The sequence below is a fragment of the Rhea americana genome, unplaced genomic scaffold, assembly GCF_003343005.1.
Source record: "Rhea americana isolate MKP2758 unplaced genomic scaffold, rheAme1 scaffold_143, whole genome shotgun sequence".
NCBI lineage: Eukaryota > Metazoa > Chordata > Aves > Rheiformes > Rheidae > Rhea > Rhea americana.
Window position 1 is genome coordinate 642,320 of NW_028185517.1, and position 52,121 is coordinate 694,440.

General features: G+C 39.1%; 1 protein-coding gene across 5 annotated transcripts; it reads right to left on the bottom strand.

Annotated features, from left to right (window-relative positions):
- Positions 1-31,773: 31,773 nt before the first annotated feature.
- On the bottom strand, positions 31,774-51,349 carry CUNH1orf159 (chromosome unknown C1orf159 homolog). 5 transcript variants are annotated; one of them, XM_085298953.1, is made up of 11 exons: positions 51,332-51,349; positions 47,835-47,898; positions 45,649-45,801; positions 45,411-45,501; positions 43,440-43,515; positions 41,321-41,425; positions 40,357-40,422; positions 38,863-38,997; positions 36,715-36,740; positions 36,345-36,375; positions 31,774-34,680 (listed from the first exon to the last, which is right to left on the bottom strand). In XM_085298953.1, exons 4-11 carry the CDS (start codon positions 45,480-45,482, stop codon positions 34,583-34,585), a joined length of 609 nt encoding a protein of 202 aa, XP_085155079.1. In that variant the 5' UTR covers positions 45,483-45,501; positions 45,649-45,801; positions 47,835-47,898; positions 51,332-51,349; the 3' UTR covers positions 31,774-34,582. The 5 variants fall into 5 exon arrangements, with proteins under 5 accessions (XP_085155079.1, XP_085155078.1, XP_085155081.1 ...); XM_085298952.1 differs by lacking the exon at positions 51,332-51,349 and adding an exon at positions 47,530-47,579 and having other exon boundaries at positions 47,835-48,406; XM_085298955.1 differs by lacking the exon at positions 47,835-47,898 and having other exon boundaries at positions 51,332-51,347.
- Between the last annotated feature and the right edge of the window lie 772 nt (positions 51,350-52,121).

Genomic DNA, 52,121 nt, shown 5'->3' on the forward strand with positions numbered 1-52,121 from the left:
AAAAAAAAAAAAAAACAGAAGCTAAATCAATTGAGAGAGATCTGACCCCAGTTATTTGAACTAATTCACTTGTGATTCAAGCTACATAGTTATGTAAGCTGATGTCCTAGYAAAAAAGGGATAGATGAATCACTGAAGAGTGATTTACCAGTCCTCTATTTCCTGCCTGTGCTGGACTCCTTTCTTTGCTTGACTGGAGGTTTACAATCAAACCTGACACTGTCTTCCCAAATCAGTATACCAAAGATTTGGCCCTTTGCATGTGATATATGGATTTTTTTCCCCCTCTTTACACCGTGGTTTTAGACCCACATTCACTTATTGAGGCCAGACATTTGCTAAGATGGCCGTGTTGGTCAAGGAGAGACCGTGGGCTAGCGTACTGTAAGCACTTGCAAGATGTACAGATCAGATTCAGAGATGTGCTGGAGGAAGTCAGAACTGAAAGCTAGGAATACAGTCCTTTGACGGAGCTTGATTAAGGCACAGGAAGAAGTTAGCAGATATGTTTTATGGAAGAACCAAGCTAAACTGCTGTATCTGCAGGTGGGAGTTAAGGATAGCAGGGGCAGTGCTAACCACAGTGGAGATATACCAGCCAACCTGTACCTAGATGGAAAACTGGATGTTAAATTTTTATATATTACAGATCAGAGCAGTGATGAATGGGCAGAGAAAGAGAGGCAAAAATAGAAAATGATAGAGTCTTTTAAGCCAGGATCATACTCTCTAAGAACAGAAGGTAACCTCATCCTTATTATTTGAAGACTTCATTTAGGACTTCTAGTAAAAGGAGATCACAGGGCTATTTGCACAACAATGACCACAAAGGAAAACATTCTTGTCATTCCCAAATACATATAATTTGTCATGTGACCCTTCACACTAAACTTTCACTGCTAAACTTTCTTAATATATGAAAGCAGACACACRGTGCTGGCATACGCAGAGTAAGAGCGACACAGTTAAATGGCTCCACTTTCACACAGTCTGACACTTCTTTTGTAAGGGTGGCTTTGTCCCCAGCTTCATCAGGGAAGCACAGTGTGACAAAGATTAGGCAGGCTCATCCTTCAGACTTTCCTACTGTGCTTTGGCCTTTTATATTACCTATAGACTTCCTAGCGAACTGATCCAAACATTCAACCTGAAGTTGACTACAGCTCTTTTGTATGAATGACACTACAAGAGCGAGTGAATAAATCTGACATGATTAACTCATCATTAAAGCCTAACATATTGAGTAAGGTCATTAGCACATGTATCCAAAGCAAAACAACTATCAAGAAAAATCAGATATATACTTAATGAGTTAGAATATTAAAAGAAATCTAGGGAATTSTAATGGTAATAAAATAAAAGCCTCCATCTCAAAAACTGCATTATCATAATTTTTGAACTATATTTATATTGCTTTTTTGCATTCAACAGCACTTAAGTGGTGAATAAGTATTAATTAACATTCCTTCCTAATCAAGACAAGAAGGTTAAACACAATGCTATCTTCATCACTAATCTTTCAGGAAAACTAAGAATTGCCTGCAACTCCAAAAAGGGAAAGATTTCAAGCATGTTTTCCAGTAGTGGAGATTTTTAAAAGATAATGAATGATATGAAGCTAATGCTTCACTTTTCTTCTTCCTATGTATTAATACAATTAGGGGGTACACTCTAAAGCCCACTGAACTATCACTTAACGTAAAGGGAGGGAGAAGATACATCATATGTCATTTGTTCTCATTCCAAGAAGTTTTTTTAGCTCATGGTTCATGTTCTCTCTTTAATGTTAATATGAGCATCTCACTGAAGAACAAAGATAGTCTATRGTTGCCTTGACTCCCTCACATAGTCGTTGTTTTAAGTGAGCTTCAGGAAGGAAACTCCTATCTGCAAACATACAKCACAAAAGCAGACTAAAAATCCGTTAGACGCTCCCTCTCCCCTACTCGTCCTCAGGGAGCAATCCAACAAGGCGTTCTGTAAGGGAAGTTTCGGTGAGTTTGTTTAGCCTTGTTGCCTCCCTGGGAGTTTTGCATCATGCACTTTATTCTGCCACTGAGTTTGGTAAATGCTCAGATCATTCGAAGGTCAAAGGGCCTGGGACATGATCTTTTTCTCAAGAGCCAAAATCTCCTTTCATTTGGATTAATAATTGGTTTGGTGTTAAAAACTATTGAAAATCCAAGGTGGTATAAAAGATGTAGAAGGAAGAGAACAAAAAGACTGGGGACATTAGAAGGGTTAAGATTAAGAGCTCAGTGAACAATGCTGAAGCAGGCCAGCAAATCATACCACAAATCTCACTCTGTTGAGCTACAGAGGCAGATTACCTATTACAGCAATGCCAACACTGAGTTCAGAGAATCCCCAGAGCTACAGTTCTGGAAGAACAAGAGTCTCTAAAAGTCTCAACTTCAATAAAACTGAATTCAAAGTTCTTGTTCTCACAACCACAAAAAAAAGTTTGAAAATACAACCTGCAAAAGCTACTCCAGACCAAAAGCTAACAAAACATCCCCTTATTAGTTGATTAGGTCTCTTAATCTAACTGTGATTTAGCTGGAAAATCTAACATGGTTTAAATATATGAATTTGGTGATGCCAGTAGGAGAGATTTAGAACTTACCCTGGGAACTCCCAGCTGATGCATGGCTCGTGAGCTGAGCTTTGAGAGCGCTGTAGCAGGCCCACAGGAGGGGAGACCTCTTATTAGAGGCAAACTGATGAGCTGGAGGTTATGAGAATCCGGGCTTTCCCTGAATTCCCCTCTTCAGTGATACCTAGGACCTAGCAAAATACACAGCTGGTAAAAAGGGGGAGGGAAGGGAGTACTACCAGTGCTAGCTAACAATCATCACCTCAGCTTTTACTCACTGCTGTTATCTCACCAGGATGCCTTCTGCAGTACTTTGAGCTTCACCCTGCCTCAGGCCAGGAATAAAGTGAGGAGAGCAGAAATGCAGCCATACTACCAGCCTGTGAACACAGCCTAGGACTGAAAGAAAATCCAGCAAGACAGTCGTGTCTGCAGGAGCAGCTCAGGTGGGAAAGAGAATTCAGGCAAGAGACTAAAGCCTGTCATCCCCTTTCCCCATCACATTGCACCTGCCCCATCATGCTGCCCTTGCCAGCACTCAGCCCATGGTCACTGCAGCTAGTTCAAACACATCCTTTTGCATTATGTGTCTTTATCCACTTGGTGCAGCTAGGCAAAGAACTTTAGAAGCTGATCGAAGCCAAGAATACCACTCTCAATATCAGATTCTTACCCCAATGCCTGCTGAATCTTTTCTTATCATACAGACTAACTAGGAACAAGAAGAAATGAAAAATGTTTTTTTTTTCTTTTTTCTTTTCCTTTTTCAGCTATATAAGGAAGAATTTACATGCTGTACCTGGAGGCTTGAGCCAAGCCAGATTTCCTTGAAGCTGCTGAGAAAGGACAATTCAGAGAGTATCTCATCTCCAACATGGCCTGCAGGGAATCAATAAAGTGCTTACAATATCTTCTCCTGATTTTATGTTCCTTAATGCTATGCAGAACAAGCATATCTCGTTCAAAGCAGACTGACAGGAGACAAAGCAACTGTTTAGGGGGCTATTCTGCACCATCAGACCTTGTAACAAATCTATGGTATATTTTTGTTGATGAGGTTTTAGTCCTTCCAGTAAAGACTGCATTGAAGCAGTCCCAAAGGTGGAAGGTAGAGAAAGACTAGTTAAATGATGTAATCCTTACCTAACTCAGTCCTGCTACCAGGTCCAAATCTAGGAACATGCATTAATGTGGGGAAAAGACACYTTTACAGCATTTGTTTTCCCAGTTACCTAAACGCAAACACTGTATAGTTCACATGAGTCACTGCAATCTACCAAAAGGGCTAGTCCCACCAGGATGATGCAAGAGTCACCTGAACCTGGTAACCTCAGAATGACAGTGCAGATTTATGCAACAGGGAAGAAGAAACCAATTGACCTAATGCACTARGCTCTGTATCGCACATCTCCGGCATGGATCGTCAGAGATTCAAGCTGGTGTTTATCATAGCCCCCTTCTTCCTCCCTAACTCTGCTTCTCCCATAGCAGAGCCAGTTATAGGACTATTATGAAAACAAAGCATCCATTAATTCAAATAACTTGAAATTAGGAGTGGTCTTATTCCGATGAACTATTCCGTTAATATAGTAACACAATCTTRTGACATGGAGCTGCTTGAAACCTAGAACAATAGATACAAAATAGAGGAAAATATTAGGCCTGTGGTTGCATTAACACTTTCTGGAAAAATGAAGCTAAACCCAACTAGCTGCCAACGCGTGCTATGAATTCTAGCACCCCTACGTGCACACTTAGTTACAGACTACCCTGCTTGTGCAGCAGAGCAAATGTGGAATATAATATATTATTTAATTTGCTGTATTTTAGGTCTTTCAGAAATGGGCACCCCTTTGCCAAGTCTGCCCTTGTGTATTATAGCTTTTACCACTCTTGCCTTCTGCAGTGTTCTTTATCTTTCAAGAAAGGAGCATTATGAAAAAGATGATTTCTTTTTCATTAGCATTCTGGGTTGAAAATCCCTCTAAAAGGCTAGTAAGAAACAGRTAACACAGAGTAGCATACAGATATTGTATGAGTAGTTCTGATACCATGACAAACCCAGCAGCAACACATTGACTTACAGATGGTCATAGATACRAATAAAGTCTACATCCCTTCCTATGTGCAAACTCCATTCTATTATATCCAACCACATTTAAGAAGCAAAAATGCCCTTACGTCTCATCCTTCAYTGTATTACTTTCAGCTAACAAAACTGATTTGTTTTGAATGATTTGGATACAGATTAGGATTATTTTTTATGCTCTTGAAGCACTTTATAAAACAGGTACTTCTCCATTTATAAAGCARTGTTCCATAGTGGAACTTTGCTTTTCTTTCTTCCATTTTGATTTCCAGATGCTTTGTTTTATGATTAGATTAGTCTCATGGTGAGTTTCAGTGTTATCTTTCACAACATATATTCTTTTCTTTTCACAGAGGATCTGTCACTGATTTGTTACCTGATTTGTTACACCCATGTCAGGTTAGAATACCACAAATGCTCCTTCCAACTGCAGTTTGTTCTGAAGTTCTATTGCTTCCTGCTCAAGGATATTTCCCGTAAGAAAGAATTAAAATATGAACCAGGCATGAGAGGGAATGGTAGTAACATTTGCTTGGGAAGCCAGAACCACTATTTATGGTTTTAATGAGTAATTCTAAGAAGTAATTAAAAGCAGAGGTACTACGGAATATGCAGTTTTACATCTATGCACAGAAGGAAGAGAGTGCTCTCAGATTCCAAAATCCTTCGACTTGGGCCCACGAACTGCTCAGCTGAGTGGACTTCACTTAACTGTATTGATTTGCATTATCCAAGAAGCTAASGTACAAATATTCAACTTGGTTTAGGTACAAAGAGGCAAACCTCTGCACTAAACAAGAGCCCTACAGCTGAATTTTAGTAATAAATATCAAAAAGCAAAATACCTCTCTGGATTGCAAGCATTCAAAGAAGAAACGTGAACTTCCTTTGTAAGGAAGAAGTACTTCATAAGAGGCAACTACCAGTGTTTCCTGCACACCTGGCATAGACTTGAAGCCAGTGTCAGGTTTCACACCAACGTTGCTGACTCAGAGCCACAGGCATGCCCCTGCTATTGGCTGGCCACTGAGAAACATGAGCTTCACCAGTGAGTTATCAACCAGGGTGGAGGAATGTCTGGCAGACAGAAGACTAGGTTTTTAAGGTGGTTTCTTCCTGTAGTTTCATTAACCCCTGAAGGACAAGCAGCAGCACCATGTTACTACACCTGGCCAACAAAATAGATTGATTAAGATGTTTTACAGAATACCAAGTTTCTCCTATTGCTCATTTGCTTGTCAACAGCAACGGCTGGTAGCTGTGGCACCAGGAATCTTGACATACGGATTGTACTTCAGCTGGTAGCTGAAGATCAGGAGGTCCTGTCCTTGGCTCCAGGTCTGCTACTTACGGTGTGGTCCCAAATGCTGGCCTTCATGGGCTCAAAGACCATTTCAATTGCCTTAAACTTGGAAGMAGCTCCGTTTGATGTTGTCATTATGCTAGCTACTACATTCTAAAGGGAGAAGCTACCACTGTTGTCCCAAGCAGACAAGAACATTAGACCTTTAAGAGGCACTTGTCAAACCAAACTCATTAACTTTGCTCCACTATCCTGAGACATAATGCCACCAGCCACCTGCCAACAAGAGTCACCGTATTGATTTTGTTGTTTATTTTTAACATGCCGTTCTACTTTCCCAGGAGAGTTAATGATCAGGAAACCTAACATGGCTTCCTGAATTCTAGCACAAAATTCTCCACCCAGGAAGATAACTTCACAAGAGCTCAGCGGTGCTTTGTGTTCTAGTTGAGTTCTTTATTCTCGCTCAGATACTGCTTTTGTTTACTTTTAAGTATCCACTGAGCACCCACGTCAGAGCACAACTGAACTCCATGGATATTAAATGATGCTGAGACTGCATTAGGCTGAGTTTTGATATAATTACAACATGAATAATAAGCATTTCTATTTTTATACTAGAGCGGTTGCAAGATACTGGATTTTAGCTCCATTCACTCAGTATCAGTAAATATTAATTTTGGTGCTATTGTTATATGAGTACCTGAAATCATTGTTATGTAAGATAGTAATAAGGCAGTTACACAAATTTAAGTCTAAGCTTCACAAGCATTTCCAAAATCAACACGGAGTCTCACAGTACCTTGTAGAATATGCAGGGTTATGGTGTGTATTATAATATCACAAAGAGCATCTCTGTGGACAGAGCGATGTGTTCACCTGAACACAGAGACAGGTCCACTTCTGGTCATGACAGGACAAATACATTCCCGCCTATGCTATCCGGTTGTAACTGACCTGAAGAAACACAACTTTCAAGGCACATAACACAAAAAGGAAAGACAGCTTATATTCCTCCTTTGGATCTGGAAAACTATCCCAAATTCTGCTACTTTGTAACACAAAAGGGAAAAGCCATAGCTTGTAGGTTTGCAGTACACAGAATTCCACCTCTGAGAAAGGCACTTAATAGCAACACTGTAACTATGTTAAATGTTTAATTGTCTAAATTTACTGAAATACCAGGAACTAGGAAGTGAAAAGAAAGCCTCCCTTCTCCCTCACCCCCTCCAAAAAAAAGAAAGGAAAAGAGAAGTTACTTAGCAAGGTCAGCAAGATGGCAGAATGTGATTTCTCCCCAAAGGTTTGCCTGGCCAATAATTCCGTAGGTAAAATTATCCTCTTCAGTTGAGCCAAACCCCCCAAATCTCTCTCTCTCTTCTTTTTTTTTTTTTTTTTTTTTTTTTTTTTTTTTNAAAGAGAGAGAGAGTAGATATTAATCTAAACCTCATACAAATTCCAGGGAAGCTGATCAGAGCCTTGCTGTTGCCTTCTATAGGCTTTGGATACATGTGCTTTTTCAAAATTTTTGTAATATATAGCCTAGAATGCTAGGTACTGATTTTATCTAAAGAGTTGATAACCTCACCAGGCAAAGAGACTTTTCATGCCCTGCAGCCCCATATCTTCAAAGATCCCTAGAGATGCTGTGCAGACAACACCTCCGATGTGCTACTTTCATTATTACCACCCCAGTTCAACTGGAGGCCACAGAACTAGAAAGAAAGGCCACAACACTTAATGGCAGGTTGTGGCATAGTCCATCAACAAATGYTGTTAGGAGACCCAGGAGTGCAAGAGCATTAGAAAATAGAAATTAAGAAAGTCCTACAAATATTACACATCATTTTTTATACATCTTAATTTTCAAAATAAATGTGTAGTCATTCACAATAAGCAAGCAGTTGCTCACAAGTCCTGGCCCCTTTGATAACGTGATTTGCCCCCCACAGTATCTTACCCTGGTTCTGTTTTGGAAACAAAAGGAAGCTATTGTGCCCAAGTTCCCCTGCTAGAGTGTAAATAAAAGGCACAATAAATATTAAAAGTGCTTATAAGTCTTTTTAAAAGTTCAACAAAAATTGGTACAGCTTTGACAGGTGTGCACAGATCCTATACATGAAGGGGGCAGGCACTTGGTTTCATACTGGACTAACTGGCAGCTATTCCTACAGTGTCCTCAAGGCCAGTTTGAAGTGACATTAGGGCTTTGTTTTTTCAAGTTGCCCCAAATGTTTGAGGCCATGTCATCAGGGGCACAAATTATAACAGCTACGTTCTTTTCAGTCACCTCATTTCTAACCCAAACTCACATTTATCTCCTACACTCCACCACAGTTTGAATTTGCAACTTACAATATCTGGTTTTTCTGCCATCTCTGTGCATGTTGAAATAGTCATACACAAATGTGAYATAAAGTAAGAAAATAGTAGCTAAGTGATTTAGTTTTTGGACAGCAGGCTGGAAATACCTCAACATCTTCACCTTTGCATGTATTTTACTCTTCACCTGGTTAACAACTGCAACCCTGCATTTCTTAGCTATCCACTCATCAGAAAGAATGCAGATTCTAAATTAGACTTCTCTTTTGCTCAGAGATTTGCTACATATCTCTTTCCACAAAAACTACGCAGCAATGGAAATCTCCCCATTTTGCTGCTAGCACTTGAACAGCAAATGTTGGATCCCTCTGAATAGGATACAGGTTTCACAGGCTGACTGATGATTGTGGTAATAACCCAACAAAAGAAGTTCACACCACAAAGTAAATATCCAAGATATGGTTGCAATCAATATCAATCACTACAGAGCTCTGTGCTTAAAAAATTAGGAAGCAAGTATTTTGCCTTTTTCTTACACTGGTAATTTCCCTCCTACTTCTCTAACAACCAGTGTCTGAGCATTTTCAGAAATGATCAGAAAGCTCGGCACTAACTTGCAGCTAAATCTTTTAATATACAAAGGTTACTGACCAGAATTACATTGCTACTACCAATCACACTCTCAGGTAAGTCATCTTGGACAACAGAATTGTTGCCATTCAACTTTATTTCACTTGACCTAAGCATCTCAAAATTCAGTAATTTTTATCCTCTCCTAAAACATTTTCAAAACTCTCTCAGAACATTGCAAAGCACAATTATAATTGATCCTCAATAAATTCTTCATTAAAAAAAAAATAAGTCCATCACTTACTTGTTCTCTCCAGTTATCCTTGTCATTTAAATTTGAAAAACAAAAAACAAAACAAAACAAACCCCCAACAACATCTAGCTTCATTTGGCCTTGTTTGCATTAAGAAAAGGTCAAGTCGAATATCAATTCTAAGTTCAGGCAATACCTTATTAAGCAAAGGAAGAACAAGGTGGAAGATGAACACTCCGATGGAATCTCAGAACAGTAGATTTATTCCACCAAGTGCTTTACAGTGTCTGTTATCTCAGCCTTGGCTAAGCAAGAGAATGCTGGTGAAAATCTTTGCCTGGTACAGTACAGAGCCTCTGTTTCACAGGCCAGGAATTTTACATTGAATAATTTTTAACTTTGGCTCTGAGAGGAAAAACAGGGTCTCACACACACACACTCTCTGCTTGATTGGGTTCAATTTATTTATTTATTTATTTATAGGAAGAAGACTCCTAAATTTAGACAGCAGGGGAAGACAGATGCAGCACCCCTTCAAAATATCCCAGTGCGGGGGAGACAGGGGGAAGACATTAGAGCAAGAATGATGAACTTTTCTAGGAAAACAACAGACAGATGAGGCACTGTAGTCTTGAAGAACTGTAGAGATTATTATGTGACTTCCCAGCTCGTTACCTTTATCTTATAAACTCAGATAATTATACTGATTTGTGGCTATTACAATTTAATGCTCTCAGAAGTACTGAAACAACAGTAGTTAGTAATTCTAGTCATCTGTATTGCTATTTGTATCATGCTAAGTCTTTAGAAGGCCAGCTGAAATTCATGACCCATTGTGCTCAGCACCTTGCTAACACATGAGAACCTATATTAAGTCACAGAATAAGTATGCAGAAATCTAGGACAAGAAACAAAGGAAAAGTCACTTCAGCTCTGTGAAGAAGCTGGATATCAGACAAGCAGGAGAGCTGAGAATATACCCTGCCTCCTCAATTACAGCCCAGACATTTAAAAGATCAGATTTTCTGAAGAAYTGACATTCAAATAACTTTGTGTCATGTGAATTATTCAAGCCCTCTTCCATCTGGCTACATGCGCCAGAAAATTGAGAAGAGGTACAGCAAGCTGCTATTCAAGATCATTCAGTAAGAGGGGGGCGAGAAGCCCCTAAGGTCTGTGGCTCCTGAATCCCAGGCCCATGCTCATTCCACTAGTTCASAATATTTCCCAGTGATGATCTTTAACTTCTGGGGTGATGAAATCCTTAGCATGCACAGAATCACAGCTCAGTGTCATGCCCACATAGAAGAGAACTTATTCAAGGCTTTAAGGGACTATTTCATCATCCTCATTTTTCTCCCCAAGTACATTTTATCATTCTTTTGGTAAGCGATGTCTTTCTCAAAACAAAGCACAATTCAGAAATTACCTCCTTTCCTGGAGGCAGAAGCGCATGCAGACACATTAAACCACAAACCTGGCTGTGCCAACAGAGCCTCACTGCAAATAYCTCAGTCCTTTCATAAGGTACTGTGTTATTATTTTGTACATCGTTGTTACACTCAGGTTTGATCTCTTTCTTCAGTTTAAGGTAGCAGCTGTCCTTTTCCACACTGAAAGCTATGGAGTTAGTAATACAGTTGCTAAGCACTTGCACAATTAAAGTTCCATTAAAACAGACATTTAAAGTTTCTCTACTACACATTGTTAGATCAGAGAAATTAGTTGAATAAAGCCTTTGGGTTGGTCAGGAAGAAACAAACAAAATTCCCTGCTTTATTCTTGTTTTGCTTTCTGTACTGAACATAAGAGAAAATGTATAATTCAGTAAGCTGAAGTGCCTGTTCTAATTGGTGAAAGGGAAATATAGTGTAGCCAGATATATTTCAGAGAAAAGAGAAAGACTATCTTAAGAGATTGCTAATGCACTTAACTCGAAAGAATGTTTCTGTATAGCTGGTGGTGCACACAACATTTATGACGCAACAGCTAAACAAACACCTATCTATTGTGTACAAACAGGTATACATATACTTATAATACATACTGATGGGTTTTATTGTTTACCTGCACCAAAAGTATAAAAGCAAGACCTTGGAGAAAAAACAAAAACAAACAAACAAAYAAACAAAAAATCAAACAAAACAAGCTAGCTTTCAGGTGGATGTTGAAGTGGTTCTGTAATAAGAACTGTTAGATCAATATTGCAAAAAATGCAGATAACAGTATAACTCACAGCTCTTGCACTCACAGAAGAGGGGGGAAAGGCTTCCTTCTAAACTCGGACTTACTCTTTCTAACACAGAAACAATGAAATGGCTTGTTGTGATAGTAATAGAAGGCATAATGAAAGAGTCTCAAATGCTTYAGAAGACTCCGTCAGACCCCAAAARAGATTAGAACAACTATTTCTGAGCCACTCAACACCACAGAAAAAGATAAATAACATATAGGAACAGGACTTGGCCAAGGCACAAACAAAGTAGAAGAGTTTACAGAGATAAGTAATATCCATCTAAAATATAGCATTAGCAAGAACATCAAAACTTGAACTTATACACAATTTTTATGCCATTAAAATAAAAAGTTTTTTTATGTTAGTAGAAAATACTCTCATAAACAAGTAAAAACAACTGTTCACAGCTAGCCTCAATGCAAACTGCAAAGATTTACTGTTTAAATTCTAAAACAGTAAATTTCCCCAAATTCAGCTTCCTGATAACCATTAAAATTTACATCAACTGAAAATAAAGGCCTGTTCGGGAAGGGCTGAAAGCCTGGCTGGCCTGTTTTTCAGGTAGACAAACACCAGCATGAATAACAATGTACATTAGCTGAAAGSACTGAAACAATAAACTTCCAAAACATCCGTGACTGACTTTGCTAAGTGTAAACCAAATCACACCCATCTCTGGACAACTCAGTAATGTGGTCCTTGCAGGYGTTTCTTAAACAGATGCTGCCTACAGCAGTTAGAAACTATCACTTTGCAACACTGATCATGGCTAGTTCAAAGTTACAGTTAATTTCCTCACCCCTGCAGTCAATGGAGGACAGACACCTTGTATTTCTTTCACAGACACAGAGTTACTTAAAATAGTGCCTAATCGCAGGATCTTAGCTTTCCTGGTATACATGTCTGAGAGCAGGGCTGCTTTATGCAGCATGCGCAGATTGGGAATATTCACTCCTTACAAAAATGTTATCCAGGAGCTTTTTTTTCCCCACCTTTCTACTTGTGCCAGAGTAGAAGGTACAGGCAGACTATTTTGTCCTCTGATGTTACTCAGCCACCACACTCTCCTGCAGGCTGATGTAGCAAGCCATGAATTAGAGCAGTCTTAAAACTGCTCCAAATTGTAGTGGGAAACAAACAGGTCCAGCATGAATCATCTTTGTTCATGGACTCCTTGCTTTGAACATAGTTTGAACTATTTTGGAACCAGCTATACAAAGCTAGTGGCTATTTATTATATGTGCATCCCCAGTTGCTCCCTTCATCTTGAATGCATTCATGTGCCAATAAAGCAAAATGGAAAAAAAAAGTAACTTAAGCATCAGCTGAGGCCTTCAGCAGGCAATTGATGGGTTACCTATTGCACACAGCAAAGGCAACCCCGTACTTTTTATGCAGTCCTGAGAGGAGGGAGGAAGAAAGTCATAAGGATCATTTCTCATAAAACTGGCCCTCAGAATTAGCATAACCACGCACACCTCAAGAACTAATGCAAGAAGACGACAACTGGCTATGTCCTCCATGTTCAAATGCATGCAGCTCCCCTCCCCATATCTCAAGAAAAATCTTTCCCCCAGCAACTGTTGATCGCCATGTCACAACAAAACCTCACAGAGCTATATTTACACAACATTACCTCTTCCAAAGCAAACAGACACCATCAAACCACACCAGCCATTTCATATTGGGCTGCATCAATAAAATGTGATTTATAGCAATGTCACAGGAACGTTTTGTACTTATCAAGCTCCAGATAAGATAGGAGGCATTGAGAAAGGCTCATTAAAGCACAGTCTGGCAGTCAGCACATTAACGAACTTGCTTTTCAAAGCTTATTAGCAAAGAGGCAACTGGTATAAACGACCATCTTGTAGGGGTGGGTTTGTGCTGAGGAGGGAGGGTTAACCTGCTGGTGATGATTATATGAAAATTTTGGTTACAGTGTAACTTCTACCTTTGGAAAGTTGACTTATTTTCTGAAACATTCAAAAGCTTCCGTAAGGATGAAAGGCTCACTGAATTCCTCCTGTCTGTATTTCTAGTTCAGAGTTAATCAGACACTTTCAGAGACTGTAAGTTTTATCCTTTGTCCTGTTGGAGTGCCCTGAGGAAGTACTCGTGTCCTTTGGGAGGGCGAGAACATGCGTGGAAACGGCAGCCAAAGTTAACTGCCTTTGTTTTGCCTCCTGCAACCTTAAGAACAGGTAGCAGTAAAACTAAATTACCAGCTGAAAACCAGCTGTTGGATTGAGAACTAGGTAGTACCGTGAGTTCTTACTGTTGGAGGCCCAGATGGGGTTGACAAATGCTGAAAGACAGGTGCGACATCAGTAAGAAAAGGGACTGTTTTGGCTGCAGTCCAGGTGGGGGTCCTTTCTTTCTTATTCTAACAATAGTTAATGCTGCAAGCCAGAGATTAATGTCTTGGGAGAAAAGCTAGCCTTGTAGAAGAAGAAGAAAAAAAAATGTATTGTTTGTTCAGCTAAGATGAGCTTTTGCTGATTTTGTTTTGTAAACTGCTACTGGCTTGTGTTTGTCGTTAACCAGAAAGCTTCCTGACTCTCAAACACTTGGCCAGCCTAGCAAGCTAACAAAAACACCTCCCGAATCATGAGTTCGTGAGGTCCCTCTCTACCCCCACCCCATTGCTTTGTTAGAAAGTCAGACGCTTTCTGGGCAGGAGGGCGATGAGCTTTGCAGTCTGACACCCCCAAGTGGTCACCACGACAGAGCACCACCTGCTCTGGAGCAGCTCACTTCCTCMGTCCAAACATTGCAGGGGCAGAAGGGTTGGGCTGAAACTGCAGCAGAAAGAACAAAATAGTGGGGAAAGGAGGAGAGGGAGAGACACAGGATTTTCAAAGTAGAACACCTAAGTTTCTACGGCTGAGGTGGAATAACAGCTTTAGTGAAAGAAACAGTCTATGATGGGGGAGGCCTTGATCAGAGAAACATCTAGATTTGTACTGGAATTGAACAGCRAGAATAGTCAACAATCTGAAAAGATACATCCAGTACAGTTCAGTGTACTCTCAGCAGCTCTCATTGCTATGTCCCTTTTAAGTCATAGGCTATTCGATTATTTTTCCTCTTCAGTTTCATGCTACATTTTCTAGCAGAAGTGCTGAAGTACTCATCAAGACTGGTAATTCTGTGGGCATTACAGCTTTGTTTTCCGTGTTTGAAAAAAGATACAGCTGAAATTCATAGAGTCTGTCTGCCATTGAGGTATGCCAGACTTTCTATTATTTTGTAAACTACACAATGCTTCTAGGTGCAACTGCATTGCAAAKTAGCAGCACTGCACTTACCCCAGCTCCAGAGCTGCATAATAAAATTGCTGTAAGCAGACTTCAGTTCACTGTGACCAGAATGTGCCCACCACCAAATTTCAAAGCTGAAATTTCTCATTYAGAGAAATTAAACACAGCTACAGCAAAGACAGCTGCTCTATGTCAGTTTACCCTAGCAGCAATTTCCAATGCACACACGTCGAAAAAATAGCAATTAACTACTAAAAAGTACCAAGACTGATTGGGGGGAGAAGTGAGAAAGGGAAAAAACAGCTCATATCTCACATTRATGTCCCCAGGAGACCTAATTAAAAAACAACAACAACAACAAACAACCCCAAAACTTCTGAATTCTGCAAACAGCCAGTTCCTTTTCAATAGGGGCATTGTGTTTCCCACAGAACAAATGGGCATTCTGTATATGTCTGCTTACATGCATAACTGCTTGTGACTCTGGGAGTTAAATACCTGTCCAGTGTGAATATACATGAGGAGGGAACCTGTGGCTTAAAAATATATTTAATCAGTACCCTGGCCGAGGATGAGTGGCTCATACACCACTTGAAGTACTTAAGGAGACCAAGGCAAGCTGGCACTGAAGTTGCATTTTCTACCTAAAATTTAGGAATGCTGTAATGATTTACTTTTCTTGAATAAAGGCACTTCAGAAATACTTAAAAAGACTTCCTTCATCTGCCAGCTTTCACTAAGAAGAGAACAAATACAAACCCTAATCAGAGTCCTACATCTAGTCCTACCATTGATCAGTGATGACACTGTAGGCAAATTGTTTCACCTTCTCTTAACTTCATTCCTTCTCTCCATCAGCAGTTTGAGTCACAGTTAGGGATGTAGCACAAAGGGATCTTTGTCCCATTTGAAGCCCAAAAGATTGCTACCATGTAACTATAAAGTCTGTATGTTTGTTGAAGTAATTRTTTTCCAATAGGAAAATAAGAATATACTTGTTTTCCTAATGCTACTATATAGACATAGTCATAATATATCTGCTCCATATTTWAAAAATTTGCCCATTACCAACAAAGCAGAAAGCATGTGTACCACCCAAGAGCTCACCAATCCATTACTGGCAGGTCAAATAATAGAATAGAGTTCATAAAATCAACATGCACAATCACACATCTCTCAACCAAGTCCAATTTTTGCTTTCTCTCTGAAGACTCATTAACATCCAGTGAAATAATGTACTTTTMAAATAGATAATATCATTAAAGAAGAGAGCAGCAAGAGAAAGGTAATGCATTTTCCACTGCCTATGATACTGTAACAGTAAAGGAAACCCTAGTCTGCATTTTCAGATTTACTTGGCCATGTCAGTTAACTCTGTCTGTCAAATCCGAAATACTCTTAAAGAAAGAGTCAGTTTGCAGAGGATGTTAACTATTTTGGAGCTTTCACTCTTGTACCYATTAGGAGCAAGGATGACAAAGCATTCAGCTCCACCTACGCCTAAGTGTACAAGCCATCAGCCTCCAAGTCCCCTCTAACACCAGTAGAATACTGAGTTAAATCCTTCAGATTTGGGACATTTGCTTATAAGTTGCTTCACTTTCATCACTTTGCCCTCTGCCCTTTAAGCTTTTCCCTCCCTTCCTGAGCATCCTTATCAATGCCTTCCTATTTTTTGAGTGTACATTAAGATAAGGCAAACAGATAAGTAACCTCTCCCATGTCAATTTACTTGCTTAATCTGAYAATTTACTCCAATTAGAGCATGAAATACTTTAGTGTCTCTATTCTGTTGAACCAAATTTGTAAAGTAACTATTTGCCGGGTAGTAGCTCCCATTGCTCAGYGCACTGGGATGATGCATAAAGGACATCAAGAAACAGGTCGTTCTTTATCTTGCTTTAATCTGAAAGTGATCTGCAAACGTAAGAGTACAGCAGAGGTCACCACAAGAAAAATAAAAGCATGGGAACAACTTACCTATGGACATGGGATTCCCCACCATTTGAAACCTTTAGAATCAAGCTCAGCTAACTTCTAAGGCAATGTATCCAAATGCAGCTGGAAATTAATCAGGAATCTCTGGTACAGGGTTAGGGTTTGCTGCTTACAAGAGACAATTAGCTGACCATAATGTTCACCATGGATTTAGAATTTCCAGCATTCACTGCAGACTCCAGCAGTGAATAGAGTTGGCTGCAGGAAGCAGTTCAAGGAACTAAGATGACAGAGTCAAGGCTCTTAGTAAAATTGGATCTTACGGTGTTTTTGCTGGAAGTTTGATAAGATGATAAGATACAGGCAAAAAGTATGAAGCCAGGTACAAAGTGCATTCTATGCATTTTCAGTATGTCTTAAGGTGATATAAGCTGCTACCTGTTGCATTTTGGCAGKAACATTACAAATTTTTACTTCCTGATATCCTGACCATAAGGCACATTTTACATATGCCTCTCTTCTTCGTCTTCCCCAAAATCTTGAAGTACTACCACCAAACTGCTGCACACCCTGCCTCTGACCCTCTCACATGTTCCCATCTATCAATGGAAGATAAAAGCACAGAGAAACCACTGCTGTCAATAGAGCATATACAATGATGAACATAGAGAAGCAGGATTTWAAAAAAAATAAAACAAAAACAAACCAGACACAGGCCTGATAATAATCCTAAGTATAAATATCCTTGAGCTACAAGTGATTTAATGTTCAGAGCAAAACTCTTGATCACACCTATAAGTCATAATAGCCTCTGAACTAAGAAAATGCSATCTATGAGGAGAGATACATGGATTACACTCTCTGCATTTAGATGGACCACCAATATGAAAGTTTCTGTCATTAACATGAGACCAAAGGGAAGAGAGCTGGGCTTAATGTCTGACTTTTCCAATAGGTTTTCAATATCTGTCTGCACCTCTATTCTCCGGGGCAAAGCACAGACAATAATACTTACTGATTTGCAATTACTGATATCCTGTTTCTCATAGCAGCAACAGCCAAGGCACTAAAATATTTTAGAGTACATTCTATCATGTGACACAAAAGTAGAGGGAAGCAAAAAGAGAAATATATGAAGGTTCTTTTTTAACCACAAAGTTGAATCTGATTACTCAAGTTTAAAGATCTGTTGTTTACCAAGCAGTCAATTCATTGCTTGGAAAGCAGGGTCAGTTCACATGGAAAAGTTGAAGACAGCAAAACAATAAGTTAACTCAAAGACAGTGCAGAATCATCATTCTTGCAAAGTGGACCAAGCAAATATTAAAGCTAAAACAGTAGGCTTTGTTCTTCTTATGAAGATAAGTGAACCTGGTATGTTAGTTTGCTCTTCCAACATATTCATACATCAACTGTTTGGCAAAGGCTAACTTCACATGACTTCTTGGAAAAGAACTTCCTTTCTCTTTTCAAAAGAAACAAAGCATAAACTAACTTATTTAAGTGAAAGACACTTTTGCAGTTAAAGCCATCTGCAATGGTGCAAGTCTTGGGTCAGAGAGAGAATGGTAGCACTCTATAAATGAGACAAGGAAATAAGTGCCCAAAGGCCTATATTCCATTCCATGCTCTTCCACTAACTTTGCATGACTTGGGGCTTTCTGGTTATTTTGGTAGGAGACGGTACAGGTGGTAAACACCCYGCCCAGGGACAATCCTTTAGCAGTATTAACTGCTGACATCTCGTGGTGAGATTTATGAGAATGTTCAATCCAGCAAGACACTTCCTAGTCCAGCTTCCCATACTGGGTCCATTACTYGTTTAATCATCTGTAGGCAGGAGCAGTTTACTGGAGAGTGGAAGAGGCTCTAGATGTTCTTACCAAAAGGACATTTGGGGTACAGATCTGTTGTCTGTAAATACTGCAGCTTTAAGTAAATTTGAGTTCACAAAATACTAGACAATTTCTAGAGGAATTATACATCTTTTTTAGGACTCATCTGTGGACTGCAGTGTGACTCTTTCCATTATTCTGTGTACAGGGAATAGACACTGACCTACTGGACTGCTTTATCACTTGCTTTGAATTTAACATGTCAGCTTGGTTGCATCTCACCTACATAGCTGAATTCATAACGTAAGCAATTCATTTCATGATACAACAACAAAGGGCCATCTGGTCCTTTCAATAGATGCATAAACATCTCAGCAGCTCATGTTAGGTGTGATGCATGTTTAGATGTTCGCTTCTGGAACTCATCTTGAAGTGATGGAGCAGGCCAAATGATCCAACTTCTATTGTGTGAGAATTCTAGACTTTCAAAAAGGCAGATCTCACACCCTGAAGGAGTTGGAGATACTGCAGTTACTTCTGAAATACACAGGAAACCTTAAAGCAACCACTTCAGATGGGAAAACAAGTAACTTCTGCCTGCAACAGCACACAAAGATGAATGTTTATCCAAAGTACTCCAGGTAAAGAAAGTAACTCTAGACCTTTCAAGAGGCTTTAAAAACTGTTTTATGTACCTTTGCAATTGGGACAAATTGTTGTGACTGCACCTGAAGTGATTAACAAGCATCTGTGTTCATTGAGCATAAAGGCAAAAATCTAGACCAAAACAACTGTCAAAATTTTGCTGTGTTTATTGCTTTTATTATGTTATTTGAGCTGGGTAATCATTTGCCAAAACCTCAATCTCAGCTCTTTAAATTAGCATGTGGTAAGAAAACAAGAGTGAAAAGCAAAATGTTTATGTGCAGCTTTATATGCAGAGAAAGTTACGTTTGATTGGAGCAGAGAGGTTACAAAATGTAAACATAGTAATTAAGGCACTCATTCTAATTGCAGGCGGTTAATTGTACTGTATAGCGCATAATTGAACCTCCCTCTGAGCTTCAAGCCCTGCGTTATTGCAGCCTCCTAACTAATCACTGGAGTTTATTTGGGGAGAGGTATAAATCCCCTCATCTCCTCATTAGTCTGAGCCTCAGGGTCCCCTGTAGCCACATCAGCTTTTTTATTATGGTTCGATTCTAACCACTATCCTCTTCGGTATTAGAATTACTTAAAGGTTTAGAGAATGGTGTCTGTAAGGTTAAGGAAAGATGTGAAATGAGTCTTGTGGAAGTACATTTTATGGTGCTAAAAAAAATGGTGCTGTATCTTCTTTTTTCTGAGCAGTTACATAGCACTAAGATGAAAAATGCTTTATGAGAAATTTTCATAGTTAAGGGGGTAACCTCATTTCTTCAAAAATCAGTTTTAACATTTCCTGAAAGTGTAAGAAAGAAAAAAAAAGGTAGCTTTATATTAAAAAGAAAAAAAGCTTCTCTGCCCATTGTATTGTAAATATATACTATTAGTCCTGGTATTGCAATAGAAACAGAGTACTTACTATAGCTATAAATTGTATTTTGGCACAATGACTGAAATGCACTTTTCAAAAGTTCATAATTCTTTTCCTTCAGTCTCAAGTCTAATGGGATTTGCTGCCCAGGAGATAAAGGGGAAAAAAAAAATCACACGGACTCTGAAATGGTACTTATATTCACTATCCTTCAGTCCAAAGAAGCGCAAATGCAGGCCCTGCTACAGCACAGCACCCAGCAACCACATCACTGCTGTTGTTGTGTCCCAAGACTACCATTTTGGCCATTAACTGCTCATGAGTCTATAAGTTATTGTCGTGCTTCAAAGATGTTCCCTGACTGCGTTAGGAAAAAAATAGACTTGCAACAAATTTTACTCAKGGGCATACTCAACAAGACGCCTTCTACCAGGTTTTACCCTTAAGCAGCCACTTGAGGTTTTTTCTGTGCTACTGAGTCCTCCAAGTACTAGATAACCACAATTTGCTGAATCATTCCAAAGACAACACTGACAACTCTGGGCCAGTTTGTGGGTCAGACACTCTTATCCATTTCAGGGTTTGGCTTTTATACTCCATTTGCCCTCTAACAAAGATGAATCAGCTGCCAAAATCAGGAGGAGACCAGCACCACAGCAGATTCGTTGGTCTGTGATTCAAGGTAGACCACTGTTTTCTGCTTCCTGCTCCGCATGACTTGCACGCAATAGAGGGAGGTTATCACAAGAAAGTCTGTTATTTCTGAAGGAGAACTGAGAATGAACTTCCTTCCAAAATGTCCTTCATCTTCTATTTTCTCTTAATCATTCTCAATCATCATTAATTGTGAGAGTCCACATACATCAAATATTTCATATTATGAAAAATACTCATTGACTAATACACAAACAAAACAAAACAACAAAAAGAACACCAGCATAGATTTACCATCAGCAAAAGGTCCACAGATTAAAGTTTTAAGTGCTTTTCACAGCAAGAGTCTTCCATCCCCGATCTACCCTGTGGCACATGCATTAAACACAGATTCCACAGCGAAAGCATTGTCGGAGCCACAGCAGAAATCCCTCTGCATTCACCCATGCTGGAGAGAACCATAGCAGCAGCAGGGACACTCAGGCTCTAAAATAGGTTTTACCAGCCTAAGATGCCCGATTCAGTAGTGATATTAAACATTTATTCCCTCATGAAAATGTAATTGACACAACTTCCTGCATGCTGGAAACTAATTTAGCAGAGGCACCAAGGAAGAACTATAATGTATAGATTACTGGTTTTATGTTTTCCCTTCATGGTAGACAACTTGTGAATAGCAAGGGCTTGGCTAATCTTTTACCAGTGACTTCAGTAATATTTCCTTATTTTAGAGCACATGGTAGTTCAGCAGCATGTGTCTCATTACAAATGATGTTTTTTGAGGGGGATTACATTCTTGCAAGAATATGGTCACAATAAAAAGCAAGATAGTAGCAGAGTGTTGTGGCTAGGACAGGAGTAGTAAAATGGGACACTCATTAAAGCCTACCACCAGCATGTTGGAGTACCTTGGACATATCATCTAGGCCCAAAAGTTTCAGCACCTTCCCTAGCCTGAAACACCACTCACAGAGCAGAAGGGCACTCTCCATTTATATCACCATTTTGAGTGTCCTCGCATTTGAGTTAAGCATATAGGACCAGAGCGCTCAACTTGCATCCTCCTACATCACCTCTCCTTTCTCCCCCCAAAACTGGAGCCTAAATCTTTATTGGAATGTTTCTGCTTCATTTTGGTCTTGAATAGGTAGCAGCCATTTATAAATACTGTGTAGTGGGTGACTGGCAACTTTCTGGTTACAGGTATTTGGTTTTGGCTGCACTCTGACAACTATTGTTCCTGCCTTAGGGCACAGGATCCCTAAGGATGGAACAATAATGCTCTAGATACCTAGGTTATTCTTACCTAGTTCTAACTGGACAAGAAAAAAAAAAAAAAAAAAGCTGTAATGACATCTCAGTTAATGAGGTCCAATTTCCGTCACCCCATCTCCTAACTGCTTCTGCAGCAGTGTAGTATTGGAAGCACAGTATAGAATTCGTGTTGCTCAGACCAAACCCTACTCCCTTTTTATTTAGAGAAATCCTGTTCTCCACAGAAAAGCACATTCCAAAAAACTTTTTTCTTCCAATTGCATTTATTTTCTTGAAGTTTAATTCAATGAATTTCACTTTCTATTGTGTTTTGCTTTTATCCCCATTCTCTGCTAGATGAAGATTCAGTTTTAGYATTTTCTCAGTAACCTACATCCATGATGTCCAGTTCACGTCTAGTCATGGTGGGACAGATATTCTCATCATAGAAGACAGACTCATAAGAAAAATCATATTCACGTATGAGAATCATTACATCACTTTCAACCATGCTTTCAGGGCTCTGCCAAACTTCAGAAAACTTCAAATCAACATCATTACTAAGAATTAAAATTTATTTTAAAAATAGGCAATGGAGATAATGAAGGATCCACCAGAGAGCAGTTCAGACATTTATCTCTTTTGGCTGTGGAATCAGACAGAGCACCCTCACTACTGAATCTGAAGTGGGGATGTGGATAATTCATGAAATTACATGCTCTGTTCATCTTAATCACTGTTCAGCTCTGAAGCTCTTGAAAGGATATTTACCTGTAGAACTAGATTACTTCTTGCTGTGTTATCTTGCTGTGTATACTATGTGCATTTGAATTAGATTTTCAAATATTATCTCCCCTACACATCCCCTCTGTTATACTTTCCAATTTAGAATTTCTATAAAAATGCAGGTTGGAGAAATCTACTCAGAAAACCTGGATTCTTTTTGATGTTTAACAGCTCGTCTTGCTATTTCACTGCTGTGAGGTGCTACAACTTGGTTAATCTGGTTAATCCCCCCTGCCCCAGCACCCACACCCCAGCTCTGGAGTGGCACATCCACTCACCACAATCCAAGGCTAAAGGCTCGATTCTCTCCCTATACTACCTTTGCACTGGCAAAAACCTCTATCAGCTTCTTCTACTTGGCCCTAGAGGGAGCAAAGAGACAATCATATTTTGGGGACAGTGTGCGCACACTTCATACAAGTAGAGCAGAGTAGAGAGACTTATTTGGCTTTAATTCAAATGTGTAAGAGAATAAACGCAATTTTATGAGACTATATGGCGTATCAAAGGCTACCACAAGGTGTCACTCATATGCCACTTACTGTCCCAGTATGCCACTGCAGAATGAGTCATATCTTCAGAGCATGTTGGTCACAAAGTTTTGATGATAAGTAGCTTTTTAAGGAAGGGCACAGAATGTATAGGACCTTTCTTTTAGTTGCTGATGGTAACAGATACSCCATGCTTTCCAAACTGCTCTGGCATGAACTCCTTTAGAAGCATCAGAAGTGTTTTAAAGTTGGCCAAACTCCTATCAAAAAAAAAAAAAAACTGAGAACAAGATTGGAGATTTTCAGCTTGGCTGACCGGCATAATTATTGATTGGGAAAAAAAAMCACACAGAAACATGAGCTTTCGGGAAAAAAAAATCTTCTACAAAAGCTTCACACATCAGACCACCATTATAATGTAAATACATGCAAATAAGTATACAAGGTATGTGCCATGTTGTATTGCTTCCTTCCAAGCAGCCTCTGCTCAAAGCCTGCTTTGTTCCTCCCAGGCACGCTAGCAGCATATATCAGGAATGTACAGCTTGCAGTAAAACTGGTGAAGATGCCTAGCTGTTCCCTGAGAGAAAAAGCTCCCCTGATAGCTGATCTGTGTCAATCACAAGACAGTTCTACAGATCCAGAAGGTTACCAAGAAGGTATTTTTAAGCAAGATAATTTGGGCAAATCACACTAGGCCAGAAGATCTGGGAAAAGAAAAACACCTCTTTTTTAATCTGCTGCATGAAGGGACCTAAGACCCTATGCTTATTTTGTCCACAGCCTCCAACAGCTGGGAGCAGAGGCAACATACTTTTGTTGCTTCTGTGCAACCACTTCTATCACGTCCTCCTCTCTGCCTTAGTGCTCTTAAGGCACTCTTTAGCAAAGCTAGATACCAATTCCATCAGGTAGCAGATTTCATTGAACTCTACTAAAGACTGCCTGCTCCTTCCCATGGAGGCAAAGAATCCTCATGCAAGTGACACTTACTCTGTTCAGCCTCCCAGGGTGGGTTTTTGAGCAAGTGCTGCCCCGGGGGTGCTTGGAAGGTGAAGCCTTTGACAAGCCTCTGAGCACGTACCACAATGCCAGCTTTGTCTCGCTGAGCAGGCTTGCCTTTCTTCCTGCACGGAAACACTGCTGCAAGGCGCCCTGCACCTCCCAGGAAAAGCTGTRGCCTCTGCCTTGAGGCCTCTGCTGCTGGAGCAGCTCAGGTTTGAGTGGAGAACCAGAAAGGGCACCTTTTATGCATTGGCAGAACAAGGAGGAAAGGGTGGAGCAGCAGCCACCTCTCCTCTACCCCTGATTCCTACGACAGACATGTGGCATGCACCAGCTCTGGAAGCAAATATTGCTGAGCTAGTGAGAGCGATGCTCATAAGCCCACCTACTTCCACAACTCTGAAGGAGTTAGACTGAACTCCAAAGGCTCTTAGCACCTTGCAGGATTGAGCCCTAATGTCTCCACACTTAGCAGTGCACTTTAGCGCGTAATCCATGTTCGGCTGAAAAACAGCCAGGAATCAGAATGCACGGGGTCTAACCCAGAAATCTTGCAACCTTGCCCAAACAAACAAACGAAAAAGTGTCCTGTTCCGTAAAAATGGGAATTAGTCCATCTCCATAGCRTGATGAAGGGCACTTGGTTTCTAATAAAGAAAACAAAACAAACAAAAAACCCACAYATGCTGCATMAAGTCCTCAATACCTGGCACMCTGCTTGCATGTCCTATCAGCTCCCTTCTACAGAAGGGCAGGTTCCCACCCACAATAATCTGTATTAAAGACAGAACGAGCTATCAGTGTCAGCCTACAGCTTTCACTTTAAAACCCTGGGAACACAAGCAAGAAAGAGCACCAAAGACCTATACACATATAAAAATCCTAAGTGGCGCAGACTATAATCACTAGAATCAGCTCCTTGCACACATACCAGCCTTTGAGCACTCAGTATAGCAGCCTTCTCACAGTTTTTGTGTAACACACAAACCTAATGAGAAGATCCTTTCTTTTTACTTAAAGAAACACCATTAGCACAAGAAGTTTATCACAACCCAGGCTCCTTAGATGGGCATGAACAAATGAACACATGCACTCTCTAGGTCTCCCCACCCTGCATTTTAGGCAAGTTGTGCTTAGAGCCCAGAGCCCTAGATCCGGATAGAACATGATTTTGCTGCAACGGGACAGGCCCTGTTTCCACACTGGTCACGACCAGATCTTTGTTTGCTTGTCTAAACCACGGGTTATAAAGAAAGCACTTATCTCTTCAAGCCATCATTGTCAAAGAAAATTCATTCAAGAACTGACGCAGTTACAAAGTGTTTAAGATGTAAACAAGAACAAGTATCTCCTGCCATCTCTTTCCTGGGATTTAGCTGTAAAACTTGTTTGCAGATTGACTGAGCTCTTTTAATGAGAGGAGCATTCTTAGAAACAGGTCATGAGTGAGAGCACTTGAGGAGGATAAGCATTAGCTTTGAGCTATAGTTAGTTAGATATTATGACAACAGAGCAGTCTCACCTCTTGAGGGGATAAAAAACAGTTTCCAGTAACCATTCCATTCAATTTTTCAATTTCCTCCTCCATAATAACTCTTGAAACTAAGTTGTATTTTGGAGAGGCAAAATTCTCATTCACATCCTTGTCTTCAGAAGGTGCATTTTTAGCAAAGCATAAATATCATATAGAAGGTAAATAAGGCATAAAGGGACCTTGTAGCTAGTATGAAATGTGATTTGCATAAGATCAAACTTGAAACAGTTTAAGAATTGCTCTAAGTCAGTTTTTGAAGGGAATGGGAGGCCCCAATATCAAGATTTAAAATAAAGTCTAACTTTTGGGGCGCACAGATCAACCGACAGCCATCATTTGAGGGCTTTTATTTTTTAACCTGCTTCTTCCAACAATCTGCTGGATACAATGTTCTAAAAAGATGAGACAAAGGACTTGCTCCCCACTACTTAACTGCAATTAAGAACTTCATCAAGAAAAGAATTAGAGTTTTAATTCTGAAATTCCTTAGGGGAGAGTGAGAGCTTTCCAAAGGTCATGGTCCTGGACTTTGTGTCATCCAGCAATAAAGAGTTGTATGGTATGCTGTGAAATGGCACATCAGGATATATACCTTCTCGTCAAACAGTATTTATTGGGATGCTGGTAAAAGCAAGAATAAATCAGACAGACCTAACAGATAGTGTCTGAGTCAGTGGGAACCACATCATACGAGGAAGTGGCAATGCACTGCAGATTAAAGAGATTTTATTAGTAGTAAAGCTAGAAAGCCAACATCAGTATCAGCACACCTGCCCTTTTGGGTGTGTATATACCAGCTAGCCATGTACTGATAAGTAGCACATTTTGCCCACACTGAATAAATAAAGACAGACAACTGACGGGTATCYGGTATAGGAAAATGAGAAGGGAGAAGAGTTCCAGGTAGATACGTTTTCAGAAAGACTCTGCAATCAGTAGTATTATGCCTGCAAAGCCACAGATTTATCACTCAAATGAGCCTTCCTTACATGCCTTTCTTTCAGGATACAAGACTTCCCTGGACAATTACAGCTGGACAATGGATTATGTTCATCATTTTCCATAGAGAGTCAGGGTATTCAGGATTCATCATGTGCACATACTATACCAATATCACAGAGCTGCTTCTATCCTTGTGGAATACTCAGAAGATTAGCTGAGGGACCAGGTTATCACCAGATACCAATAGTTAAAAATCTCTCCCCAGAAGGGAGAATATAAAGGACAAGTTCCCCTCTCTCCTTGAGCTTGTCTGGTCTCCATAAAACAGACATACTCACAACAGCATTTCTCCTGTTAAAGACTAAATCTTAYTTCAGTTACATAAATCCAACAAATAGCTACAGAAATTCTCTCTCTATAGAYGGTCCTTTAAAATATACCAAATTACACCTGTCCCAGTACTACTAAGCCTGCATCTAACCCCCCCATACCCTTGTGTCAGAGGTTGGGTAAGCTTGACTGCTTTACAGTATGCCTTACAAACTAATTAGAACATGTTTCCTATGATATAAGAGAGAAGATTCTAAGTGTTGCTGATAAACCCCATTCAGGTAGTTGTGCTTAACCTATAGTGATAAACATTTCAAACTAAATAGCATTGTTCTAGTTTTGAACAAGCCAGGGGAACACAGTGATGCTTTAAATTCAAMAGAGTGATGTACCAACCATACTGAAGCCTATTTTTAATAGGCTTCAGTAGTCCTTCTCACTTTTTTGGAAGCCAGRAGAATCAGTTGAATGCATACAAGAATAAAAAACTAACATGTAAAACCCTCAGATCTCCTCTGCTAAGCAGATACACAGCTACTCAGCCCTCTATTGTAGACCTACTCAGGCCAGATCTGAAAAGCTGTGCTGAAGGATCTCCTAAGAGAGGGGTAATGCTTTTAATGCCTCAGAATGCAGGAAAGTCAAAGCATTCACACTGGATACAGGAGAGGAAAGACCTACTTGGAATCTCAAAATAATTACATTTCAAGTCCTGGTGGAAACAGGTAGCTGGTGGGTCTTAGGTGTCTGGTATGTGTTAATACGCTTGCTACCTATCGTTCTCTAAACCTCCCACCCATTCTTCAGATCAACAGCACAGTGCATCCTCCAAACAAACACCTGCTGCAGAGTAGAACTGTCCTCTGGAGAATTACAGAGCAACTGCAGCTCCCCTGGAAAAAAACACCTCCCACACATTTGCTTCGTGGCCTGGCTCCCTGCAGAGCAATATATTTTGACCACTGTTTTTCCCTCCCACCCAATTAGCTGCTATTGTTGCCCTAGCACTTGTTTTAGAAAGCTTCAAAATAGTTGTTCTTATAAACAGTTCTTACTGTTCACTCTTTCTTCACCAGTATTTCAACACTGCTTTGYTGTTACAACAGTATGCAGGTACGTTAAAGAGGGCAGGGACATGAGCTCATAAACTGAGTAAAGGCGAGATGACACTCATAAGCATTTACCCCTGAAGCTGTTCCCTTTTACTTCTCAGTCCCCAAGTTTAAGTAGCGCTTGAATTCTGTATTCACATTGCACTTTCTAACATCATAGACCTAGAAAGTCTAGATACCATGTCACACATATATTACATACTGCCTAAGTATTTCCCAGCCCTTAATGTGCTCTCCAGTAACTGAAAATAGTGCCGTCCTTCTATTGTCAGATTACTTGTTCAGGGTCAATGAGAAAAGCCTGAAGTATCTGCCTCTTGAATCTCAGTCACAGTACTAACCCTCTGCTCACCTTGCATCTCTACGCAGGAAAAACAATATGCTCCCATTCATTCCAGGATACTGCTCTGAGCATGGCACAATTAACTTTAACTCTGATGCACGGGATAAGAGGGAAAAGAAGGCTCTGGAGAGATCTACATGCTAGATTTCCTAACCCATGTCCAAAGACAACAATTACAACACAAACAACAATTTCAAGACAATATTCCTATCAAACAGCTAACTGTTCTTCAGATTCATCAGCTGATGAAAGCTGCTGCAAACTTACATTAACTGCTATCTACTATGAAGCTTCTTGCCCAGCGTCACCCCATGCTGTAACAGGCTCTTAAAATGATAAAAATTAAGCAATATGAAAGTATTATTGTCCACAGATTTCAGCTGATACCATTCAAAACATGATAATTATTATCTCTCCAACATTATCAAAACAGTACTACAGTAAGCACACCTGAAACATCAACCCCCATTTGGAATTTCCTGGTTTCCCTAGGTAGGTTAAATACCGCCCCCCCCCCATCTTTGTCTAAGCTAATTAAGGGCCTTCTTTTAGAGCTCACTGAAATTAGTGGCCAGCCTCACTTTCCTTCAGTGGGACAAGCCATTAAGCACAGACATACACATAGTAAACCTACAGAGAAACCAAAGCATGTCACAAAACAGAGCTGCCTATCTCACCTTGGGCTGTCTAAACTTCACAGCCACTCCAAAATCCTGCACTGTAGCTGCTTACAATTCCCCACAAAAGCCAAGGGAAGGCCAAGGGAATGCACTCAGGCAAACCAGAAGCCACACAGCAGAAGCTGAACAATTCAGCTAACCTTACAGATAAACAGCCAGGCATAAAAGTGCTTTCACACTCCTAGCAAGTTACCAAAATCTCTGCTCATATTCTTTTCTGGCCTCACAAGAAACCACCACTCCTTAGCCTTGCAGGTGTCTCAGAGCACCTGGTGGCACAGACAATAGGCTGGACCACAGAGCCCAGCACCACCCTTAGCGGCCACAAACCCATCCAGACACGTACCATAGAACAGAGACACAAGCCAAACACTCTGAGCTGTTTTACCTGGCTCCTTCCATGCTCTGCCCAAGGAAACTTCTCCTGCTGGAAGCCCTCACAGGAACCAGCCACACCTGGGGAATTGCCCCCACCGAGAACTACTAATGGGGCTCAACTTAAAGCTCAACTACAAAATTCAAGAGATTCTGATAAATTCATGTCATGTAAATGATGTTTTAAACAACTAGAAAAAGATCAGTACTCAGCTTGTGACACCAGCCACTTGAATTAAGGAACACAGACCATACCAAGAGACTGGGTCATGATCAAGGCTAAGATACGAGGTTTACTCTCATACTGATTATGCAGTGCATAACGCTATTCCATTTAGACAATTGTTTGTCTTTATTACTACATCAATAGAAGTATAACCATGCAGCCTGAATAAAATCACATCCTCTCCTGCTTCAGCTGGTTCTTTCGTTAAGATACAGGCAGTAAACTATCATCAAATGAGCACCCTGTTCAGTAATATTTAACCTTCACCAGTGCTCTTTCCATTTTGTCAGTTGTTTGACCACTAGAGTTAGGAGCTCCTTTGTGTCTCAAAGGAGCTTAACCCGCTCCTTTGAGAATGAAGATGTGTTCTACTTCATCCAGCTGATGGCAGTTATACATAATTTGATTGTCACAGTTATGTCAGCTGTCCCACCAGCTATCAAGCTTTCATCCATTTAGCGTGTCAGCACAAGCAACAGAGAAAGCTAGGCCAACATGGATGCTAAAGGCTTAGTGAGAAAGCAAACTAGCACTCAGCTTGCTTCTTCTCAGCTGTTTGGGTTCAAAGCATGATGTTAAACTTTGCATCCTGCTCAGGCACAAAATAGGAAATGGTTTACCCTTCCTGAGTACTAGCCCTGCTAACAGAGAGCATTTGCTAATATGGATGCTAACTGTCCTTGTGAAATACTGTTTGGACACAGAAAAAATTATCATGTGATTCAGCCAGAATCTGGGGAAAGGAATTTCATGAAAACTCTACAGAAGACCTAGTTCATATTTTGTAAGTGTTTCAGGAGACATTAGCTCTTATTTAACCTGCTCTAATTATTAGCTGCAGCTCAAATTAAAGAAAAGAGAATACCTAAAGCCAAAGAAATAAACTCTACCTGGTATAGCACTGACATAGCATTTTATAAATATATATAAAAACATATAAAAAAGGGACAGCTCCTCTCCGATGTGCAAAATATGCTGTCTCTATTGTTCCCTGCTGTTGTACATCCACTTACTGCTCACTCAAGTTCACTCACTACTGATTTCACCTATTGAATTCAGTCAGGTGGCTAATGCAAGGACACTCAGTACTTCCTCTTCCCAAAGTCTATTATATTTTGGTGTGCATAGTGGTCAGAGTCTGTTTAACTGATAAATCACTTTTAAGACTTCCTCTCTCAGTGGGATAATTTTCCAGGTCAATTTCTCTTTATATGTTACACTGTCACCTTCGCTTTGACAGCAAAGTTTATTAGACTTTTCACAGTGTATGCACAGTAAGCGTTAAAGCATTTGGCTCATCCTTCTTCATGAGCATACTTCACTAAATACAGCATATTTCTCATATATCAGGTTACTTCAGCTAGTTCTGTGAAGGAAAAGAGTACTTCCAAATTTAACTACTCACAGTGCAGATTATATATGGCTCCGCTTTTCAATTTCCTTTGAATCAGCTCTCATTATTACAAATTATTTTGGCAACTTAAGTTCAGGATACAAGATACATTTTTGTTAATAACCATAATAAAAAAATCAGCAAGTGTACCAACTTCCCTGGGAGGGAAGGGAGAAGGAAAGAGAAGAACATACCCTTTTAAAGGAATCAGAGTGTAGAAGATAGATATCAAAATACCAAAACCCAAGACCATAATCCACCATTAAACTGATAAGCAATTGCTTTTATGACCATCTCAGTTTCTGATATATTTAGCATTGTTTAGTAGTCTTCTCTTTGAGACTTGCTACTCCTGCTATCTTCTTTGAATGAGATTTAAGTATACATTGATGTAAAAATTCAGTCATCTTCCAAGGCTACATTCTCTGCTAATGTGTCMCCTTACATCACTACAGGTAAGGCCATTATGTATAGCTTTTGCTACCACTCTTATTTATCATTACAAATACGTGTTTCCAAACATTTTGCTTCAAGGTGTAAAAAGATAGTCTGCAGATGACAAGATGTTCTGGAAGCTTTACAGCCTGGATAGCTTACTGTAGAACTGGGTGCTCAGCAGACTCTTTCTGAAACTTAGTTCTGTCGGAGGTAGTGCACCATAGATGCTGAAACAGTGGTTTGGTTTGGGTGCTTCATTCTGTGCTTGAAAAGGAAACACATGCATGAATTCCACAGTGGTTAAAAAAGCTCAAAGAAAAGATGTTTATTTTGGCATAATTTAAAAATACACAAATACATTACATATCAATCCTTTGTGTTGGAATTATGTTATTTAGCTCAAAGCTGAGGGCTCATTAAAGCTTTTTTTTTTTTTTTTTTTTTAATGTTACTATTATTTTGGAGGGGGGTGAGAACCAAAACATCACATTATGTATTTAAATTAACAGTGCAAATGAACCAGAAACTGTTCAGATCAGGAGTTCACTGTGTCAAATAGCAAAATGAAAGCTGAACAGTTCTTAAAATGCAAAAAAACAAGCAAACAAACAAAAAACCTCAAAAAACAACTGCTGCATTTAAAACAGTTGGGGAAAAAGAAAGAGAAGAGAAATAACAGGGGGAGAAAGATGTTAGCATTCACAAAAAACTTGACTGCACAGAAGAAGTTAGAGCATTAAGACATTTGACACTGAACTAAGTAACAATACACACTTGAGGATCAGATAGGGTTCAGACAGATGCATACATGTAGCAGTGGTGTGGGATATTTTTAAGTCCCAGTACAACAGTGGCATGAGTGCTCCTTCAACAATTTATGGACAGAAAGAACAGGTTAGCAACTACATAATTCAAAGTTAGCAACTACATAATTCAAAGATGTATCACTATCACTGACAGATTCACAAGCAGAAATTCCCTGCTTTAAAAGGTGCAGTTTCTTGGCATTAGATTATTTGCATAGTTATTCCTTTTCCTTAAAGGTTAGGAAAATATTCAGCAACTAAGTTCAGGAAAAACTTATTGCTTCCAAACAAATTTCTACCTGGGGAAAACCTCAGCAGTATAGACATAAAAAGACATCAAAACGACTAAGACAAAACTGCTGCCTCCTGAACAGGGAACATATGAATTATAAGCATATTTCATATCAAAATGTGAAACATCTCAAATGGAGTTGTCTGTTGTGCTTAGTTTTGTCCACTAGAACAAAAATTTCTTTTACCATTGCCATAGAAAGGTAATATTTCCATATCACAATTCATGGGGTTTTTTTGAGTCAGCAGACCTTGCTTCTTCATGGTTTGTCCTTTATCCTTAGTCTTTRCCATTGCTTGTTGGGATGCTACAAGAGATCTCTCTCCTTTTTAGGAGATAGACATAAGTAATTATAACTGCACTGAAGCTTGCATAAAAACAGGTCTCTTCAATAAGATAAAACATATCCCCTCCCATACCAATTCTGATTCTACTGCTTTTAACAAGCCTCTAACCATAGAGGGAAGACAATCTGGATCTTTGCACTCTCCATATGTGCATCACATCAGCTCAAGACAGTTCTGTTCACATTTTCTGACAGAGGGAATCAACTGTTGTAGTTTGGGATCATTATGTTCATGTCAGTGGCCTGTAATGAAAAGCCACAAAGTCATTTATTTTAGGAGTACAGATCCATAATGTAAGGGGATAAACCAAAACAGGCAATAGCAACACAGGCAGGAAGGAATGCACAAGCTGCTTAGGAATAATTTCACGTGTGGTGAGAGTGACACTTCAACCAATTTAGCAGCCTCAAGTTTTTCACTCATTTCCCAGTCACCCACTCTCATGCCCATACCACAAGTGCCCATTGTGATGATATAAGTGTTCATGTGGTAACACAGTCAACCGCACCAGGAAACAATCTGGTTCAAAGATAACATAGGTAAAAAAAAATTAATTATAGGTACATCAATTTCCTGATCAAGTGCACCGCATAATTAGCATAAGATGAACAAGGTCAACCATCTGAGACTAGGAGCTATTTATACTGGCACTGTCAACAAGACAATACTTGTAAAGCTCTGCCACAAGGTGCTGGCCTGCGGATGTCAGTCATGTTAATAAAGAGCTTGATGAAAGAAAACCCTTACTACTGTATTGGCAGGAATTCACCTGATCTCTCCAATTCATCGCAATAGTCACTGACAAGTCTAAAGGATGCACAGCTACCCTCCAGGAAGTTTGGTTTCCCTTCAGCTACTGTATTGAGGGAAAGAAGCTAGTGGAGACCGTCTTTGCATAGCAGGCATAGCATAGCAGCCTATCAATTACAAAGCCATAGCAAATGGCTTTTTAATCCAGAGACCAAGCTGAAACCATTGTAAAAGCTTTCGAGCAAATTCACGCATTTTAGATCAGATTCATACTGACCACAGTCTTCAGCAGCAATGAGAACAACAGTATCTGGGTGATCTTGTTTTTCAACTGTCCAATGTCAGAGGCTGAGGAAGATGCTCCAACAGGCATCAGTTTTTGCATCAAAAGAATACTGCATTTTAAGTATTGTTATGTTCTCCTACAACACTAAAGCAGTGGCACTTAGTGTTAACATTTACAAGAGGGCCATTTAAACAAGCCCACACCCTTGAGTAATCCCAATATTTTGTGTTGGTCTGCAGCACCAAGACATTCAGTTCTGGAGACAGAGAACATATCACAACATAGAAAGAAAAACTTGTCAAAAACTGAAAGCGTACCAAAGAAAGGCAGATACCTTACAGATTTCAAACACAGCATCTGTAGGAGACAAATGAAACCACAGAGCTGCAACAGTGCATTCCAAACCCACCAAAGCAGTTCACAGAACTGGATGTAGCCTGTTATCAGTATCTTTATATTAGTTCATTTCTCTGTTAATATTTGGCACAAACCCCTTGACACAGTAATTTGGCTTGCATTTAGGTCATCTGCTTGCGATGTTTTCCTGGCACTTCAGTGGATTTAGAAAACTCTTCGACACTGTGTATGCTTAAAAAGTCTTCAGTTAAGAATGAAGGCTAAACATTGCTGACCCTCGTTTCTGCAGAAGAGATCATAGCAGAAGATGCAGATGTCACTATCGACCGTTCTCGTCTGACATATCGCGGCTTCCGAACTGAAATGGTTGGCACAGAGAGATTATTAACATCTGCTGTATAAGCATGCCTTTATCATTAATTTATAATACAATATGCCAAGCAACAGTTCCTCAGTGGCCAGAGTCATTCTGGATCATAAAAAAAAAAAATCACTTAAATGTAGCTGAGATTAGGAAAACGTCTACCAACAACCTTTTWAAGTGTCTAATGGCCTACTATATTGTGTTCACAACATACTGTCATTTCCATTATTTTAAAGTATTTACAAAACATACAGCTTTCCATTTGCAGCTCTACTAAGAACCCCTCCCCAAACAGCTAATTTTTTTTTTATAGTTGCATAAATTCAGGTAAAGAAATATGGCTTTTCACAAGCAGTATTGCCTATTAGTTTAACAGCCAGGTCTAGACCAAATTTGGAATACATGTAAAATAATGTTTAAAAGTTGAAAACTTTATTAATAAAAAATACATTTCATTTCTACCACCTAGACTTAAAAGGCCTATGCATACATTAGAAGAGGCCAGATATTTTGCTGAGTTTAAAAGGCCATTATTTCCCCACCTCTTAACAGATTTGATCTGTCTCACTTTGAAGTCAACATAAGCTTTGTCATTGTCTTCAAAGTAGATAGATCAAGCTTACAGACAAGGTATCTTAGAGTACTATCCTGAAGAAATTCATGCACTTCCCTAGCCAGTCGAAATTACTTTCACGCATAAATATAAAATGAAACAATTTTTTTTTAATTTGTGAAATATATCCTGTACCATCCATTACTTTTTCAAACTTTGTTGCCTGAACAGAGACACTTGAAAGAATGCCTTTGATCTGACCAGATGTTTTCTATTGCCCTTTTTAGTATATTTAGGAGAGTCATACACATTAACAACATAAGAACAGCACACATTACTTCCTAAAGGCAGCACAAATTTAGAGGCACACCAAAAAGAAAGCTTTTGCTTTCATATTACTAAGTCAAAGTCTAGAACAGTTGACTAAAGTTTGTACTTCTCAGTAACATTCATATGTAGAAACTATAAAGGTCTAGAGAGGAAAATTAAGCCAAGCTTATTAGAGCAATTTTTCTCCAAGAAATAAATTTCTGCATGAGTTTTTTTATGCTTATTAAAACCCACCTTGCCAAAAACAGCCAACCTACAAACAGCCCACACACCGCATACCCACACAGTGTTATATTCAAAACACTCAGTATGTCATTTGTTTCATCAAGACAYTTGATATGCTTCAAATCAGTAAGCCTGAAAATGAACTAACCTGGCATCATCAAGAAGAGTCCAATACAGAAAATAGTTCCCTGACTAACTTATTTTCCAGCACTTTAAAAAAATATTCCATCTGCTTGTAAAACTTCTCTATCCTAACTGTCAACAATGCATTTTAACACAAAGTACTTAGTTAGTACTGTAGCTCTACATTAATTAAAGCAATAAATCTCATCAATTGGGAAGATCAACTGGACCAATTTCATTGGACTTCTGACCCTCAAGAGATTACATAGTTCTATATCAAGCTTTACAGGTAATTATTTTGACTTGCTGTGTATTGTTAGCGTACCCACTTTGAGATAGCTTTCCTGTTTTCAATAATGAGATGCCAAAAAGACAATCTAACACGGAAAATATTTGCAGCAATATGCCCCGAAGAACACTTCCTCACCTGAAGAAGCAGGGGGAGGTATCATGGATGCCTGCATAACAGAAGAATGAATGATTAAGTCAAACAATGTACTTTCTGACTTCACAGTCTCTTATTAAAAAAAAAAAAAAAAGCAGGAACATTTTACAGTTCCAACAATTTTTAGTGTGCAAACAGTCTTTCTTGCAGAAAGTAGCTCAAGAGAATCTATACGGTCAGTATTCATTTCTTGTGTTTTTCTCAATTTGGACAAAGAACCCAAGACAGTTTTAATTCAGTTTCTCATACATCAGATTAGGCACCTCCATCCTGAATTGTTAAAAGTTTAAGTTACTGTTTACTTGGCAGTTTATGATTGCTTATTCATATTAGAAGGATAGATTTTACTTACCGTTTCACTAGGCTGGAGAACAGATGCTATAAGAAAGAGAGAGAAAGAGACTAACCATCATTAGTTTGGAAGGCTCGAACTGCTACTTTTCTAAAAAYGTATGTGCAACAGAATAGTTCTATTGATAAAAAAAAAGGTTTTGTCACAAATAGAATCTTATATCCCTACCAAAGTTAAGGATTGAAAAATATAAAACACCAAAACAGATCAGAATTTCAGAATTCCCATTAGGAGGATACATTGTCTGCGGGATTCTTTTCAATACTAAAGATAAATGGTTGTCAAGGTCTCCAAGAATTTTCTAAGGAGGTAGCCACAGCAGTGTCCCTTTAGTATGAAGAAGTTCCAATAGAGAAAAAAGCCAGCTACCAGAAACAGGCAGTACAAATAGAAAGTGATTAAGTTGTCGAAAACTTGCAAGCTGCCTTTATTGGTCACATAATCATGATCCAGAAAGAATGAGAGCTAACACAACAATAAGCCAAATAAATGTTTCTAATGCTTCTTCTGCGAAGAAGAATCTCAAYGTTTTAGGCTGCTGGACCAAAGTCAGCTAGAAGAACAAAATGATTATCACTGAAGGCTCGGCAGAGGTCTGGTGTCCTGTCAGTCTAGAGATATGACAGTGTGACAGTTCTTGATGCACAAAAAAAAATTTAAGGAGAGTTTTGTACCAACTAAATTTACTTAAAAACACATTTAAAAGCAGCTTAGAGGTTTCAATTTGGCAGTTATTAGGATGCTAGCAGTTACTGTGGCACTGAGCAATTTAAACTTTAGGTATCTACTGTTGTATAATTTTACAGGAAGCAGCATCACAGACAATGGAAAAATGATATACCATGAAATTACTACGACTAGATATGACATTCCTGGCCACACAGTAGAAGAGTTGTATTGCTCCTCCTATCCCAGTCCTTTTTCTCTTTTAAATTTGAATTGTGWCAGTCTAGCTTGGACTTGGTCTTGCAAGGTACATCAATGAAAAAGAGGACAGATATATTTGTTCAGTAGACCTAACCAATATACAGCTTTCTGGTCAACAGAAGGAGCTCTCACATGGCAAATGCTACGCTAGACTGTCATGGGAAGGTTTTGAAAGAACGATGTAGGAGGGGCAACACAGGGAATCATAGATTAGCCTCACTTTTGTACAAAATGTTGGGCAAAATGGAGATATAAGCTGTCACATATTTTGCTCACCACCTCCCAGGAGTGGCAGACCAATATAATGAGGACACCTGCAAGAACTCCATTGGAACTGAAGCATCTGAAAAAGCCAGATGGCTACATAAAGTCTTACATATTGAGCTAAGTACATCCCAGGTGCTTTTCCCCTAGCTTTTCTGGAATCACTTTGGCATGAATAAGTCAACTCATTCCATTTCACTTAGGTGGATTCATTTCTCATTTACAAAAATGCCAGAAATAAAGAATAAATTCCGTTATAAAAAGAAAAGCTAAAGTGAATGTACTGTATAAAACATTCAGGCAGTTGGCTTCTTCAAGACCCAGCAGTTCATACATACAGAGGACAAACACAAATGACTGAATAATGTAACAATGAGGAACCTCAAAAACCACTTCCTTGCTCCTGCTGCTGATTCATCTATGATAAATCCATTGCCCTTTGGTCCTACACTTTCCTTTTCTCTAAACCAGGGACAACCAACAGCTGCTTTCTGTAAGACTTTATAAATATCTGGCATTTTGCACACTGAAATAAATAGGTATTATTAAATTCTATTAAAATGTGTTGTGTGTAAAAAGTACTGGGGCTTTTTGCTTATTTTTAAGCAAATAGCTAATATGAAGTGAAGCCCAATGCCATGCATAATACTATAGGAAATCTTTAGAAGAAGTGAAAAATACTAGTTGGGTTAGTCAGAGATAGTGTAATATGCACCTAAGCACAATTAGACCGAGAACAGATATCTTCTGCACTACCATAAAACCATAGCACCATGAACACACAGCAGTGAAAAGTATTTCATTAGTTTGCATTGCTTTGAATGAATGGAAGAGACAGCAGTAACCACATAAAGCTAGAACAGTGACCTGAAGAAATTAAAAGGATTTTAAACGAGGAAACTGAGCAAAGGCCAAAAGTTTACGGATGAAATAGGCAATTACTTAGAGGTATTTTACCTTTATTTCTTCTGTAGAAAATGTTAGGAAGTTTATTGGCACGTTTGAGGTAGAAGAAAGAAGCAACAGACAGAATCAAGAATAAACTGATGAAAAATGTTCCCACAATAAGAGAGGCTGCCACTTCCGGGCCTCCTGTGAAAAATCAGAGAAAATAATACRATCAACTAGAAGTCTCTTCTAATAGAATAGTTAAACAGAAGATACAGAACAACTTCCTGATCTTTATATGAGAAAGAAAAAAAAGAAACCTACATTTGTTTTTATACACCAAGTCCTCACAAAGGCCTCAGTGAAACACTTGCTAAGATCTTTTTATAGACATTTAATTATATGACAGGCTTCCCCCCAAAGTCAATAAAGTCTTAGTCTCGACTTTTCTGAAGAGGGGGAAAAAAATTAACCCATCCTTCTCTTTTTTATAACTTTCAAAACCAGTGCCAGGAGGCACTGATCATTAATGTTAATTGTTATTTTGTTGCTTTAGTGAAGTCTCCTGAAGACAGGACTCTGTCTTCAGGTACAGTTCACTCAGTATTATGTTTTCCACAAGTGACTGATACAAAAAACCTCCCAAGGAGGCAGACATTAGCAAAAGGTGTCCTCCTCCATCTCTACCACCCTTCCCCTGTCCCAAACTCTCCATATAGATTATGGTGGTTTAATTTGTTTGTTTTATGATCACAAATAGCAAGTATTTTAAGAAACAGAAAATGTTTACAATTTTGTTACAGACAAACCGAAACAACAGATATCTCTGACAAGTTCTTCTTGAGAAATTCACAGTCTAACAGCAAGAGATACTTCAGATCAGGTATATGCAGATAACAAGACAAATGTTTGAAAGGGATCAGTAGTACCCAAGATTTACCTGGCTCTATAGCTTTCCTTTCCAAGGGTACTGATGTTAAACACTTAGTCTAAGTCACCTCATTTTGCATTCTATCTCTTGCTGAAGTATGCAGTGATGCTATCTGAATAGTCTTAATTTATATTTTCTTATCTGTGTCAAACATTTTTAAGAGATTAAAAATTTAAGAGAAGTGACTGGTCAGCAGTGATTACTATCTATCTATAGAAAGGCTAATCAAGTTTTTCAGTCATGTAACAGGTGTGTAATGTTGTCTCACTCCCCAAAMACCAAAATCCTTCCAGCATAAGGTTCAAAAATCAAGTCATGGGGTTTAAGAAATAACCAGCTTGATTGGTACAAGAAATCACCTCAAGATTGGTATAACAGGATGAAATTATCATACAGGATGAAATTATCATTCAGTAAAAGAAATGCAGTTACCTCAAAATTCAATGCTAAGAATCAAAAAAGATTCATTTTGAGAGCAAGGCAGAACAAGTAAAAATGTCTGCTACCTTTAGAGTAAAATTTGTGCTACAGGAAAAAACATTTCACCAAATGTCACAGCATGAAGGAGTTAGTATGTAGTAGATAATCACGAAGCCTGCATCTAATATATATTTCTATTTCCATTAACTCACCTATGTTCTGTATGAAGGGAGTTACAGTGCTTATATTCATTTGGAAATTCATTCCTCTGATACCAGCTGTAATAAAAAAAAAAAGACATTTTTAAAGCAACGCCTTACCGTAACTGTGTATATATTGAAAATCTGAGAAATTTGATAGCCTTTTATTAAGTAATTTGAAATTGTAMAAGAATGCTGGTTTCTCCCGTGAGAATTTTGAATTTCAAAAAAGGAAGAAAACATCATCATCATTTGTCCAAAGAGAAAACTATTGACGAGTACATTTCTCTGAAWCTTAGATCAAGTTTCTTACCTCTTTCACTTAAAATATTTATAAGCAAACAAATGTATCTTAACTGTCAAATAAAAATCATACATACAAAATGAATCTGGCCTCCTCCATATAGATTTTTCAGGGAACTCAAGTACATGATGAGCTACTTGTGCTCTGGAGAAGTCTCTAGCAAATGCCCATGGCAAACACCTTTTTCTAAAAATGAGAGATCAAAACATTCAAGAAATACTGCATTTATTGTGTTTGTCTGATGCAGGTCCTACTATGCAAGTTTAATCATTTTGATTTTTAGGACTTTGCATTTTTATTTTGAGAACTTCTATTCATCATAATTATGCTACTTTTTTCATGTTGCATTTGCTTTTGCAGATTAGATACTCTTAAGACATAACAAGATTTTGAATTCTTTTCTCTTCCTAGTTTCTGGAATGGTTCCACAGCACTGTACACAGTTTCTGCCAGCTCAACTTGAAAATTTCCATAGGTTTTGTTGATTACCTATTTCAAAACTTCCAAAGTACATTAAGACTCTAGAAAATGCTGAAATTTTGTAGGGATGGAAAAAAGATTCTGAAACATTTAATTCTTTCTTGAATGTTCTTTGCTGGACTACGTATGCAAGAGAGATCTCAATACCAAAAGACTCCTGTCAAAAAAAAAAAGGAACGGTAAATGACTTACAATTTCTGCAATCAGTCAGATTGTAAACAGGTGCAACAGGAAGGGTTTCATTTTTGCATTTAATGCAGCTACTACTGCCATCCTCATTCCATCGCCTGTAACAACCTGCATAAGAATAAGATGTTACAGTAATCTGAAAACAGCAAAAGAAGCCCTGGAGTTATTTCCTGGTCTTCAGAAAGACACAGAGGTAACAGAAATTCCCTCAGCTTGGTCTACCAATGACAGATGTCTCTTGCTTCCTACCACACTACACAARTTAAGGTCTCATTTCCAAGTGTTTATTCCAGAAAAGATGCAACCTTTTAAGAGATAAAAAAGGAGAAAGTTATAAGCAAAGAACTCCCAGAAGACACAGCTCCATTTGCCATTTCACATATTTTAGTTTTAAGAAAAATAGGAAGTTTGTGACAAACTGCAAGAACCCTCAATAATACTAAAAAAGAAGTACAATTCTGCTTTTTATCTTCAGAGGTCATACACTGTTGAAATAGAATTTAATGTCACCGTTACATATAGTAATGAAAGCAGAAATAGGAAGGGACAAAGATGCTAAGAACTAGAAAAGAGCGCACTTAGATGAAAAAAGATGCTGAGGTCTCTATCACGTGATTGCTGACAAACTAACAATATGAATGGTACCATAATGCAGCTTGTTTCTATGCCTCGATATTCTCTAGTATCATACTATTTGTTTCACTTCAAAAAAACCCAAGACTGTTTAAACTAGTCTGTGACAGACAGTAAGAGTTTTGCATCAACTACATTACCAGAGCAAGCTGGAAACTGTTTAAACTTTCATCTTAGGCAGTATCTTCAAAGTCAAAATCTCTTAATTTATGTTTAAAGGAACATATTGCTAGCTCTACATTAAAAAAAAAGAAGAAAAAAAGTTATGATATGTCTTCAATAACAACTTTATTTAATACAATAAAGCTGTGGTGGTTTCACTTAAGGCTTGTGTGTTGTAAAACTCAAAACATGAAGATTAGGATATTCCCACTCTACCATATTACAGCCTAAATTTTAAGGTAAAAAAAAAAAAAAAACCCAAAACACAATCTTACTGTGCTGGCTAAAATCCAATTCTTTAGAGTCTTGGGCCAAATTAGTTTCAATTATTCCATAAGCACACAATTAGAAAGGTGTTTATTGGAAAACAACTCTGCTGTTACACTTTCCTGAGAGGAAAGCAGCACACTTGATGCCTACAGTCATAAATTATATCTGACATCTAATCTAACACAAACAGGCTCAATATAAAGGCAAAGCCTTTCTACAGTAATAGAAAGGAAGCACCAGAGCACTTATCTGACACCAAAGATTTTGGTAGATCACCGTTTTACAGTATGATTTAACAAAATGCAATTTCATACCTTAGAGACAATTGTTCATACCATGTCTAAGATCATGTAGAAGTAGAAATAAATGCAGCAATAAAGCAATAGTTAAACAAGTTAACAAGGCTAACAAATTACACTTAAAATGCTTTTTTAAGAAGAAAATTCACAAGTTAATTACTGAATCCAGAACCTGGTCCCAATTTTTAAATCATTAATCCTCTTGTTAAAGTGGGGCCTGAAGCAGCTTCCTTGTTTTTTAATATATGATTAAAAGAAAATAAAAGATTGCATTAAAAAAGAAAAAAGAGAGATCACTCTTTTATGCTATCAGTAGAAAGTGACCAAAGTTTTAAACTCCGTTTAGGGAAAGAAAACCCTCTACTTTAAACAACACAAGGAAGAACGAGGCATTCTGTGCTAACGAAAGAACACTGAAGTTATTCTTACTGCTCCTTTAGGTATMCTTTTCTACCTTTTTCCTTTCATGCTTATTATATGCACTAGCTCTTACATAACCCCAATGGACACTAAATAAAAAGGTTCAAAAAAACCCCAAGAAACAAAAAACAAGCTTAGTAATAAGAGTTTATTCTGCTTCCCATGCAAGGACAATTTCTTGTGAGTCATAACCAGCAATACCTGCATATAGAGGAATAAAGTCTTCAACATGCACATGCACTAATTGCATTTTTTCCCTCCCTACATAATCAGATGCTATAKTTTGGTGCTAGTTATCAAAAACAATTGAAATTTCATTAAACAGTAACACACTATACCTGGACTGCACTGGTTGGTTACTGGACAGGAACTGTTTGTATCCCACACATCCACACAACATTCTGTCTCTGAAATCTAAGAAAAAGATTACAATACATTTCCTAAAGTTCTTTGCTTTACTGAAATAATTCAGTAACAATTTACAGAGATTGTTGAGAAATAAGCTGTAACTACAGCTAATACCTGCAGTAGCTTTTCTTTTTTTTTTCATGTTAAGCAACACTGCAAGAAGAAAATGGGCTAGATGCACTATCAAGCTCATTTTGACTGTCAGTTGCTGCTCAAATTGAGATTTTGATAACAGATGTACAAGAAGCTATACATTAATACTGACTTTAGAACAAGCCTTGAAAAATTGCTTTTGAAAATATTTGCTAAATTCTTCATAATGAGGCACAGTTTAGAGGGGAGTTATCATTCCCATGGCACCACACAAGTGCCCTAACAGTTTTGCTCAGAATTCATTCTTCACTTCAAAAGTCTTCAAAAGTTTTTTCTTTCGTATTTAAATCTCCTTTTTCAAAACATCTTTAGAAGATTACAAATATTTTAAAACTGCAGTAGGACTTACATACAAAGCAATAAACTCTTTCAACTTTAGGATGCCAATACTAAGCAGTAGTCAAAACAATTCACACTGATCTGGGAAATTTAGAAAAAGAACGACTTAAAGGAAGGATATATTATTAGAAAAAAGTCTKGAAAAAACAGTTGGCACTGAATACCCATATTGTTACCAAAGATAACATCTACATAAAGCAGAGCAATCCAGCAGAACTACAAAAGCTTTTTCCTTCAACAATAAAAAAAAAAAAACTTTACACATCCTGAAAGCAGATAGTTTATTTTAATTTTTGTTTATGTAAAAACCAGTTTCAAAATACTGCAAGTTGTGACATAAGCATAGAGGTAGATGGTTGTTAGGAATTCTATGGTTCTTTTGATAGATATTATTAAAACTCTTATAGGCTTGGGCATATACACTTTCTGCATGTGTACAAAAAAAATAAGCTATATAGCTCCTATGCCTTTTTAAGTTTTGCAGATACCTTCCCCTAAAGCAGACAGCAAGTCAAGCCAGCCTTAAAAAGAGATGAAGTATCTTTGTTCAAAAGTAACAAGATCTGACCTATATTCAAACAAATAAATAACTTGAAAATATACCTAACATGTAAGAGCCAGTACTATCTGCTAATCAGCAAATCCATGAAATCTAGAGGTGGCAAAAAGCAAAGCTATCAGAAGAAACGGTTGTGACAGTCAAAACTGTAATTATTAGGCAGACTTCATGCTGTTAGTGCTTCATGAGGAGAAAGGGCAGATTACAGTAAAGAACCAAAGATCAACAGACAACATACTTAAGCCCATTTTTTTTTAAAAAAAAGATTTGTTGGTTTAAYCCTCCTTGAAGCAGGGTTTTACATTCTGATCTTTTTCTATTACATGAGGCAGTACTGGCTTCAGAGTTCTTCAGTCACTTCTAAAGTTAACCTTTTAGCATCCATGTTTGGGACTGTTCRTAGTTTAACTGCTAAGAAGCTTCAAAAGTGTTTTTTTTCCATATCAAGGTATTCCCCTTCCAGCGTGAAGTTCTGCCAGTTGCAWCTGTGCTAGCTTACAGGCATGAGCAAGGATTCCATGCTTTAATAGGCAAGCAGCCCTCATAACAAATTCTCCCTCTGTAAATGATCCAGCTAATGACCAGCAGTTGTACAACATTTCTGAGAGCATCTTCTCTCACTCTTTCCTCACACATGGGGCAAAATTTGCCCGGACCATTGAATTAATCTTCAAAAGAAAATCACACTTGGAGAAAAATGAAAACTTAATACTGATATTCATAGGAAATACAGGCTACACTAATTTCCCTTGAATTATAAAGCCTTCTATAAACTGCAATTACAAAGGGGAAAAAAATCTGATCCTTTGGTTTTCAGAGTACCTAGCATCACAAAGCAAGAAGTACCTACCAAAGTCTGAGTAGATTTGCTGGCAACTTCTGCTACAAGTTTAGTTAAGAGAAGGACATATGGCACCTCCATGCCCAGGAATGACAGAGGTCTAAATAAGAACAGGGAAAGAAATCAGGATGTCTTATTAATGACAGATGAATTAGTCTTTCCCTTTGCTAAGAAACTTCTGCCAAAACATTCATTTTATTTGAATGCAAAGGCCTTTAATTAAAAATGCCAAAGGGGAATGACTTACCTTGGTTAAAGGTACAAATTTGAGACATTCAGAATTTTCCCTCCAGCTGCAGAGGGACAGGTTTCTGGCTATGGCAGACTGTGGTTGCTAAGAAACGAGCCTTATCAGTCTGTTCCAAACAGGGTGATGCAGAGACTATTCCACACCCAGGATCTAAAAATCAATGTGATTGCAATAACAGTTACTGCCTGGCACCAGTGCTGATAAGCCTCTCCACTGTTACAGACTCCTTCGGCTGCAGCACTGAACTATGATGGATTTGTATCAGGACAGAGAGCACATAGCACTTTGAAAAGACAATACTGCAATTTATTTTTCCCATAACACAGTTCTGAAGCATTAATGAAGTCAGCCTGTTAATAAGCAATATTTCTCAATTATCTGAAAACAGTTCTTCTCAATCTGGAGCAGAGTACTTTGTATAGTCTCCTACGTATCTCAAATCCACTCCCCAACACACATACTTTTCCCATATAACTGCACATACAAACCAAATAAAGCCCACAGTTCTTATATTAAACTGTTCRGATAAAAGTCCAAACATTCCTGATATCATTCCTGATCTGCATCGTCCAGACACTTCCTGTGTCAGTGCTACAGTATCTACCCATCTCCTTGTCAATATGTTGTTGAAAGCTGCATCTACTTTCTCTCTCCAACTATTTTACATGCAGCCTGACAACTTTAGAAAAACAGTCTTTTATATTATAAGTAAAACATGGGAACAGACAACACCCTTTAACTGAGGCTTAATAAGAGGAAAGRGTTAGAAAGGAAGTCTGCAAACTATATGGGAAAACTCCTTCAGTGGCTTTTATAAACTGAAACGTTACTGCTTTCTTTTTAATCTAGTGAGAAGTTTTAAATTATTGTAAAATACATATCATAACCCCCAGTAAGTTTTCATTTGAAGAAAAACAATCATTGAACAGTTTCGACAATTTCTATTTAATTTTTGAAATCACTTACACATATCTTGTTGCCTCAACTTCAAAATAAGTTCATCTTGGCAGAGAAACTTATTATTGCCTTCTGCTATCCACTGAAAGCTCTAAGACTAAAAATTCTGAAAACCAGACTCCAGTCTTTCTGCTATAGGTAATTTCTACAGTTAATGAAGATTTGTGCAGAAAAGGAGAAGCTCGCACTGTCATGATATCTTTTGATTTAAATGTAACAATGGATGTCAAGTCTGTTGGCATCAAATTGATCATCCATGATATCATCAATTCACATTTACATACACAACCACAGTCACACCTATGCTGAAATGAAAAGCTGGCAGTTAGTACAAATGCACTATGCACATGACACTAGCCAACAAAGAACAAGATAGCCTCATTAGCCTTGCTCTTGGAAACACAGATTATAGGAATTAGGGAATGTAAGCAGCAAGGAGCCCCAATATACAGAGGGATTCGCCAGAATCGGACACTAAGAGATAGTTAGCTTCAGAAATGACACCGCCATCACACCCCACATGAAAACAAAAATGGGTTATAGCAGCTTACAGAACTGCTGGAAAGCGATGGTACAGACATGAAGCAGAGGGAAAAATTAGCTTTGGGAAATTTTACAGAAGGATGGAAAGACACACTTCTAATCTACAACTAGGTTCACAAATTACTGACTAAAAAGCATTAAGACATTATTTTTCAGCAATGCATGGGGTGACAAGATTCCTCAAATGCAAACATCTGTTCTAATAAAAAGGTGATAACATCTCAGCAGATGAGAGGAAATAACAGTGCATAGCCCCRGAAGCCAAGAACTCCTAGCTTACAGCTTTGATAACACCACTTTCTTCATGAGCAAATTTGAGCAGAACAGAAGCTACATACAACTCAAGTAAGTGATTGCAAATGTGGGCATTGCACTTACCTAGTTTGACAGACAGCTTTCTGCTCATATATCCTAGTATAGAAGTACTTCTATAAATGTCACAAATAATCGTATATTAATTACATGGGTGCAACTTTAATTTGCATATTTAACCTTTTTAAAACAGTAGAATTTCTCTCTTTACACCTTTGTACTGCAGTAAAGGCTTAGTAACTTTTAGASTTAAGTAAATCTTAGGGTTTGTCAAGGCAGTCCAGCAGAGCCTAACATTAAAACAAAATCTCAAAGATGTGCACATGGATGGATGTATTTTAAACAAATACATTCATAGTTTGCTTTATTACCTATCAGTTTTCTACACTCCATCTTCGAAATGAGATATTGCTTCTTGGCTGAGAAAGGCTTCCTCTGGGGAAAAGAGTCACAGTTGATAAAATCATTTGTGGATAACTTCATCACTTTGGACACTATGCGCAGATTTTTGTCAATACTTGATTACTATAATAACTGTAAATACTGGGAGAAGGCAGACAAAAAAGCAATTTGTTTAAACAAGTACATTTTTGTCATCTAGAAAAATATCTATTTTCAGGAATAAGTCATGCTAAAAAATAAAACACTTGTAAAAATAGCCACTGCCAAAGTTCCCAATCCTCCTCTTTGTGAAATGGAAATAGCCATACACCATAAGCTCGACATTGTTTGCCTTGCCATTCCTGAAATAAATTAAGTTACTAATCAACAAGAGCATTGCATTTGAGGACAGATATTTGTTCACAGCCACTAACGATTGTAACAAACCAGAACACCCTGCGGCTGTTCCAGTAGAAACAGGACACAAGATCTAGCTGTCCTCAAATTATCAGAGACTTGGTATTTTTCTTATTTCTGTGAAAGAGATGAATAATATTTTTWAAAAATTATATTTTGCTTGAATCAGTTTTTACTGCAAAATGAAAGCAGAGATGAAAAAACTGCTTAAAACTCCCAAACATATTAAAACATGTTACATTTACTTGATTTACATTTATTCCAGCTCTCAGAACCACTTCATCACATCCTGCTCAACTGTCTTTCAGACAGTAAAAATCAGAGGCCCATAACCTAATATATAAAATATTATCTCTCTGAATGATACAGAAAGGCATGAATTCACMCCATGAAGGTAACACTATGTATGTGTTTTTTTAATTTTGGGTAATGCCCATGAAAGTTATGGGACAGAACAGAACATCCAAACACTTCTAACAAGAAGAAAACATATGCAGTATTCCTAAAGCTTGAATGTGCCACAGCTCAACAAGGTTGAAAAGTGCTTTTGGCTTTTAAGTCAAAGGACAAAGCAAGTGCAGGACTGCCAAACAAGACAGCACCTTCAAGTAGGGATTTGTACTGTTGATTGGCCTCCCCTTAAAAAACATGGAAGTAACACAACTCTTTTTATCGCTTTCCAACCACAAGCCAATCATARCCTTTTTATTGCCAAACTGAACAATATTTTCTGTGGTGATTTAATTTAGAAAGGAAAAGCTCTAGAGCCTCCAAGACATTCAGTACAGTCTAATGCAAGCCATGCCACAGAATGAGGTAGCTGAAGTTTTATTTTTTAAATTAGGTATGTAAGTTGATCAGGGTAAGAAACACATAAAAACAATTCATAAGTTAAAAAAAACACCTATGGCTGCCCATAGAATATGTTTTATGTTATATATGTTTGGCTGTGTTTTCTCTTCAGATTAGGAAAATAATAATGTCATACACAAATCAGAGCCCAAATTAGAAAGTATTTATGCTGTAGGCGCCAGCAGTTTTGAGAACACAGACATTTTAATTTAAAAGGGATTTCATACCAGAGTTCCACATTTGAAACAAATCTCAATCACTCACTAGTGCTACAATACACAAGTTAAATATATTAAGATTTCCCTATGTGATATTTTTTCTCATTGCCTTAAAAAACACCCATACAATTCATGATGAATGCTAAACACTAGAGTTTTCTCCCCCACTCCTGAAAACAAGTGCTTTATTTCATCTTTATGTCTACATTTTCCGTATCTATAGTTGTATATCTATTACCTCTGTTGCACTGTCAGTATCCCACTGGCTTGAAGCATTGCTGGAGCATTGGATGAGCAAGGTRTTTTTTTCAGGTAGGGAGAAAAAGATGGCATTGAGAAGAAATGTTGCTGTGGTAGTTTTACAGTCTACTTAGATCAGAGTGAAATGGTATCAGCCTCATTCTGCCAAGRGGTTTCTTAATTCTGAAGTGGCCTTGAATTACTCATGACAAACAGTGGTACCAGAAGAGACAAAATGTAGTTTCACAAACCACAGACTTGTAAAGGCCTAAAATCTCACTTATCAGCTAGCTCCCTCAGAGGCAAGCAGCAGAATACTGCATTTTCCTTAGACAACACTGAATGCTTATGATACATGGTCTACTACTAATTTCTCATTGACTCATTCTCCTATGTTTCATGCTGAATCTGCACAGCAGAATAGGTGGAGGTTGTGCTTAGAACAATCCTTTATAAATTAAAGCTGRAGCAGGACTTGTTTTTCCAGCTTTCTTACCATAAGCCAAGATAAGAACTATTCCCTCTGCCATCACAACAGAATGATTAAAAACAGGCCAGCAACCAACAATTACAAAGACACACCTTCCATTCAAGACAGTTAAGATATTTGCTCTAAGCTAGGTTTCCCTCAAAAAAGCAGTAATGTAATTGGAACGTGCCTACAGCAGACACCAGTGAGCACCAACATGTACACTTGTTCAGTCAACTAAAATTTGGCTGTAACACCTGCTAGTATTACAGCTGCCATTGCAGTCTTAAAGCCGAGAGCAGAAATGAATACTGACAGAGTTTGGTTGCCAACAGCGTACCATATACTACAGGGAAAAGTGTTTTGGAAATGCAGCACAGGCTGTTTCATCTGCTGCCCGGCAATACAGCAACAAAAGTCTGTGTTGCAGTTGTACGTGTTTCTTTGAAGTTTAACCAAAAAAAGAAAACCAACCACCAGAAGTCCCAGATCACCAAACTACAAAGAACTGACTTAGTTTATCAGGGTGTGTGCGTGGGAAAGGTATCAAAACTTTTATTTGGCCTTGAGGAAGAGATGATTCGTTTCCAAATGCGCCTTTGGGGGGGGGGGGGGCAAAAATAAATAAATAAATAAAAGCACTTAAAACACAGCAGAGACCACTTAAGGTGCGCAAGGAACGAAATCGCCTTGGAAGAGCTTAGGCAGAAGACAGGAGAAGGGAGGCTCCAGCCTTGCCCTGCGCGGCCGCCCGCTGCCCCGCTCCCCCCCGGCTCGAGGGACAGGGCTTTTTCCGCCAGGAACGCGCCCTCCCCCGCAGCCCCCTCTCCTTCTGCGGGCCGCCGCCTCGCTCGATACACTTCGAAGCGCTGATTTCTGCCGCCGCCACCCGCGGCCGGGCAGGCGCTCGGGGCCGGCCCTACCTCGCGCGGCGCCGCGCCGCGGGGCAAGCGAGGCCCGCTGCTGCCTGCGCCGGGGCAGGAGCCTGCTGCTGCTGCGCCTCGGCTCGGCTCGCCTGCCCGGCGACGCCTCCCGCTCCCCGCACGGCAGGGCGGCGCCCCGGGCCCTCGCAGCCTTCCCCCACTGCCTCCTCACCTGAGGAAACAACCCCCCAGCAACGCCGGCGGCAGGTTCCCTTTCGTACCCCCCGCCCTCAGGCGGCGCGCTGCCCGCTCCCTCCCGCGACACCCCGGGAGTTGTAGTTCCTTCCCTGCCCGCCGCACCTCGGGCTCCCCAGAACGGCGCGGCGGCAGGAACTACAAGTCCCAGCATCCCTCGCGCCGCTGCCTACCTGTGCCCTCCTCCCCGCAGGTAAACCCCCTTCCCCAGCCAGCTCCTGCAGCCCTTGGCCGGCACCGCCCCCCGCTCGCGATGCCTCCTGGGAAGTGGAGTCCGGAACCTGACGAAGGCCGAGGACCGGGTGGGTCCCCAGTACTACAACTCCCAGTGCGCACCGCACGGGCGCGGCCATTTGAGCGTTGCTTGGCGACGGAGACGCCCCCGGAGGGATGGCGGGGTGCAGGAACGGCGAAAGCGGCAGGAGGAGGGCAGGAGACAAGGGGGGGGCAAAGAGCATCGCTCCCCGGGTGGAAAGGCCAGTGGCCCCATCAGGGCACGTGGGGTGCTGGCATGGAAGGCAGATGCGTGTTCACCACTCACTGAGTGCTCTATTGAATGGTAGATACCGTGATAAAAATTATCAAATATTTTATTAAAGATTTATCAGGATAGGAGATGGAAGGAGGTCACAGCACGTCCAAACTCCTCCCAACCCTTTACATGTTTTGCAAGTACTTTGATAGCATCTGCTTGCATCATCCTGGTAACACTCTCCTGRTAAGTGCTGGGATTTCAAAGAAATGAAGGAAGCACTGAGAAGGTTGAGGACGATGCTCATTTCCAAAGGATGACACACAGGAATAGAGTGCTTACCTAAGCATACTCTGATATCATCAGGTCTCAGCCCGATTAATTACTGCTGAAATGTAGCAGAAAGGGTAGAATCTCTTAGCATAACTAAGGCTTGAAAAAGATGGCAAGACAAAAAGCTGCATTTGAGCTCTGGAATCTAAGTCTYCATA

Excerpts from the sequence above, each read along its gene's own strand:
- CUNH1orf159 (XM_085298953.1), bottom strand. The coding sequence starts at position 45,482 with ATGGAGGTGCCATATGTCCTTCTCTTAACTAAACTTGTAGCAGAAGTT. Across the intron at positions 41,426-43,439 it reads AACCAACCAGTGCAGTCCAG|GTTGTTACAGGCGATGGAAT; the intron begins GTATAGTGTGTT and ends ATTCTTATGCAG. Across the intron at positions 36,376-36,714 it reads TTCTCCAGCCTAGTGAAACG|GCATCCATGATACCTCCCCC; the intron begins GTAAGTAAAATC and ends TCTGTTATGCAG.